General features: G+C 44.4%; 3 protein-coding genes across 3 annotated transcripts; 1 reads left to right on the top strand and 2 right to left on the bottom strand.

Annotated features, from left to right (window-relative positions):
- Window positions 1–12,149: 12,149 nt before the first annotated feature.
- SDF2L1 (stromal cell derived factor 2 like 1) lies at window positions 12,150–16,370 on the bottom strand. Its single transcript, XM_059827640.1, has 3 exons — window positions 16,202–16,370; window positions 15,121–15,317; window positions 12,150–13,110 (listed from the first exon to the last, which is right to left on the bottom strand). The coding sequence occupies exons 1-3, from the start codon at window positions 16,368–16,370 to the stop codon at window positions 12,832–12,834; spliced, it is 645 nt and encodes a 214-aa protein (XP_059683623.1). The 3' UTR covers window positions 12,150–12,831.
- An 8,172-nt stretch (window positions 16,371–24,542) lies between these two features.
- Window positions 24,543–39,725, top strand: YDJC (YdjC chitooligosaccharide deacetylase homolog). Its single transcript, XM_059827655.1, has 6 exons — window positions 24,543–24,570; window positions 25,200–25,372; window positions 34,017–34,176; window positions 34,893–34,992; window positions 35,942–36,119; window positions 38,284–39,725. Exons 2-6 carry the CDS (start codon window positions 25,215–25,217, stop codon window positions 38,612–38,614), a joined length of 927 nt encoding a protein of 308 aa, XP_059683638.1. The 5' UTR covers window positions 24,543–24,570; window positions 25,200–25,214; the 3' UTR covers window positions 38,615–39,725.
- Window positions 39,726–42,937: 3,212 nt separating this feature from the next.
- Window positions 42,938–60,000, bottom strand: UBE2L3 (ubiquitin conjugating enzyme E2 L3). The gene is made up of 4 exons (XM_059827656.1): window positions 59,974–60,000; window positions 51,259–51,354; window positions 47,106–47,292; window positions 42,938–43,756 (listed from the first exon to the last, which is right to left on the bottom strand). The coding sequence occupies exons 1-4, from the start codon at window positions 59,998–60,000 to the stop codon at window positions 43,602–43,604; spliced, it is 465 nt and encodes a 154-aa protein (XP_059683639.1). The 3' UTR covers window positions 42,938–43,601.
- Window positions 60,001–71,455: the final 11,455 nt, after the last annotated feature.

Genomic DNA, 71,455 nt, shown 5'->3' with positions numbered 1-71,455 from the left:
GCAGGAAGCACAAGCTGCTGGTTTTTAGGGCCTTATCCTGCCACTGCTTGCCCTCCAGTCCTCACGATTCATCCCAGTACAGACTAACCACAGGATATGTTCTGGCAATTATGGCAAACTAAATGCTAAGAAAGAGGGTGAGGCATATAAAAAAAAAAAAAAATCTAAATGCTAGCTGTGATTGATTAGGAAAAAAGTGTTCACTGTTACCTCCTCCAGAGAACCCCATTCACTTGGGGTGCCTGAAAGTATATCCCCTTCCTGCTAAGTCCTCCAGTAAGCATCCTGTTCCCATCCAAAGGGAGTAGCAGGTGGCCAAACTGCTCCACTGGAAGCCTGACAATGGCATTATCCACCCAGCTTTTCAGCTGAAGCCTGGCTCAATCTGTACACAACTTCTGAGACTCCAGCTAAACCCTTCCTGGGAACAGCAAGCTTCCCCAGGCAAAGCCTGGATCTAGCATCCCTGCGTCCTTGCAAAGGACCTGTCCCTCTGCTCAGAAGTGAACAGATGGGAAGAAGAGTCTCAAAGCATCAGAGCTTTAAAACCATGCTCTTCTCTTTAGCGTGTTGTCACCAGAAGTTCTGCAGGCAGAGATCTCTGCTGTAAGGAGCTAGCAGAACAGCGGGTGGGCAGCTAATTGAGAATGGAAGTTCCTTGGGGCAAACCAAAATAGTCTTTGTGGCACTGCACAGAACTAGGTACGCTGCCTGGGCTCAGCATCAAACACCGACTCAGTCAAAATCCTGCTTACTCACCTGGGAGGCGGGCAAGCCCTTGTCTTGTAAACCTCCTTAGGTCTTGTAAACCTCCTTAGACACACAGAGTAATCAGGTGACAACGATAAGCTGTGGCGCGCAGTGCAAACTCGAATGTACCATTTTGCATGGGTGTAATAAGTCAAACATTTTAAAGAGTCCCCCTGCTACTACTACAACAAATGGCAGACCCCTGCCTCCCTCAAACACTGATCTGCAGCGAAGCAACACCTTTGCCAGGAGTCGCTACATCCTTGCGAGCAGTTTGCCCAATTAAAATCAATAGGCAGTTACACTGAGTACGAAAGCCACCATCATGTAGTGCTAGAAGACAAACTGCTTTGTTCCTCCATTGTGAATCCCCATCATATTTATCATATTTCCAAACAAGTTTAGGGTGACAGCAATCCAGTTTTACACAGCCCACCAGCAGAAAATTCTGTTGCTTGGTTTTCCTTTTACAGCGGTTAGACCTTTAACACACCTCTGAATTATTTTGAAAAACTCAAACAAAAGGGAGGTTCTGCTCCGAGAGTAGCGGAAAAGGAAAGACTTCCCGACCTGAAGGAAAAGGGGACCTCTCAACAGCCCTGAAGAGGTATGGAGGCCACCTTCACGTGCAAGCTGTTACAGACACCAAGCACCAGCAAAGCTAAGGATTCCTCACTGCCCATGCCCAAACACCAAGTGATTCATTTAGGGCATGTAGAGCAGAGTTTGGAGCAAGTCAAAGGCTAGTTTTGGTGTTCCCCTGTTGAATCTGGCCAAATTCTCTGATCAGAATTGATTCCTCCTTCCCTTTCTTTCCCTCTTCACACACAGATATCCCTACTGGAAAGTAAACGTTTACAAGAAAACCCAAAAACCAAACAACCAACCACCCCAAAAAATCTGTCACAAAAAAAAAAAAAAAGGCAGGAGAGAATTTAAATAGGAGCAGGGGGAATCGGGACAATATTTAAATGGGGAAAAGTGAAGTCTAACTGTTTGCTATTTGTACCCTGTATAAGGGAGCCAGTGGGGTAAGGGGTCTTCTTTAAAGCCTCCACCAGATGAATGGCTCTTGGCACTACAGCAGAAGAACCCTTCGCAGGTGGGTTAAAGCCAACAGCCTGCCTGCCTGCCTGCCTCCCCCCTCCGGCACAAGAAATAAGACGGTGCCTCCCCGGGGCAGCCGTGCCCCCCGGGAGGGCGGCTCTCCCCGGGCTCCGCTCTGCTCCCGGTGCCCCGACGGCACGGCGAGCATCCGAGCGGCCAGCGAGGGGACGGGCAGCGCCGAGCCGCGCTGCCCCCGGCATTCAGAAAGGGTTGCAGTGCCGGGGACTCATCTTCGGTGCTCAGCGAGGGACGGCGCACCGCAGCCGCCCGAGCCCGACAGCTGCTGCCGAGTGAAACCGACCTCCGCAAACGGATTGCACGGGGATTTCGGAGGGTCTCTGGCTCGTGGCTCTTGAAAGGACCCCGCTGACAGTCAGCCCCGCCGCTGTGTTCGCACGGCTCTGTCCAAAGGGAAGGCGTCCAAGCCCGAGGAGCTTTCCCCACCGGGCTAGAGGGATGCAGAGGGCGGCCCCCCTTCCGTCGGGGAAGGTGTGCTCGAAACCACCGCCTTCCCCTCCGTGGGAGGCTGACGCAAAAAATCACGTCCGCCGGCCCTAGCAGAGACGGGGAGGGGAGGCTCAGGGCGGTGCAAAGGGGACATCGACTGAAGCCACTTAGACATAGACGTCTCGAAATATTTTTGTTAACTTGGGGGCACGTAATAAAATAGATTCGGGGGGGAACACGCAGCAGGAGAGACTGTTCAGTAAGTATTGCTCAGGCTATTCACTCACACATTTCCGATTATTTCTGCCTAAAATAGCCCTAAATCCAAGCACATCCTTCCCTGGCTCTTCTCTATTCGATTGTAAACCCACTGATCACATAGATGTCCCGAGAGGCCAGCCTGCAGCGAGGCCGCTGCTGCTCCGACCGCGCCGCCGGGAAAGTCCCCCGCCCGGGCACCCCGGGGGGCTCGGGGCGACCCCGCCGCCGGGCTGGGTTTCGCCGCGCTTCCTGCAAAGAAGCGAGCGCCGTGGGTCTCCCACCCGCAGCCGGTCGGTCCTGGAGGTGGAGAGGCGGAAAGCACCGCCCAGAGAAGGCCTGCGGGGAGTGGGGAGCCCCTGTCACCCCGCAGTGCCGAGCAGGGACCAGAGCAGCCCCGGAGGGGCGCTGCCTCCCGGCAGGGCACCCAGCCTCCCTCCGGCCGCGCTGCGGCGGCAGCGGCCGTGCCCCCGGGTCCCTCCTGCGCCCGGTCACCCCGGAGCCCCTGGGCGGCCGGGCAGAGCCACGCAGCAGCTGCTGCCTTCGAGGGACCGGGTGGCCGTCGCCATTTTAACCTGCTCCGAGCAGGCCCACGGGACAGAGGCAGCGGGTGATCTTCCGCCGCTCTGCGGAGCTGCCGGGGAGGGACACCGGGGAGGGCAGGGGTTCACCCGGACAGCCCAGGGCTTGTCACCCAGCCTTCCTGCCTGCTTCCCGGGCACCAGCCCCTGGTCCCAGCACACTGCTCACAGACAAGGCAAAGAAAACCTGTAATTTATCTTCCAGGTGGGATGAAGAGGTACCGGCACATTGTTTGGGATCACTCGGTTCTGCAGCTACAAACCGAGTGCTGGTCATCAATCCCAGTCCAGTACCTCAAGCATAGCTCCATCTATTCCTAGTAAAAGATCCCTCGACTTCAGCTAACACTTTGTTAGGATGGATCTTATTTTAGGTTAAGTATTAAGCCATTTTTTCAGTATGAACCATAATGTCTCAGAGTGAACAACAGACCATAATTTTCCTTCGGTTTCTTAAGGCACCAGATGTAAGAAAATATGATCTAGTGTTTCTGGCAAGAACGATTTAGACTGGGCAACTTTCCTATGGGCAAGAGCGCAGAAAACAGCCTGGAAAGAGAGGAGCCGTTCTGCATTATTATTTTTACTTGAAAAGCACCTTTTAATGTAGTGTCCCACTCAGCATCAGCCTTCCCAGCGCCGCCCCGTGCAGCCTCCCTTCCCTGGCGAGGCCAGTGCCGTGGCACGCAGCCGGCGGAAGCTCCGCTGCCGCTGCTCCGCCGCGGGGTCCCAGCCGGGGGCTCGCTACGGGGCAGAACGGGGGCTGCCCCGGCGGGCAGGGAAGGGCTGAGGATGCTGAGGCACCCTCCTCCGGCCAGTCTCACCGCACGTCCCCTCCACGCGTGCGCCGTGCCCCACGCCGCCCCCGCCCGCCCCCTTCCCACCGCCGCTCCCCTCCAGGTCCGCACCCCTGCCCCTCTGGGGACCGCCGGGCTCCGAAACCCTGCTTCCCCGAGGGAGCATTAGAAACCCTCGTTCTGCGTCACTGACACCTTGTTCTGATGTTTCCCACATTCGGGAACCCCCACCCCGCTTTCTCGCGGAACACGAGCCCCCATCCCTTAGTGCTGCGGGGAAACATCGCCCAGGCGGGGCTCGCTCCCCGGCAGGGCTTTCGGGTGGCGCTGGGGAGGAAGCTATACAAGCTGCATTGTGAAACTTCCAGTCTCGGGTCTAGGGTTTTCAAGGCTTTTCTCCGCTACCCGCCACAGCTCTCCCGGAGCAGGCTGTCCCTTCCACTCCAGCTGCCACTTCAAAAAAAATCCCAATTATCTCTTCCTTTTTGGGTAGGGAGGAAGGAAGTTGTGCTCTTCCAGCCGAGAATTATACCCTAAGGAGCAAATGCATCTATTCTGGCCGGTCCGGTCACCCCCCCTTGCCGAGCAGCACCCCTCCTGCCCTCCAGCGCCCGGCTTCCGCCCCACGAAAGGCAGCTTTCCTAAGGGACGACACGAAGCAATTTGATCCCCAGAGCCGAGACCGGGGGGCTCCGAGGCTGCTGTCAAGTCACTGCTGGGACTTTTTAGGAAGGTTTCAGTTAATCACTCACATTAAACAGCTTCCCACCTCATGAGGTAAAACAGCGGCCATGTAGGAAGGCAAAGATTTTAAGCTTTTTCGCCCCGGAGACTGAAGTCTCTAAGCTCGACTGAGAGCCACCCTCACCACCGTGCGTTTGTATCGCTGAGGAAGTGCAGCAAGACATAAAAGTGTTTTGCTGTGCAGCTTTATAGAGAATTGCCTCCAGCTCGACAGTAATCGCCTCCACACCCGCACCCAGCAAAGGCAGAGGTAATGCATTCAAAAGTATAATATTTGCAAGAGAGAGAGCAGATGGTGCTCCCTTGGGTGCAATTTCAGGAGAAGCCTCGCATGCTGCACTTTCCAATGCCTGTTTCAGCCGCACAGGTTTAATGCTACAACAGCCTTTTTTTGGCGATGTAGTCACAAGCACACACGGCACAATCCCGGTATAAGATGTTGCTGGCACGAATCATGAGCCTTCCCGTTTTGAACAAGCGGGGAGGATACAAGCGGAGTAGACCGGGGATTAAACAAGTGCCTATACAATTATTTTATCACACCACACTCCGTGTGCCCATCGAAGACAGTTACCGAGCTAGATCACTTTGCAGTAGGATGGGAACTGCTGGAGGTGCACTGAGGCGTGTTCCCTCACAGTTTCAGCAGCCGGACAGGGCTGGAAACCCTCTCACAAGCTCGACAGCAACACAGTTAGAGTCTCCATAAGCACGGAGCCCTCCGGGCATCCTAGGTGAGGGACAAGCGCTCAGGGCGTCCGCGAGTGCCCGTGTGCCCCTCGGCTCCCTCTCCCGGGCAGGTACTGACGCGCTGCTGTGTTTTCTCGGCACAAGGAGGCACCGCTCTCCTGTAATTCCCCAGCCCAACGCTTCTCTTTGTAGCCTTTCGGGCTCTTGAGCTACTGGGCTTTAAACCTGCCACCCGGCCAGAGGAAGTCGGGTGGAGGCAGCGGAGGAACTGGGAAGGGACCCCCGCTCTCCGACAGCCCACCGAATGCAGGGCGGCAGCCCCGTCCCTGGGGTTCAGCCGGCGAGGAGCTCTCCCACGGGTGCCGTGTTGTTGTCCCAGATAACAGTGTCGCGCAGCGCCCGACCTCCGCAGGGCTCCTGCCGGGAGCCGGGCTCTGCCCGCTGCCGGGGGCTCCGGCGGGCCGGTGGCAGGCTGGCAGCAGCGCCGGCACACGCGGCTCGGGGCTGAGCACATGAGGTGGGACCTCCCCGCTCCCCTCCACGCCCCGCTGCAGCATCCGAGGCTGAATAAAGAGACGACGACCGTACCCGGCGGAGCAGGCAGGAGCCGGGGAAGAGGAGAGGGGTGGGGAGGGAAGGGACGAGGGGAGGGGGCAGAGTGCGGCGTGAGGACAATTTCGGCTACGGGAAAGCGGGTTTGGGAGGAAGCCTCCTGCCATCACCCGAGGATCGCCGTTAGCAGAGGCTGGTTCGCAAATACCGGTACCCGGGATCGCAGAAGGCTCCTATTCGAGATCATCTTTCCGCTAGACATGAGGAATATCGGCCCGCAGCTGATGCTGAGAAACCGAAGTTGCGCTGCCGGGCGGATTTGCAGAAAAATGTACGTCCATCTGGCAGAGGAACGAAGCCCTCGGCAATAACTGCGCTGGCAGGGAGGGGAGCTGGACGCGCCAGCCTGCGGTCCCCGTCGAGGACGGCTGGCAGGGCACGACGTGGGCGACCCACGCAGCCAGCGGGAGCTGCAGCCCCGCAGGATGGCAGGGAGAAGCCGACGGGTGCAGCCTCTCAGCGGCTCGGAAACAGATACTGTCTCGGCAAGAGATGGCTTTCATCCTAACGCCAAAAGGAGTCCACGGCGGATGGCACAGGATCCGCTCCAGGAGAAGCGGTCCAGGCAAGAGCGAGGACAGCCGGGTTAGTTGCACTAGGGACGAGATATGTTCATGTAAGTATTACCACTGACGTGCAACGTATCTCACGCTGGCTAGAAACAGATCGTTTGATTTTAGCTTTTGCTTTCGAGATCTCGCAAAATGCAGCGGAATTGTTGTAGATAACGGGAGGAGGAGAGCTCCCCGTTTAACGACCTTTTTGTGCCTTTCCTCCCCCCACCGAGCAGAAACCGGTATTTAATTTTATGATACAGGTAATTGCCTTAAATGTCTACTGTAAGCAAACAGACTTCAGCCTTGGCCACACTTTATCGATCCTACCGAAAGATAGCAAACAGAAACGCCTAGAGCATCGCTTTATAGCCTACGCTAATGTTTTAAACTTCCCTTTCAAATAACCGCGTAGTGCATGACTTGGCAGAGCGCACTCAACGCGAGGCACGGCCGCACAGGAGCTCTTACAGCAGTTGATCGCCTTAGCAGTCTAACGCAGGGGAAGCGGATGTTATTTGTTTCCCCCCGAAGAGTATAAATTTGCAGGCGATCAAAGCAACGCTGCTGAAACGTTGCTGGGCTGCCAAAGGCGCCCGACTCCCAGGGAGGCGGCCGGCAGCGGCGAGCCGGCAGCGCTGGGGCTGGGGGAGCGGGCGCGGAAGGCGGAGGCGCAGCGCTGACTAGCGGCCGCGCCGCCGCCCGCCGCTCCCGGCGCCTCTGGCAACGCTTGGGGCTCCACGGCGGAGATAAGGAGAAAGACGCGCCTGTCCCTGTTTCCTCGGAAGTTTTTACACAGATCGTCTAAAGGGCTGTCTCCTAGGCAGGACAGAGCAGTCATCCGGATCTCGGCGAGTAGAAAACAAACCCTAGTGATAAGGGCTCTCCGTGGGGCACCTGCAAACCCAGGGAGCAGTGGGAAGGCGTTTGAAGTCAGCCCGACCCTTCCAGCCTGCAGTGGCCGGGCAGGTAGAGACGGGGCCGAGAAAGCATCAGCAGAAGAAAAATAACAACATCGGGTACCTCTTTCGTTTTGTGTTCAGCTGTGGTTGGAGTTATGCTGGATTCACCCCAGATACTTCCATTTTCAGCACAGCACACACCTCTACTACTAATCAGTACCCTCAGAAAATAAAGCTTAGGTGAATAAATACGTGACTATCACGAAGATCAAGCAAAGAGCCTTAGATCTGAGTCCAAGCTCGACAGTCCTCCAGCCATGCAAAGCCAGCACCTGCACATTATTTTTATAGTTAAAAAAGCATGTACAAACTAATTAGCCAGCTTTATAGGTTGCACACATTCTGATTAATTTGTAATGTGTTTCCTGAGGGTTTGGTACCCTTGAGATGTCATACAGCTTCTAACCCTAATGAAGCAGGACACCATTTTCCCAAAGGATTGAAGACAGCTGAATCCCTCACAAAGCAGCAGCTTGAATCAGTGTCAGAGCTGTCATGGGAGGATTCAACTGAGAACTTCATGCTAATTTAGAATTAGTACAAAACCAAATATAGTAAAAGATTTTTATAATCAGTTTGATTTGCTGCAAATTAAAGAGAAATAAGTGTTGAACTGTGCAATTGCTGCAGTCTACTACTCTCAAGGTGCTCACTACATTCCCTCCTTGCCTCATACACACCGAAAGTAATTCAATACTGTCCTCAGAGGAATTGGTTGAGCATCTCTCAATCAATTCCCGCACACCACTGAAATTACTGCAAGTTTGATTAAGGAAACAGATTAGAAGGAGCTAACCCTGGTGTTCCGCCTTTTCCATAGAGTAAAAATAAGTTATTAGGTATAAATACTCAATGTCCTGCTAAAGTATTTATAAACATGGGAGCACTGAGATGCTTAGGATGTCAGTGGGAAGACGGGAGAAAGTATAAGATATTTATTCCTCTAAGTATTTAAAATAACCTTAGGACCCTAAAGATTATTACTGTTTCTGACTTGCATACATAATAAACACTACATACCCTAAGGTAAGTTTGAATTGCCTTATGTTTCCAATGCAACTCCAGGCTGGTAAGGTCGACCATTTTACTCCTTCTCGAGGAAGCAAACCATCCCCTGTGCTTCCTACCCCACAGAACAGAATCAAGGAGACTAGGGGAAGAAAGCACTTCCCTATGTCTGAGAATTCCTGTTTAAGGGTAACTTTTTTTTAAGCTTTCCTTAAAAAGCTTAATGACACAACCATGGGTGCTGTCTTGTAAGCCCAAACACATGGGTTCCTGAAAGATAGCTGATGAAACAGCCATGTTATGAAGCAATTAATTGTCAAAGATATTTGAATGGTGGCTCAAAGCTGGATTACATGAAGATGTGTTTGGAGAGAGAATTGCAAAATCAAAAGGGCACAGATGACAACTCAAAACTAGGAAAGAAGGGCAGGCAGCATCATGGCACCCTGCATACACAAACCTCTCACAGGCTCTTGACCAGTTTCCCAGCTGCCAGTGGGGAACCTACCCAAAAAGCCAGCAAGCATGCCAACCAAGGGGGTCAGACATCTAGCAAGATGCTACTTCTGGAAGGAGATATTTCTGAGGTTCAGCCTCTGCCTAGCACAGCTGTGAAACATGGTACATCTACCGTGACAGCTAGTGCTTCAGTGCTGGAGAAGAGTGGCAGAGGAGAAAAAAGATTCAGCAAAACTAACAGGCTTAAAAATACTGCTCAGCAACCATTACTGTTCCAGGGTTGTTTTGATTTTAATGTTTTTTTTTCTTTTTATTTTTAAAAATATATGCTAATTTAACTTAATAAGAACAGATATACCCAATTAGTATTCCCAAACATAATAAATGAAATTAAAGCATTGGATTATCTTTAGCCTTGACATTCAGAATGAAGAATCAATAGCAGTACATCCCTTCTAGCACTTTCGAAGAACTAGAACCAGTTCTCATTCATACTGACTGAGAAGTCAAAATGTGTGGCAACTGTTCATATACTGAGCAGTTATACAGCTTTAAAAAGCTCCAGGAAATAAAAATGTTTGTAGCCACACACACTTGCCTCCCCAATTAACATGTCTAAGGAACTCTTTGTCATTTTACATAGAATTAGATATATACATGTGGAAAACGCAGTATTTGACAGATTTTTCAAAGCAGAGAATTTCAAGTAGGTAGATTGTCTTTAGCAACTATTCCCACTGAGAACAACTATAAATAAGGAACCCTCTTAACTCTTTTCCCAAAAGCCTTTCTAGTTTATTAAAGGAAGCGTACCAACATTGGCACACCTTTTCAAAGAGTTCTTGTTATAGTAGCGAGCAAGAAATTGGAAAGCACCTGTCAGTTATTTGAAAGAATTACTTTCTGCTAGCATCAGAAGCCAAAATAAATAGTTTTCACTTAACTTTGAAGTGTATAAAGAATTCTGACAAAAGGTATTATAAAAATCTAGTTTATCACCTTAAAATAAAGAAAGAAGCAAAACAGTGTACCCAACTCTCATATCTGCATTTCTCAGTATTTCACGTTGTACCCAAGAGTCCCAACATCTTTAGGCAGATAAGAGCCATATGGAAAACAAACAACAACATAAAAACTGGGATTCTCCAAGTCTCTAGCCCTCAGTTGTGGGGGAAGGACTGAAAAGTTGAATTGTAAGCAGCCGAAGTAAATAAAAACACCTGAATCAGATTTTGATATCTCAGTACTTCAGTTTAAAGCATAAAATATGACATTAAACAGATACTAATGCAAGTCTTGTAAATCTAGAAGTTATATAGAAAGGAAAGCACATTAGCACTTGGCACAAGCCATCATTTTTCACAGCTATAAGCTTTTACACTCCATACATTAACTTACGACTTTTGTAGTCTGCATTTAGCACGCTATGAGTACCAATAGTTATTTTATTACTACATTAGACCTTTCCAAAGTAAGATGTACTTTAACTGGCCTTATTTAAGAGTCCTTCAGCACAACTTTTATAGTGATAACAATTAAAAAAAAATCTGTTGTGACACATGCACAAGTGAAAAATTAAGGCCAAATGACTTTTACACTTTGGTCAGAATTAAAAGTGAAGGAAACTCAGTTCACAGGAATATTATTGAATATGTCTTTAAATAAGGCATTTATGGATACATGTATGGGGAAGCTGGGTTCTTCAGGAACAGAAGGTACAAATGTTTTCAAAACTGAGCTCACATTAAAAAGTAAGCAATAAGAACTAAAAGTCAGGTCCTTCTCAGCCTCACCAAATCAATGTGGTTCAAATCCAGAACAGAAAGAGGAAGGTCCAGTGAGATCCCACTCAAGCATAATAAATAAGACTGATAAATACCTTTGCTAGGGACAGAAACATCCAGGAAGATAAACAGTGGGTAGGGATAGTACCTGGCAGACTGAGATAAGCCACACAGCTCTACCTCTTCACAGCCAACTGTGTTCCACAGGTGCATGAACACTAAGCCCATATGGTTTAGACATAAAGCATTTAGCTCTTAGTGAGAGAGAACTCACTGACAAATTTGTTTCTTCCTTCTGCCAAATGCTACCACTCTTTTTGGGTTTCCTCAAATACCAACTTCAAAAGAAAACCCCTCCTTTTTAGTAAAGAAAAGTCAGCTTGTTTGTGCAGGTTTGTTTTGTTTGTAAATAGTTGTCCTTTATAGCTACCACTTCAATAGCAATTACTCAGGAAGATCAGTGAACCAGAAACATTCATCACATAAAAGTTTACTTCTAATACAAAACAGCAAAAGCTAGTCTACTTACTCTCCAAAATGCTCATAATCCTTAAACACCCAAATGCAACTAAGAGTCATAGAAAAACAGTCTTACCTTTTTCTTCGAAGAAAAATAATCAGGTATGCAAAACAACTGTTACAGAGGTTCCTTGTTCCATAGGGTATGAAGGATCTTCACTGGCAGCAAACCCTTAATAAAACCTGAAGCTAGCCTGTACAGCACAACCATATGAGGAATCACAGAGTATGAAGCCCATATCAGCAGGTATATTGATAAAGCTTAACTGCAATTGCCTGTTGCACCTTCTCAACACAACACTCTCTCTAACACTGCAGCACGTGACTAGAGCTGTAAAAGCAGTAAATCAGTTTCCTGCTTCTCTAACTGATTGACTAATTAAGACCATAATCAGTAAACTATTTACACATGGAGACAAGAACATCTGAATTGTCTGACTTTTCACACTCATTCTGTGAGCTTTTCTGTTTAAAGCAAACAGAAAATGTATGGTACTTTTAATCTGTATTTCCAGTAACAACGTGTAACAAACACATTCAAGAAATATTTTTTTTTTCTCTTTTCACAGAGGGAGAGCAACACAGAAATTCATAACTTGCTCAGTGAAGATTCCTTGCTAGCACTCCAGAGCATACCATTCTGTCAAAAATCCAGGACCAAACCATTGTCTAAGATCCTTTTTTCTCTTCTTCCGGATTCACACAAAAAACCCCCACATGGCTATGTGCCCCACTATTTATTCATCTGGATTCTCATACTGATCGTGCAGAGTGACATACAAGTACAACGTAAGTCAAATTCAACTGTCCCTTTCCAGAACAGGGAATTTTATAAAATTCTAATATTAATTAAACCATCAGTAGCTTTCTGCACCAGTTCATAGAACAGAGCAGTCTTACCATTTGACAATTAGCAGTATCACCATTAGCAGAAAATCTGAACTTCTTGGAGGAAGTGAATAAATTAAAACTTTGTCTTCTTACTCCAACATACACAGTATTTTCAACTCTTCCAATACAGTACACAATGAAACTCATTTTTCTGGAAGGCTGAAAAGCTGACTTGAAGCCATTCAAAAGACACCATATATGATAACTATTTTTCCCTTTCTAGACTTACTCCATCTCCTCATTAATAACATTCTCTCACTAAGAAGCAGAAATCAGTTTCCAAATATTTAATCATAATTGGAAAAAGATTACAAAACACAATGTTTTATTGTACTTGGGACTACAGAATGTATTACTTCAGTTTTTCCATTTCCTTCAAATTTGAGAAAAAGTAACAAGCAAAACAAATGACAACGAAAACTAACAGATGTATGAACTAGTTTCATCGATTAAGCTTGAAAATTCAGAAAAGATTTCACCAAATAAATTTCAATGGCTGAACCTGGCAGATGCCATTCCTCACAGAAGTGCTGCATTCCTAGAATGAACTAATGCCCTTCAGTAATACAGAAAGTCAGTCACTTAGGCAAGGCGGGACTTAAAAGAGACCAAGGATTAGCATCTCCAAACACTGGAGTAAGCTGAAGCATTTTGGATCCTCTGTCAATTCAGAGCTCATCATGTTTTGCAGGGTCCATACTGGGTTTGATGAAGACTCCTTCCATTGCTTTCCAATAGTTGTGATGATTAGCAGTAGGCATGCCATGGACTTCCCGTTGGCCCCTAATGGGATGGCCATACTGTTCCCCTGTTATTGAAAGGAACACCTCAGTTCCTACGTGCTTGAAGCGCACTGCATCCTCCCGCTCCCAGTAAGTCCCACTGCATTGCACAATCCATATATCGAGGTCATCTCCTTCGCCATCATCACCAAAGGCACTTACTTCCTGTTAGAGACACAAACTTCCTGAAGTGAAAATGTAAGCAAATACCTCCAACACACACACAAAAATATCAACTGCAAAGTCAGCAGAGTTTAAAGGCAAGGATGAAGAGGAAAGAAAAAGCATTGTTGCATTGCTTTGTCAACAGTTAACAAATCCAGAAGCAGTAACTTTCTACCACTACGATCTGAACACAAAGTGCCAACAAACTCCAACATGTAATCTGAGCAAAAAGTGCGAACAAACCCCAACATACATTACAAATGACATGAAAGAGGACTTAAGCACAGAGATCAGAACAATCCTTCTGAGAAAAAATTAAAAAGAAACAACACTAATGCTGATGCAAATTTTTCCCACTCAGAAAAGTTTGTAACTGCAGACATTTAGTTTTGTAGTATGACCATCTTCATAGTTACCACTGCAACGTTTTTTTTCAGCATGTGTTTTTATCACAACGTCCCAACAATCTAGCTTATGAAGTAATCATCATCTTTTTTTACTTAATTATACACCAAGCTTACAACTGGGTCAACAACTATTCTGGTTTACAGTCTTTCTGCAGACAGACAGCTGAACAGCTCTTTTAGAACATAAAGATGACCGTTAAAGCAAATGAATCCCTGCTAAAACGAAAGTTAGAGGTTAGATTTCATTATGCACCAAAAAAAATTCCAAATGTTTGCAGAAACTGAACAGGCTAAGCACCAACTGTTTAGGACTCCAGACAGACTAATTCTTAAAAAACTGATAACTAGAAGCGATGAACAACTTGAAAACAGAACTGCAATAGCTTCTGCCTAACAAACTAAAATTTTAGGGTCATGTTAATTCAAGTTTATGCAGTCCAAAAAGTGTGAAAGACAACATATTAATTGAAAATCCAACTTCTGTTAAGAATGTGAAATAAAAGTTCGTGTTCATAACTACATCATATTTCAATAATGTCATAAGTCACAGTCCTGTCAATCTCTGGGAAGTCATGCAAACTTTCCTTTCGCTTAGATACTGTGCAAACACATAGCAGAAACAAACAAACACAATGACAGTTGCTGAACATTTTTACATTAATGACAATGTTACACAAACTGTCTAAACTGACAAATGAGAACTGAGGGAAGGTTTTAGAGTCAATCTGTTCTTTAAATAATTCTTCTGAAATGCTATTTTTCCATCACTTCTTTTGTTTTAATAACCAGATCATCTAGATACCCCCCACAAAACCGGACCTTATTGTTTCAGCCACTTTACTCATGGTAAAAGACAAACCTTTTTCACAGAGTCGGGTCTTCCACCTTTGAATGTCATGACCTATCTACACAGCCTGAAGGAAGACTAAAATTACTACTAATGACAAACTTCCAACAAGTTTGCATTATTTATTTTAAGGGAGATTTTCAATCTTGGAGAAGCGTTTCTTCAAGGACAAAACTGGGACCTAATTACAGTTAGAAATTACACTCTTCTAGATATATAAAAAATGGTAAATAAATACGACTGTGAGAGCAGATTCCTTTTTCCTGTGGAAGGAGGATAGATAAATAAGAATAGTGAACTAAAATAGGGATAGCCAGAAGATGACTGAGACTAATAGATTGTATCATGAAGGAACGTGGATATAGGAATGCAAAGCGCTACAACACATGATTAGTTGCCTTGCTCTAGAGCAATCTTCACAGTGTTGAGGGAGGTGCCCAGCCTCCTACGCCTTAAAAGTGCTAAACATTTCAGAACAATCTTCCCAGTAGCAACGGTGCAGAATAAAAAAAAAAAAAAAAAAGCAGACTTGTTAAAACTACTGTGAAATACCGATACCAGTACACATTAAATTTTACCTCTGTCAAGAACTTAAATACATTATTCCAAGATGCAGAAAAGCATATACTTGAACTCTGGATATGCATAGACAGCTGGTACCGAAGGCTGGTTCTTCAAAAACATGAAAAACTTGAGGAAAATATTGCCAATAGCATGCACTATTCATACAGAAGCCTGAGATTTAAAAGAACTCACCTGATTATTGGACAGTGGTGATGGGAAGTGATGAGTGTGTAAATTTTTTCCTGTGTTAACATGGGTAAGTCGTATAGCTTGCCCACATTTCACTGGTGTTCCTCGTTGGCAGCTGCCATCACTCTTCCCACGAATCCGCCAGTAACTGTTGGCATCATCTGAAGCTTCAACTCCTGTCACTGACTGCTGCCCGCTTCCTGTTTGAATAGAATTAAATGGCAGGACACTTAACCCACTTCTCCAGTTCAAAAAGTCCTGAAAGAGCTAAAGAAACCTGCCTTAATGTTCTCATGCCTTCATGTTTAAGAGATGTTTAATTCTCACAGTCTGTTTACTGACTGCAGTGGTACTGCAGGTACCAAATAATCTTTCACATTGAAGAAGTTAAACACAGCATGTGTTAGTACGTGCAAACTGTCAAAGTTCATGGTGAACACATGAGAAGAAAATCTGATCCATGATAGATACTATTTACACCACCCCACTTTTCTCAAAAATACTACGAAGTTCTTTGTGTCCCCAAACAAACCAGCAGCCTTGTTGCCAGAATAGAGACAGGGAAGGTACTGCTGAGGCCCTAGACACAGAACAGGGCTCACCTCAGGGATGAGGGCAAAGCATCCCTGTGACACCCCCACTCCAGGACCTGCAGAGCCCAGCTGCATCTTCCTGTACCCCAGGCCTCAGCGTCCTCCACTCCCTGCCAGGCTGCCCGGTCACCAGCGCACCCCATAACCCCATCCCTGGTCTGCTGCTCCCTCTGCACCACTGACATGATCCTCAGCAACCTCTAACCTCCTCCTCCTCCTTCACTGCCCCCCCCCCCCCGCCATTTCTCTGCCATCCCGCCAATTCCCTGCTCCCCTCATCGCCTGTCCCCCCGCCACTTCCTTGCCCCCCTCACAGCCACTTCCCTGCCCCCCCCGCCTGTCCCCCCGCCATCTTCCTGCCCCTCTCACCGCCTGTCCCCCCCGGCGCTTCCCAGCTCCCGCCATTTTCCAACGCCCCTCACGGCCCCCCGCCCGCCATTTCTCAGCCCCCGGCCCCTCAGCGCGGCGCCCCCCGGCCCGGCCCTGCTTACCGGAGCCGTACTTGACCTCATGCGAGTGGAGCCGCACGCTGTGGCGAGTGTTGAGCAGCTTCAGCACCGAGCCGCAGGTAACAGCGCCCGGGGCCCGTTCCCTGCCGTGACACAGCCCGCGCAGCAGCGCCAGGAGCAGGAGCGGGAAGAGGCGGCAGCCGCCCCGCATCGCGCCGCAGCCCGGCCGGCACCACCGCCCCTCCGCCGCCCTCAGCGGAGCGCGCTTCCGCACCCCCTCCGCGGGCCCAGCCAATCGTTCTGCGCCAGCAACGCTACCGCCCAATCCCCGCCCGCCCTCTGCTGGGCCTCGCTCTCGTATTGGGCCACGGCTTAGTGACCTCACCGCCGGGAGCCCTCCAGCAGGAGGGGCTCATTGGGCCAAGGGAAAAAGGTGACCAATCAGAGCAAGCGGCGTGGCGCCTCCCAGGGAAGGACGCGGAGGGGAACGGCCGCGCTTTTACCTCAGCGACGCCTTAGGCGTATCCCCGGTCGGGGTCGGGCCTGTGCCCCCCGGGGCGAGCCCCGTCGGCCGGTCCAGCGCCCAGCGAGCCCGCAGTGCCTCCACCCCCGGGTGCCTTTCACCCGAAACCGGAGCATTGTCACCGCTGGCTGCCGGGCCCTCCAGCAGGCGGTAGCCCTGAGCGCCTCCGGGGCAGCGCTGACAGGAATCCTTGTGCTTCTCTCCCCGGACGTTTGCTCTTGCTGAGAATCGGTTTACCTCGGAGGAGAGCTGGCCAGGTTTGTTACAGCAGCCCTCTCATCTAATGTGTAACCTGGGCTGTAAGAAAAATAGTAGCCGGGTCAGTCTGACCGATTGTTAAGGGCCTTGGGAGAAAACATGCTGCGAGTAGGACTGGTCAATCAATTATCATCAGAGCCTGGGATGAACAAATGTCTTCACAGTGAGAGAACTGACTGACATAAACCAGCTCTAGGGTTACTAGCCCAGGTACAGGTAATAGTCTAGATACAGCCTCGGGGAGCCAGAACTGGCACGAGTAGGTCAATCAGCCCGTGCTGTTGCATTCAGGCCACTCAGAGCTGGCAGGTGGCACTTGGAGCAGCTCAGAGCTGACAGGTGGCACATGTAGGTCTGCTCCTCCCTACAGTGCTGGCTCTTAGAGTTGTGGTAATATGTCCCCATTTTTGGGATTTACAGACAAATGTAACATAATGTTGAAAAACAAAGGAAGTTCATGGTCGCAAACTGTCTTGTATGACAATATACCCCTGGTCCAGTCATTTCTGGATTATATTAGACCTGATGATAGGGCATAAATACTACACGAGGAAGAACTAACAATGGTTGCTGTATCGCTAAGCTGTAGTGGTCACATCTTTGCTTTTGGATCTGGAAGTTCACCTTCTGTGATTCAGTCTCTTGTGAAGTTCTAACAAAAAGATATCGTTAAGCTCGATTCTGTATAAAAGACAGCTGCATAAATTAACATACACACCGTCCTTCATTGCATAGTTTTGCAGACTGAAGAAATCCCCTCCCCCCAAAAGAAGTCTCCTTTTTCAACAGGAAGCAACCACGCACAAAGGACATAGGGACATAGTCCATCAGCTTTTGCCTCTGAAACTGCTCATTGGATTGACCCACATCACAGTCTGGTGCGAGTCTCGTGTAACGCCCCCAGGAATACAAAGTAATTTTACAGAGCAAAAGCTTTTGACCTTCTTAGCAGCAAGGAAACAGGTAGAAGGGGACCTGCCTTGGGACTTAAGTCTTTGTAACAATGGTATTCTGCGTTGTGCCACAGCAAAGAATGGCAACACTGCACTTTCTATTACAGGATGCTTTAGAAAGCACATTAGTGTTGCTGTCTAGTGGAAACATCATAAGATGCTCAGCTGACTCTCTATCTCTTCCACCAGTCCTGGCTCTGCAAGGCTTTTTCCTACCCATGTGATAGGGTAGGAACTCAATTGAACGGTTAGTTTTCTTTATGCTGGCTTTGGCACATTTTGTATATCTATACGTACATCTAAGAAAAATCTCTGACTTAAAACATCAGGCCTGCACTAAAACAAGCCCAAGTCCTGAACTGAGTCACATATGATCATGTGTACACACACACAGGCTCAGTGTGTTTTTCTGAGGACTAAAAACTCATTTTCTAGTGCTAGAAGTATAAATGTGTGCTCACAGAAAGGCAAAAAATCACCCATTGACAGTCAAATGCCATATTTCTATGTCAGAGATTCTAAGAAGGCTTGCTGTTACAACTGAGACAACAGCTCTCATTTGCTGCTGTTTTTATAAATGGGGCAAAACCAGATGTCTGTAGTTGCCATTTTAGCCGTGGAAAATCAATCATATGGGGCTTTAGCTGGCACCTGTCTATCTTTCTGGGAGGTCGCTCAGCCTCAGTGCATTTATTGCCATTTACATGGTGCTCCCTACAATGCTTTTCAGTCCTACTTTAGAAACATAATCGGGTTAGAACGGTTGCCAACAAAGAACCCCATCAATGCCAAACACCCATGGCAATTAACATTGCTACAGGGCCCAGTATTGTTTCTACTAGACTGCTGTAAGCTACAGGTAAACTTGCCTCAGAAATTATGTGAGGGTGCACACTGGTAATGGAAACATCAGGGTTTTTGATAGGAATCTCATCATGATTCTTGTTTATGCACGCGAACAAAATAATTCAACAGTGCTGTAAAAGGGGAGAATGTAAAATGTAACTAGAATGCCTTCTGCCTTCAGTCCTTTAGCACAGTTGGATTTTCAAGGATTTTGAAAACACCTACCATTTCCACGCAGGTGCACCTGTAGGTATAACCTGGCCCTTCCTGAAAAACAGGTTTTAGCGGATTTGGCAGTGCCAAATGCTTTTAGCATACAGGAATGAGAAATCTGTGGCACAAGAAAATTTCAGAGGGCGTATGCTGGCCCAAAGCAACATATTATAATAAAGGATTTTCCTTCTTTTTATATTGGCCTTTGTTAAACATGCTTTAAGCTTTCTGTTTGCTTTGCATGACAAAAGCAGTGTGACTGGCAACTAAGGTAGCATAGCAGGCAACTCCTGGGCTTGACCTATACCCAAAAAAGCACTGGTGCATCTTTGGGTATAGACAGCCCTTGATTTATGGAGAACACAGCAGTAACATCGCCTGGATTCTTTCTCAGACTATCACTAACCTTAGACAAAACATATAGGGCACAGTTCTGAAGATAATAGTACGCGATACAAAAATAAGTCCGCGTGACCTCTTCCATTGACTTTTCTCTGCATCTCGTCTCTTCTCTGATATCAATAAGGATGAACTGTACTGAAATCAAGGGGGTAACATTAGAGAATCAGGCCTGTAAACATTCCGTGGTTCTTTCTGTTTCCTTTCACCCCACACTGACGAACTGATAGTTATAAACCTCACTTCAGATCAAACATTTGTATTCATTCGCATGCCTTACAACAGAGCTCTTCTAACTGTGACCCCTAAGCATAATACAAATAGCAAACAGTAGTAATAACAGTAAAATTCTGCCACCCAGTGAGAAATCAAAATGACAAAAAAGATGGCTTGCCAAAATTTCATAGAATTACAGTTTCTTATTATTCAGCCCAGGTTGTTTAAGGACTACAGACCCAAAATCAGCTATTCAGATTTTTGCATATAGTAGATACAAACATAATGTAAGACTAAGCAGAGGAAGTAAATAAGCAGAAGACATTTGACAAAAAAGTATTAACATACACATATTTAAATGGAAGAATTTTTCATCTGGGGGAGAAGAGTTGATGAATTTTTTATTGCTGTCTTCTGTTTCTAGTCTTTGAGGAAGGGAGGACTTCCTTCAAAGTTCTACGGAGTTCTGGTGACCTGTGTCCGGTAAGATTGTCAGCATCTCTCAACTACTCTCCTGACTGATGCTAGTCCTTCAAGAAGATGGGATCTCCCCTCAGAGCTCCAAAAGGATTATCGTCCATTTCCATTCAATCAGCTGAGATTTTCCAGGTGCTTTCAGTGATGCTGGGAGATGACAACAATCACTGTAAGTAATCTGCCAGATTAACTTACATGTGTAGTAATGATGTTCTCGTTGGTAACACTAGCTCCTTTGTAGAAGGAACTCTTTTGAGATGACAAGGAATACTCATTGTTCTGCATCAGTATCTTCTTCCATGTCTGACAAAATACATAGTTCTCCCTGGCTATCATTTGTACTACTAGATTTTTTAGAGGTTGTTGAGTCGTCTAGAAGTTCAGCAGTAGCCTGCTTTAGAGAGTCTTTGAGCTCTCATGGTAGACTTTCAGGGAATTTGGGAGGCAGTAGTTCTGTAATCTCTGGCAGAGGAGTAATATTTTGGCTAATGAGTTTCTTGGTTAGTTCTACTTTGCTGATACTCATTTTTTGTTTAGGCAAAATCTTTTTGTCCCCTACTTCTGATGTAAGCTTCTGAGATTTAGAAGAACTCTTCCGATTTCCTTATTTTATACTGTTTTCCTTATTTTGTACTGGTGTAAATTCAGCTGATTTCAGAAAAAGGGAAAGGGAGGCTGACAGGTATACCGCCTAGATGGTGTGGTGTGCAGGGAAGCCTTTCGACTCAGATGTACCTTAGAATTCGGGGATGTCAACATTTATTGATGCAAGATGGAAGAAGCTGTTACATGGAACAGATCGTAAGTCACAAGTAATAGGACTAACCACAGGATTTTGGTGTCTTTATGCAGCATTATACGATTAGGTTTTAATCAGTTTGGAGCAATGCTCTTTGTTGCTTTCATCTTGGCTAACAGCGCTCCCACAGAGTGTTTAGAAGAGCTACCTCTGGGCAGAACCCACCCACCACATCCTCTCTGTGCTGTGCACACCCAGATTTGCCCATTAACTGCTCTTTCCAGTCGCCTGGTAAGCTGGGTGTGGTAGGAAAGGACGGGAGCAGAAGTGGCCCTGAGCTCAGGCCCAGCCCTCCAGGGGAGACCCTCTCAGTTGCTGTCAAACACACCCACGTTGGCAGGGAAGACCGCACAGTTAGAGGACTGCTCAGCAGCTGGGTGGGAGGAGGAAAGGGATCATGCTGCTCTTCTTCGGGCTTCTCTTTAGCGTTACTGGCAGCTATCCTAGAAGAGAAAACCTCTCCCTGGCAACAAAATGGCGCCCACGTGCCTGGCTGCTTCCTACCCAGACACCCCCGCGCCCGCTGCCTGGGCGGGAGCAGGCACCGCGCAAGCGCAGCGGCCGCCTCCGCCGCGCGGCATGCCGGGAGTTGTAGTGCGGGCGGGCGCAGCAACTAGGCAGACGGGCACCCCCGGAGGGCGCAGGGGTACCGGCCAGCGAGCTGTGCCCCACACCGGGTCTCGTACCCTCACGGACACGGGTCTGCACCCTCTCCCTGGGTACGGTGCTCTCAAAGCACTGGCCCCACACAACACAGAAGTTTCCTGAAAGACTGAGGAAACACACTTTTCTGGCTCACCCAAGGCTGGTCATGTCTGAATTTTAGGAAATCCAGACACCTGCAGTCCAGCTCTCCTCATAGTTACATTTCTTCACTTCTATTCAGGTTCACTCAGCTCAGATGCTGAAAATTACAGCTAATGAACACATACTCCTACAGCACTCTGGCATGTCGCCTACCTCAACCTCTGCAAAAGCCCACTCGTTTTCTTTTCCTTTCTGCGCCATGCCTCACCACAGTGCCCTCCTTCATCTCCTGCCCTGGCTCACTGACCACCAGTTCCGCACCTGCTGCCTTGGAACCGCATGCTGCATTGGCTTGTTGCAGGACCTCCATCTGGGCTGCAAAGGAGGTTAGAATTGGCCAAGGCATCCCACTGCTACTAAGAGGAGGCTGAGATGGGTGCTGACAGCGTGAACACAAATGTCGTTTCCTCTGAAAACCAGCCTCAGCAGAGGGATGAAAAGACCTTAATTTAAGCATTTCTACAGAAGCCACTGAGCTTCCAAGATTTTTTAAATCTTTGAGGTTGAGGAAGAGAAGAAAATGTTAACATCCTTTCATTTAAAAAATGGATTTTACTTTGTCTCATTCAAACATCTTTTACAATTCACATTTTGAACAAAATTTCACGCAAGGAAAAGACAAACCAAATCCTACTGTGCTACCATTGTAATCCCAAATGAACTAACTCACTGCAGCCAAGGGAACAAGAAAAAAGAAAATACATTTTTTATGTCAACATGTCAACAGATGGCTTGTTGGAAGCATTAATTATTAGGAAATGCTTTTGTGAAATACAGGAAACCTCTAAATCTGCTACTGAATAACTCTAAGTTCAGAGAAAGAAATTCAAGCTCAAAACCAGTGAAGCACTTGAGGATGGAGAGAGCTCTTGGTGGCTTCTGAGACTAAGATAAGTTAGGCAGTGTTTTGTTTTAGTTAAGCTGGAATATGCAGCCTGTGCTTAGTACATGTCCTGGCGTATGCAGCTCCACCAGAAACGCTGGCCAGTATTCTCATTCATGTCTTCACTGAAGAGGAGAGACTAGCCAGAGGAAGCCTGCCTTGCCTTTCAGCTCCAGGTTGAATTTGTAAGAGACTTTCCTCTGGACTATGCGGGCTTTGGCTGCAAGGGCTATTTTGGCAGCCAACTGGGTTACACAGGCTGCAGGGAAAACTGGCTACACAGGCGTTCATGCCCCCACATACAGATGTTTCATACCTTAGCTCCAGGTGTGGAAGCGGTGGAATTCCCTCCATTGAGCTGTGCTTCTTTGTCTCCACAAACTTAAGGTTCTTCCTTTGCTGAGAAGGACAGTCAGTCTCTGGTTGTGCCTGCATGTCATCGCCTTGACTTTGGGGCTTGGGTACACAGGCTGTCTTTTAGGAATTGAATTCTGCAGAAAGAGGGAACACCTGGAGGCTTTGGTTTCTTTATGCAAGGACTGCCCAGAACTGAGAACAGGGTTGTGGTTGCAATGAAAGAGAGCTAGGTTAGCCCAAATGACTTTGCCTTAGCCATGAATTATGCAGCAGGAAGGTCAGTCTATTCCCATAGAAACAACCCTGGAAGCCTTTTCCAACCTGTTCCACCCCAGCTGCTCTTTCAAGAAGCCCATGCTTGGCCTGACAGCTGTTTCTTCTCTTCCCCAGCCCTCTTACCTCCATGTTGGCACAGGTTCAGACATGGAAATCAACATCATCCATGCAAGGGTCCCAGTCCCAGTGTGATCCCTGCTTCCTGGGACAGGTTAACAGCAACCACCAAGACAGCTACCCTGGATGCATGGACATGTTACCCCAGCACTTTCTGAACTATCACTCTCTCCCTGCCCCAAACATCTGTTTGTTGTTTCTCCTGCAACAGGAGGTGTGGGTGAATATTTTGGAATAATGTTACAGACCGAGAAGGGATGTGTTCTACTTTGAGAGAACTTCATCTTCTTCCACAGGTGAAAAACAGAGGCTGATAATATCTCCCACTCAACATTTCTAAAAGCTACTCAGTGCTTTCACTTTCATTCTGGTAGATGAAGAATAGCTTTTCTGCAGTAAGAAAAAGCAGCAGTTCAATGCCAGGACAAACAGGATTTCACATGCAGCCTGATGGAGAACTGGCTTACATCCAGCACTGAATGACAGCACGTTAGGAGTTACCCTTCTTGGAGCTCTCTTCTGTTCTCCCTGCCCTCCCCAGCCCCGCATCAAGAGCTGTGGGGACCTCCTGACCAGGGTTTACTGAACTGCAGCTCTAAACTCACACCGAGTTCACACCACCAGCAAACCAAGGTGGGGGAAAAACAAGCAAGCGGCTGCTATGGAGGTCACAGATTGAGAGATTATATATTTATGGCATTGTTAGGATGATTAATTTTGCACTGAAGCAACCAAAGAGGACGAACCGAATTGCTTATCCCACCTGCAGCTACCGGCGCAAGTCTCATCTCCAGAGTCGGGAGCAGAAAAGCCCGACCCTTGCGCTGCTCAGCGCAGCGAACACCGACGGCCGGCGGCACAGCAGAGCGCCTGCCCCCGCGGCAGCGCCACGGAGGCGCGCCCTGGGCCCTTCGCCGGCGCTCCGGCCTGCGCCAGAGCACCCTGGCCGCCACCAGCCCCACCGGCGCCCCGCGGCTGCAGCCGGCCGGGCCGGGCGGCGCTGCGAGCCGCGGCCGCCAGGGGCCGCCCCGGTGCTCGCAGCACTGCGGAGGCGCCGGGCTCCGCGGCGGGGCCGCCGCTCGCCGCGGGTGAGCTCCCGGCTGGGGCTGCTCGGCAGCACCGGGGGAGGGGGGATGCGCGGCGGGGCGGCGCGGGCAGAGCTCCGCCGCCGGGGCCAGCATCCCCCCCCCCGGCGCGGCGGCGACCGGGACCGCTGCGCGAGCGGCGGCGGCCGCTGTCTCCCACACCTGGCGGCGGCCCTGGGCACGGGAGCGGGCAGGAGCGGAGGTACGCGCCGCCCCGGGGGGTAGGTGTGGCTGGCGGGACCCCCTCTGCCCCCGCCGCAGCGGGAGGGCAGGGCCCGAGCCGCGCCGCCGGAGGCCGCTCCTTTCCGGTTCTCCCCGGCGACACGGGTCTGCCGCGCCACGGCCCGCTCCCCCCTCCGGCCGCGCTGGATGCGGCCGGGGATCGGCGGCGGCGACGAGGCGTTACGGCTGCGGGGCTGCCTCAGGTGCTTCGTACCAGTGCCATTTCACCGGGCACCGCGGGCGAGGGTGTGCAGCGGGGAAAGGAATTTGAACCCCTGACGCACCCTCAGTCGATTAAATCAGCCCACGAAGTCCCTGACCTTTTGCACACTCATCTGCTGCAAGACTAAGTGCAGGCGGGCCTTTGCTCCCGCAAAGAAAGGCAGGCTCTCACAGCAGGAGCAGGCAGGTATGGTGTGAGCCAGGCGGCCACACGCAAATCCGGCTACTCTGCAAGCCGCGAGACAGCAGCAGGCTGAGGAGGAGCAGGAGGAGTTAGTCAGGGGCTGAGTCACGATTGGGTTCACCCCCCTTGAGCCTGTCTTTTCCTGCTTGCCTGGGATCTGCAGACTGCTAATGGTTCCGATTTTCCCTCCCTTTTTTTACTAGGGATGACCTCTAAGGATGCTTCAGGTGAAGCTAATAGTAACTGGAGATGACTTTGGCTATTGTCCTCGGAGAAACCAAGGCATTGTGGACTGTTTCCTGGCTGGTGCGGTGTCTAACGTGTCCCTTCTAGTCAACGGAAGTGCTGCAGCAGATGCAGCCAAGCTGGCAAGGAGGTAAGCTACTTTCTTTAGCTCCTTTGTGGACAGCCTCCACAGACTATCCACAGAAAGCCAAGCCTGTAAAATTTAGTAGCCCCAGTATAAACGCTGTATCATAGCCCAGGCTGGCATAAGAAAACGGGATTCCAGGCATATTTACTAAGACTCTTCATAGTAAAACCAGTGACCTGCCAACCATACCCATAATGGCTCTTTCTCTGGTATTAGCCGTTGCACTGCACCTTTTTTTCCTTGGTATAGAAAGCCACTTACGCAATTCAGCTAGCAGAGTTTGGGTTCATTGAACTTTCTTTTCCCACCCTTCTAAAAGATGCACCATCAAAATGAAAGTCCACACTATATGCACAGACCAAGCTGCTACCCCTAAAACTATTAGAACATAAAAGCACAAATCTTTAAATGTAATTTAATTTGATGCATTTCAGCCAAGCTGAACACAGGGTCAGCCAGGTTCATTGGAGAATCAGGGAAAGGTGTGATTCTGCGAGGGCTAAATTATAAATCTGGGCAGTGGAAAACTTAATTTTTCCACCCCAGAAACCTTCCAAAAGAGCACTTCAATATTGCTATTAATTCCAGGTTTGATAAATCCATTTGTAAAAACTGCATACATAAAGCGAGGGACAATACCTTGTACCTACCACCTTTACTCCTTCACAAACTTTTCAGAGGTTGCTGGCACAGTTGGCTCCGTAGCAAATCAAATGCTATGTGTTGTTCTCATGGACTAGCCCAGCAAATCCTTTAATAGGAAGCATTACTTGTATTCAAAAGGTAAAACCCGCACCTAATGGTTCAGCTCCAGTGTGGGCAGGCACTTGGAAGCAGGAGTACGTCCTGAAAGAGAGAGCAGCGGGGTTGAGAAACAATGTAGGAAAGCAGAAAAGGAAAGGAGCTGTACTGGTACTAGAAGAACTGAGACCTTATGCTTCAAATACAGCTGCCACAGGGGACAGTTTCATGAGAGTCATGCTGTCCTTGTTCTCCTTGAGCATCTCTCTCCAATTTGGCTGTGATTTTAGGGGTACTTGGAAATTGCTTGTAGCTTCTTTGGTGTTGGGTAGTGCAGGAAAGCCAAGGTGTGGTATTAGTGGCAAACTGGTCTTCTGTTAAAAGGTTAGAGATTACACACAAACACTGAGAGAAGAACTGCCTCTGGGATGGTAAGGGGAGAGGCAGAAGTACACGACACTGTTGAGATGCCTAAAATCCTGTTAGTAAATGAAACAAATGAAATGTAAAGCACAGAGATAAATCCAGCACTTCTCTCGGAGACAGAGGCACTGTGAAACCCTTTAAGCCCCAATGCTCTGGTAGTGTCATCAGCTATTTTAGCTGTGGTCTTTAGTAGGCTTTTAAATATAGAATCCACCTGGCCTCATTTCCATAGCCAGAAAGTAGGCCATGTAATCAGAGGTTTAAAAAGAATCTTTGAATCCAGGTCATGACACTTGTGCCGACAGCTGATATGGGTGTGAAAAGCCAGGTTGGAGGGTGGGTGACAGCAGAAGCCGCAACCTGCTGCTATAATTTCATTCTTTTGGGGGGTAGTTTTGAATTGTACATGTGAATGAAATGGATTTAAATCTATTTCTGAGAATATAAGCAGGGTGACTTTGGGAACATTTGTCAGCACTGAAGATCAACAGCCCAGGTTCTGCAATTCCTCATTTGTGTAACTGTGCAGCTGTATTCAGCCCTACCCACGCATGGGGGAAGCATTTGCAGATTTGGGGAAAAGGGTCAGTCATGTTCTAATGCAAGCCCAACCTCAGGTGCTGCTAGTACACATGCACTTAATTGGCACCTGTGTATGTAAACGAACTCTTGTGTCACCCTAAGATACTTGTTCCTCTATTGCAAAGGTTCACACAAACTCTTTTTAGACACAGATGTCTAATACGTCAGACTTACTAGAAATGTCATTGAATCTTCCTCATCTTGTGGTGCAAAAATGGGAAAGTATCCCTGTTGCTTGACTGCCTTGCCCCTGTTATTCCATCTTCCCCCTTCTTGGTGTTGTCTCCCATCGCACTGTGAATATTGAGGTTTTGCAACATTTTGTGTTTTATGGGATGAAAGTCTGCCCTGTTTTTTCTCCCCATGTTTGTCTTCCCCCACAGACACCCAACTAAGCAAGTACTATATATGTACAATATATATATACACATACATAAATGCTTAACTCCATAGCAGACATTTCAGCCTTGACCAGTGGCGTAAGCAGGGAGACTGGATCTACCACCACCTGAGAGAAGAGGCTTGAAGCAAGTAGCTGCGGTGCGTTCCAGTGTTGTGGGATTTGGTCTTTTGCACATGTGGTGCCAGGATTGTCCTTGTGCTGGGCTGTTTCTATGGCTCGTGGAGATTATCTGGGTGATTCTCGATTAACTGTCTATGACATGGTTGCTCATCACTGCAGGTCTTGAGCTCTCTCTCCTCACCTAGTTTTCAGTTAGTTGGACACAAGCAAAGCTAATAAGTAACAAAACAACTTTTCTTGCAGGATAGTCCTTCTGACGCACCACATGCTGCCCTGCAATGTTAGGACTCGGCATCCTTCAGAAAGGAACACAGTTCCTCTGGAATTTCATTCTTCCCTTCATTTTCACAATAATTCTGTAGCCTTCTGGGTTCCCTGTTGCCCTGTGTTTTGATTAGAAGCCTTGGCAGAAATGTGATGGTAGTCAGCAGATCTTTGTACCAGCTCTAACACAAACTAATTGCAAAACAGCAGAACCAAGCAGTAAATAATACACCTTCCCTAACATCTAGGTTTTGGATCTTGGGCTTTTCTCATTTGCTGTCACAAATGGGCTAAAAGAAGGGACCTGCTCACTTCAGGCAAAAGAGAAGTTTCAGCAGTGGCCTGATTCATCACCAAACAACGAACCTATTGATAGCAACTGCTAGAGCAGTGCATAACCAGAACAGCAGGCAAGAGAAGAGATCCTTCCATTCAGAGATCCAGCTAATGGAAATCCTTCCATTGCAGGATTTTTTTTTCAGTAACTCAAAACTTTTCTTTTTATGGGACAGAGACTGACTGCGACTTTCTGGTTATCCATGTAATATAATCTTGATTTTCTACTTATCAAGCCCCACTTTAAAGTCAGCCAGTCTTCCTGGTGCTTATTCCAGAGCCTTTCCCAGAGATTGGAAGGGTTATTTGGTTACCTGAAATTAATAGGTCCCTTCATTTTTCCTTAGAAATATGGAGATAGCAGAAATAGAGAGACCTAAGATTGTTTGCTGCCATATTTCCCTCCCTTTTATCAACCAGCTCAATTGTGACTGAGTATTAGGACCCTTTTCCAGATGATTATATCCAAAGACTTGATGAAGAGTGACATATTTTAGAACACAACCTCAGTCTTCCTGGGTTTTTTGCAGTTTAAATGATGAACATCAGCTACACAAGAGCTGAAGCCCCCACAACATCTGGGTACATTTAACAGAAGAATCTAACAAAACCACATTTAATTGCTGTCTATGTTTTCACTTCCTTTCCCATCAACACTAATTGCAAAATGTGTGTGCAAATTGTGACTTAATTCTGACCCTCCCAGTCAACATCTGACTAATCTAGAAGTCTCTCATGCTTTCTCATCACCCTTTTATCTGACTGTTAATCACAAGGCAGACAGTTCCACTGCTGAATTGTGTTTGGATTAGGGGTGCGGCCCAATCTGAGGCCTTAAACTAGAATCCCAGATCATACTAACTTTACTGGCAGCAGCACTTTTTGCTGATGTAAGGCCATGGACACAGGAGCTTCAGTTGATACAAAGATGTAATTAGAAAGAAGGTCACATCCCTAAGTTATGTTACAGTACCAGTTCTTAACACTGCAGAGGCTTTGGAGTGTTTTTTCCAGCAGGAGTAAGACAAGATGCTATTTGATGAAAGACAGATCTTACAGTTTGCTGAAGGGTGAAAGTGGTGGTGGGGGAAAGTATGCAAATGCCAACACGGAGAAACTAAGAGGTGCACTTTTTTGCACAAAGCATGGCTTTGCTTTGTCTGGCTTCAGACACTTGGATATTTACTGAAGCAGGATGTCTAGATACAGATATTTACATGAGGCTCTTAATTGCGTCACACTTGGGCTGAAACCTGATGAACCAGTAATTTCCTGGATAAGGATACAAACAGGACGTTGAAGGTGGGATCTGTTTATCCATCAAGGAAAAGGGTAAGTGTCATGCTTATGCCAGAGCATGCAGCCTTCAGCAAGACAATTGGGACTGGGCTCAGGGAATCCCATAATTCCCACAGCCATTGCAACTTCTCCCAGAAACACAGGGACTGCACAGAGTCCATGCCATGGCCAGGCAGGATCCAGGGCACTGTTACTTATCCACCAAGCTCAGCAATGTGCAAAGCTGGTGGGCACTTTAAAGAATGACTCAGTATAGTAACAATCTCCAGGGACCCTATAGTGCTAAGGGTATGAATGAACAAGGATTGCAACTGCACAAAAGCCCATTGCCTCAGCACAGACATTTGTTCAGAGCACTCGTGTGGCAAAACAAGCAACTATTTGAAAAGGAAGCAGTTTAGCTGATTGTATTTCCTCTCTCTATTTGATAACTGGGCTGGGCTTGTTGACTCAGAAATCTTTCCAGACTAAATTCCTTGTTGCCCCTTGTAGCATTTGTTGTAAGGGTATCTCCCTTTTTTTTTTTCCTTTTCTTTTTTTTCTACCACCTCTACAGCAGATGCTGAGCAGAGAACCACAGAGCCAGGCTGACTTTTACAGCCAACTTTCTCTGAGTGGAAGCAGCTCACTAATGGCCTAAACTTAGTGGCTGCAGAAGCTACGGGCCTGAACCTCTTCTCAACAAGCTCACAGACAGCCCAGTCTAATGCTCCTTATGCTATAGGAGCACACACTCGTAGACACTGTCCTCTGGCTTTATCAGGAGTGAACCGAACCCTTGTGCTAAATCCTGCTTCACATCTGTGCATTCTCCAGGGCAGTGGGGCAGACTTGCAAACACCTAAACATGGGCCTCTCCAAACAGACTGTAGAAGGGTCATTGCTGCTTAAAACAACCACCAAAATGAGTTTGGAGAAACCAAGCAGATTCCTTGGCATCATTTTATTTTGGCAATGGCAGCTGTTATGGCAGTGCTTTTATTCCAGAAACTAAACTGTTGCTTGAAGCTCAATGCCAATCCTTTTATTTTGAATCTTGGGTGAAGCAATTAGCAGTTAGACTTGACTGGCAATGAGCAGCAGGGCTCCCGCTGTCCCAACTATACAGGACTTAGGCAGAGGAGTGGGTATGAGGCCAAACCCACAACAGCTGAGCTCTGTTCCCAGCATGGCATCACATGCTGTATAAGCTGCCTGAGCTGCTGGTCTCTGCTTCGGTATTTCAGCCGATAAAATAGCAGATACTTTACAGTTTTTGAAAGATGTGGGCAACTATAAAGTATGTTTGTGTAGCAGAAACAATAATCCGCCCTCTGAAAAAGGGGCCCTTCCAGGATATTCCTGTAACGTGACTTTTCTCCCTGCCTTTTTTACAATACAGCATGACTTGGCATTGCTCTTTGGCTGCAGAAGCTACATTTCAGTGGTGAGAGGCACTTGGGAGCAGGAGTTAGTCCACTGTGTGTAGTAGTCAGTGGGAAAAAAGCCTGTTGGTTCAGTCTTAAAGCCCAAGCCTCTGGTCAGGACAGAGCATGATTGGAGGCCTGCCTCCCAAGGTACAGCCCCACTAATTACTATAATGCTTTAAGTTTTGTGCATGTTTTAATCTCATTACACTTAGGACTTCAGATACTCATGCAGTGTCAGCACTGTTAGGAATGAACACTGGGCAGCAGGACATTTGGTGCTGAATGGGAGCATCATCTGGCTCATTGCATCCAGAGGAAACACACATATTTAGGTACAGGAAAATGCTAGCTAGCAGCAGACCCCTGCTGTGCCTGCTGCGTTGTCCTCCTTCCCATATCCTTGCAGCTTTCCCAGCATGCCTGCTTCTGTGCATCTCCCACAGATGAATATTTCTGAACAAGTTTCTCACATGCTGCATTTTGAGTTTTGGTTTCAGTCCCTGTATCCCAGAGCTGTTAAGCACTAGCAGCTCCTCTTTAGATGTCTCAGCATGGACAGTCTGTCAAACCAGCCAGGACTAACTCCAAGTAAAAACTATTAAGATACTCAGCTGGTGTTAGCCAAAGCTCCGAAACATGCTCTAATGTTACAGTCAGAGTCTTCCCTTACAGCGAGAACAAGGCCAGCTCTCTCTGCACTTCCACATTCTGCACATTCCCCAGCTCTGGGGCTGGTTTCGGCTCAGGCGGAGGAGCGGCTCTAATGTTACGCAGTGCAGTGCTTGGCTCCTCGGTGTCCCACACCTGTCGGAAGGGCTTGCCTTTTCCTGGAAATAGATTCCCTCGCAGCATTTGGGGCATTGTACAATTGGAGGTAGTTCATTCGATGCCCCTGGGAGACAACAGTGAGAGGCTCAGCTGTTCATTTCTTGCCCTCCCACAACACATGAGATGGCGAGTGCTCAACAAAAGAAGTTTTCCATCTGCTGATTCATGGTAACACATGAATCCTTTTTCTTGCAGCCAGCAGCGGCAGTGGTACAAATAATGCTATCAGCTGATGCAGTCAGAGCTTCCCAGAGACATGATAAAGAATCTGGGGTGGATTAAAAAAAAAACCAACCAAAACAAAACCTCTGCCTTTGGGCTCATGCTGGGTACACAGCAGGTCACAGGATGGAGGGGAAGCCCTCCTGTCACAGCACACCTTCTGCACTGTAGCTGCCTCCTGCTCTGCCATCAGCTGCCTGCTTAAGGGCCCCCACGTCCAATGACAGCATCTTCCAGTTCTTGTATTAGCAAGGAGTTAGTGTGCACGTCATGCGCTCAGGCCCCTTGTATGAAAACCAGATGAACATTTATCAGCAATTATACAATCAGGCAGGCTCTGCTGCAGAGAAATCACCAAATCAGAAAAGACAGAGAGGACCTTTCTCTCCACAAGCTGTTTTGCTCCATTAAGCAAACATTCAAGCTCCCTAATCACACAGTAGACTGGAAAGACATGGACTCATTTTGCTTCACAGAGCTGTCCATGCAACTTGGCTCATAACATTTATGTCTTTGAGGAGGCGCAGTATCTAGCAACAGACTACACCATCCACCTGGAACACAAGACATGGAGGAGACAGGAGAAAAGACTTTCAGCCCTGCAATGGCCAAAGCCTTAGGACCTGAAGGAGCTAAGTGACTCTGACTTCGTCCAATCCATCCACAATCCTGTCCCCAGTAACTTGGTGCTTCACCAGTCAGCTTCAGGGCAGCAGACAGACGGGGAAGATCTGGATTTTGCACACTTTGCCTAAATGGAGATTGGTTTTGTTTTCCTCCTTGTGGTACACAGGCTGTAACGGGGACAGACCATGCCCAGTTCTAGCAGCTCCATGCAGAAGTTCCAGGAAGGATTTAAAGCATCACAGACTTGTTGCCTTGAAATTAACTCTGCACCGTGACTCAGACTGGGCAGCACAGAAGGAATATTGCAGTTCCGTCATTTACTTACTGGGTTAGCCAGAGGCCAGGGGTTGTCTTGGAAAAAGTTTCAAAGCATCATTCTAGCCACTGATTCTGAGGATTTCCTGAAGTGCTAATGAAACTCAGCACAAATCTGAGCACTGACAGGTCCTGTTTTTATTGCGGGGGAATCCACAGCACAGACCAAGAAGGAAACAAGAGCACTCTGCAAAGCCCTGTGGCTGAGAGGAGCTCTGCAGATACACTAGCTCCATATATTTTTTTTTTTTTTTTAATGTTGCAGAGTGCAACTAGTTAACAAATTGGACCCTTGCGATTCCTTAGCAAGACTCTGCACTTACACTGCTGACCTCCCTGCAGTAATCCTTCCTCTGTGCCACAGAGATGCTACTTTGTACAGCTTAGCCTTGTCACTCAGTGAGTGATCATCTGCACCAGTAGACAGAAACCTGGCCACTGCGGGCAAGTTCAGCTGCATCTTCCTGGACCAGGAAACCCTTAAACTCAGGCAGTATTTACACTTGTAGCCTATGTTGTTGCCATAACAGCTGCCTTGGGCACTATTTATATATGACTGGATTCTGCTTAAGGGCAGCTTTATAAGTTGCCAAGTAAAACTCAAATGTCTCAAATGTAGCATCTTTCATAGGGTAAACAACGCAAGGGAATACCTAGCAAGGGCTAATGAAGTGCTTTAGAAAAGGGTTGCAAGGTTCAGATTTCTCTGTTGGTCACTAGTGACTGCAGGGCAGTTAGTAGTAGCACACAGTTACAGCATTTAGTGTGGTTGTAGCATTTAGCCTGGGATACCTTGTGGCTGCTCTCTCCACATGAGTCAGGGTCAGAACAGAATTGGGGGAGTCTCACAGACTGGCCCTTGGCAGACTGCACAGGGTTGTTACCTGGAGATATTCTGCTCTGGTTAGTGTCGTTCTGCTTTCCTTTCTAGAAGAGCAGGGATACGAAGATGTACTCCAGTGAGTACAACACCACTTTTTAGATCAGCCTAGATCTTTCACAGAAATCTACCCCTTTGGCCACATTGAGGAAGGTAGAGGTGCAAAGCTTAACAGATATTTCATTCCTTTTACAGATACAACATCCCAATAGGCCTGCATGCCAACCTCTCTGAGGGCTCTCCTGTATGTGAGGTGCTCAAGACAAACTCTTCTCTGCTCAACCAACATGGATTCTTCCATGGGAAAATGGGATTCAGAACAGCTCTATCAAAAGGTCTCCTGAATATGTCAGAGGTAGGAGAAAGCCACATACAACCATGCCACTTACTTTCTTGATACAGCTCAGCCTGCACTTGTCCCAGCACATAACAGCTGAAGATCTTCCCCAGGTCCAAACTGTGAGTAAACTTAGAAAATTAATCTCGACTGCGTTGCCTGGGCAGCTGGAGCTGGCTTTCTGGGTCCTGGGCCTAATTCTGCCAAAGGCTCTGCAGCCTTTGAGAACTCATTCCTCCCTGCTTCAGTGCCTGCATACACTGATGTCCCATTAGCTACTTATCTGAGGGGGCAGAAGAGGCATTGGAACAGATATTTACGAAGAACCTAGAGATCAGTAAAGGGAAAATGCCAGAGAAGTGCTAAGTAGGCAGTAGGCTACTCATCACCTTGTGAGAAGCTTTTGTTTTCTAGGGAGATGGCTGGTTTTCCCCCATGAGCAAAGATGAATGTGTTCAGGTGATGAAAACTGCCTATGGGATATAAGCACCTATTTCCCCATTCATTTTAAAGGAAAATGGGTATTCAAATGTGCTATGTATTTTAGAAAATCTCAGTATCAGCACAATCCACATAACCCGTACCGTAAAGAGACTCATGCCTAGGGGAGGTTCTGGGCAACCCAGCAGCATTGCTTGTCCGTTTGTATATCACGGCATTTTGTGCAGCGCCCTTGCGCTCTCCTGATCTCAGCCTGCTAACAGGTCTTGCTCTGATCCTTCTCTGCTGCACAGGTGAAGCAGGAGCTAAAGGCCCAGGTGGAGCTGTTCCACGAGCTGACAGGTCACCTACCTCCTCACATGGATGGGCACCAGCACGTTCACGTCCTCCCAGGTAAGAGGGGACTCCTCTTCCAGGTGAGAGTCCGAGAGTCAGCTCAGAGGGGAGTCCCCTTGCCACAGCTCCCTGTTTGGGCAATAAACCTCACCATAAGGTACTTCCTTTACAATTGCAGTTTGAATGTTCCCATGTTCCCTGCCCCAGGCCCAAAGTGGCTGCTTGGTGACCTGGGTCTTCCCGTAGCCACACAAGGGGACTAACAGCACAAATGGCCCAGGTTACACCTGTTCCTACAAGGACTGATAATTCACCTCAGCATCCTAATTCCATGCTCCCGCCCACACCGAAGGAGGCAGGCCAGGGCCAGCAGCAGGGTGGCCAGTTTAAACTGGAATGCTTGAGTTTGGGAAAGCAGGTAGCTCTTTCACGTGCTAGGAGAACCCCCCATCTGTCCGTTGTGTTTCCACACCAGTCTCTATCTGCAGGTCTCGGCATGCTTTACAGAGGTGGGCAAGTATCTTTGTCCCTGTTTTGCGAATAAGGTCATTGTGGTACAGAGATGGGAAACTGAATGAGCAAAAAAAAATCCAGATTTCCCCACTCCACCACTCAGCTGCGTCTGGATAATGTTGCTCTTGCCATTTTATTCTCACAATAAATCTGGCTGTGCAGGGACTTGATGAAGAACTTGGTCCTGACAGTACAGTCACCGCTGGTGCACTCTAGGACCAGAGTCACTAACTTAGAAGGGGTTACTGGAGTAAATGCTCAGCACTGAAAGGCAGACAAGGCACCTATAGCAGATGCTGAGGGAGTCATGTTTCCAGTATAGAAGGGGACTCCCATCCAGATGAAGAAAACCATTTCAGCAGAAGAGAAGCCAAATGGGATTATATTTTCTTAAACGTGATAGGGAGAGACCTCTCTGTGCTAACAGCTTTCAGGGGACATGATGAGCCGGTTATCTGATTCCTGACTGTAGTGTCTCTGGTTTTACTTACAGAGGTCAGGCATGTATTTGCAGAGGTGTTAGAGGAATATGGGATTAAGTACACACGTGTCCCAATAGAGCCAGGCCTTCATAACTGTGACTGGATTCCACCATCCCTGATGGACTTTTATCTGGGAGTAGAAGAAGATTCCTTTAACACAGTGGATGTGTTTACAAGGCATGGAATAAGGTAAGACAGGCATTACTCATGCTTTTTGCAGTAAACCTTTGAGATCTCATCAGTTCCTGACAGCATCTTTTCAGAATGGAACACCACCTTTCTCTTTCCAGAAGGTTCAGGAGCAGTACAAAAGTGCTGGGGGCACTAGGGCTTAGTAAACAGATTTGTTTGAACACAGTTGCACCTGAAAGGGATTGTTCTTTTTGGGGTATGTTTCTCGGCCTTTCTAGTGAAGCAGCCTTAGCCTGGCATCTGGGACTGTAGGAGGCTGAAGTGCTGTATCAACACTGGAATTTTAAAAGTAAGATCTAGGGAAAGTTTTCAAGAAATAACTTTTCATCTCCCTGGAATAGTGGAGAAAGGGTTTTAAGTAGCAGGAAAGAGACTAATTAGAAACAAGTGTTGTTAAGGGGAGCCAAGAAGCTCAGAGAGCCTGCAGTGCCACAGCAGGTGATCGCTGCTCTAAGCAAACAGTCTTGTCAGCATCCTGCATCTCAGGTCCCAAACCCAAAAAGCTCAGCCCTTCCCCCAATAACATAATTTTTGTAAAATCTTAGACGGTGTTTTATGGATTAAAGACATTTCATTTGCGACCCTTACAGTCACCTATCCTTTGGGGCAGATTTCATTACTTTCTCAGTCTACTGAAAAAGTTCTTCTCTTGGATTTGGTTTTTTTTTGTTGTTCTGAACACTAGCAGCAGGCTGGCATTTCGCAGTGCTCCTTCCAGCCAGAGCACACGGACTGTACTGGAACAGCCCATTTCTGAGGAGAGAAGGGCACAGCACCTCACAGAGCAGTTCATCAAGAGGGAGCAACCCTCCTTTTAGGGCAGGTTCACGACAGGGACAGGGCAGGGGGACTTCAGTGGAACCCCGCACGCTCCAGGGCTCCGCGCGCTACCCAACCCGGGGGGGGACCATCTACCTCCGAGAAGCCGCTGCTCCAGCGATCCGCCTCTCCGGGGGCGCAGGAGGAGCTGGTGGGGCCGCCCCCGGGACCTGCGCGTTTATACCCGCGGCACCGCCCCGCCGGGCCCGCGGCTGCCCCCGCTTGGACACGCACCGCGCTCCACCTCGACTGCTGGCCCCGGGGCAGGCGAGGAGGGACAAGCTCTTACAGAAGAAACGCGTAACAGGAGGAAACCCAGGGAAAGGAGAGGAGCGCGGTCAGCTGAAATCACAGGGAGGCCAAATCAGCAACTCCGTTTCAGCATCTGTGCAACGAGGCACCGCGCTGAGCCCCCCGAGGTCAGTTTGTGACACTGGAGAGCACCAAGACTCTGCTCCCTGCACAGCAACGAGGCCTTTGCAAGTTTAGCCCGTTTACGGTTAAAAAAAGTTAAACTTTTTTTTCCGAAGGCCTGCAAACTCTTCTCAGAGCTGAGTGTTCAGCTGGGCTCATCCTTGATCAAGCAGGTGAAGACCCCAGCCTTGGTCTCATTCTGCCCTCGCCTGCACTTGCACAGCCCTCCTGGGCTTCTACGCGCCACACTAGAACTGAAGTTTGTAGCCAGACTTGAACAAAGAATTGCATTGAAGCTACATAAGAAACAGCCTCCAGCTGGTGTCCGCTTAGCTGTGTGGCCTTTAGTAGTAACCATGCCTTGTCCAGTGTTTTTATTATGGCTCTCTGATACATTCCAGCAGAATGATTTGTTAGCAGGGTGGTTTCCATTTTATTTCAGTCATTTTTTTGTTTCCACTTAGCTGAGGGTTATATCGGAAGATGGTTATTATTCAGGTTTTAATTGGCCTAGCAATGATAAGTTATTTAGATAGCGTGGCACTTCTCAGTTTAGTTCTGCTCTGCTCTTTTGCACCAACACAATGCACCTGTAAGCTCACAGATGCCAAACAATGCTTGTGCTGTGTCACAGCACACGTAAACACAGTAATAATAGCAGCACTGGTACTGGGGCTTTGCTCGGACTTTCTGTCAGACTGAAGAACTGCTGCTTTAAATAGTATCCTGGTTTCGATAAGGAAAGAAAAAGCATTACTGGCTTGTAGTTCTGGTTTTACTTTTGTTTATAGTTAAAAGTTTTAAACACACCCCCCCTTTTCTATCTTAAGTTTTGGGTACATTTTGATTCCTAATCCACTGGACATAACACACTCTTTTCTAACTGCCTCGTTAGCGTTAATACCAGCGTTCCCTCCTCTGGCTACAGGTGGCCAGACATTTACATAGGTTTGAGCACCATGGGCAAGAACATGTCTGTCAGTAACATCTGGAGCGCCATCGACACTGCCATCGTGGAGTTCACGTCCAAGGCGCCCTTGCCCGCACACCCGACGCCACAGAGCAGGACAGTAACGATCGAACTGATGGTGCATCCGGGGTACCCGAGTGTCCCCCCCATCGGTGGCTGTGGGGAAGGACCAGATGATTTCTCACAGTCCTGGGAGCGCCTCCATGAACTCCAGACATTAATTAAGCCAGAGCTGCAGAGCCATTACAAGATCAGGAACATTCAGCTTTGTTCATTCAAAGATCTTTAAGTATACAAGCGTACACACACATTTATTCGTACTCTGAAGATAAACAGTTGCTAATGTCCCGAGAAGCCAGACCACTGTTACCAGTGTCATACCTCCTGGTACAGCTGACAGGAACTGGGAACGGTGTTGCGATGTTCACGGAAGAGCAACACCCTGTGAGTGGCTATAAGCAGTACCCCAGACCCCTGACTACCAGTTTTTAGGCCACAGCATCTGCTCTGAATGCGAGACCTCTTCACGTCACCCACTCGCACACCATTCCAGCACAGCGTGGTGGCCAAGGGCCAGCCAGCCCTCCTCCCAGGGCTCAGTTCCTGCCAGCACAACGGTGAGCAGCACGAAGACAGGCTTTGCTGGGAGACCAAGCAGCACGCTGGCACCCTGAGGGTTCTGATCATTTCTCTTTTTGAACTTAACTGCAAAAAAAGAAAGAAGTCGGGGAGAGGTGCTGCTTTTGAGCAACCACTGGGTGTAGGTTGCCCACAGGAGGGGCCCAGCAACCTTCAGCATTTGGTTTTCTTAGAGCACCCAGTCACGGTCCCCTCCCCTCTGCTCGTGCCTGCCCATCGATGGCGAGGGACACAGGGGCACGTGACTTCAGAGCATTTCTCTGGTCAGAGCAGTCAGATCATGGATTTAGCCTGGTGGTGTCTGCAGCCGTATTCCATGTACAGCCTCAGCCAGCAGTAATTACGGCTCTTCCTATTTACGTCGCCTCTTGGCATTAAGCCACCGTAGGAAAGTAACATCCGCCACAGCCCTTCCAGAGAGGCTTTTTTTTTTTTTTGGATGACTTTGCAAGAACAGCAACTGTTGACCCATCTGCTATTTCAGTAACTGCTGCACTTGAGAGCTCACCAGCAACTGTTCGTGCACTGCCTGCTGCCTCTCACCAACAGTGCGTGGGATGGCTGCCTACCCACTATGAGCAAGTTTGAGTGGAGAAGGTCCTTGTAGTTGTACATTTTTATTCCCATCACCAAAGCAGTTGGACTTCAACAAGCCCTAGTAATACAGATACATTTAACTGTGTTCTTAACTGTAGCCCTGTCAGTCACATTTAACTTTCACATGGGAAAAAAAATATTTAGATTGTTTATGCTCATTTTCTTCTCAAAAATCATCTATTTAACATAATCATTTTTGGTTAACCATTTTTAAAAATATTAAAAAATGTTAATATGATCATTGTTCTTTTAAGTGAAAAATAAACTCAGGCCTTTTTCTATTGTAAAGCTTCAGGAGGCTTTTGGTTTTTAGTTACAGCTGGAGAGCAAACTAAACCCGCCTGTCTGCTCTAACTGCAACTGCCCGCGGAGCACTAAAAGGACATCTCTTTATCATTAACGGGAACCCTTTGACCTTCCCTATAAAACATCTGAGGAAGTTTTTGTTCCATACAAGTACGAAAAACAACATCAAGGATGCTTTAGAAAATTATTTTCCCAGGTTCTTTCCTAAATTATTGTCACAGAATTAATTTGATCTATGACAAGTTCATTTTTAAAAAAAACCCCACCCACCATACTGTGCAAGTGCTACACCAAACAGCCCAGTCAGATGAGAGCAGTAGTTACCTTCTGGAATGACTCGATTTCTGAGCTCATCCCATCGGTGTTTGACAGCAAAGCTCCTGCTAGGTGGTAACAGAACAGAAAACCCCAAGAGACATTCGACCTGCAGAAAGCGGATGAAGTTCCAGACCACAGTTAGACCTGCGAGTGCCATCTAGTGACTGACGGTATTTTATTCACATGCAGGGACAAACCGGACAGCAACACCCATTATTTAATACCACATCTCAGCTTTTCATGTAATGTGACTGTATTTCGACCAATATTTAACCTTATTTTTAACATTTAAATTGCTCCATATTCTAACGGATGATCACAATCCTCAGGATGAAACACACCTGTTGACTGTTGTATGCATCTTCTGCGAGCTGAACACTGCAAACACGATGGCAGTCTTACCTGAGTTAGTTCTGTATTGCCAACAAACAAAAAATATATTTTGCAAATTCCGTATTTTTAAATGAACAGCATTAAACCCCAAATTTTAAATTCAAGGGAGTTTTAAATGGAGAAATAAATAAAGAACTACTAAAAGACTTCTAAATAAGGAACCTTTTGATTGCATAAAAAGTACAGAGATAAGGAAGTTTCTCATTGGTTCTGTGAAAGCTTTAAAGACAACACCAAGTCCAAATTAAAAACACATTCAGACCACTACCTACAAATGTCATTGTACCAGGACACTTAAAAAAAGAAGTCTAAACCCCAAATCTCTCTGAAAATAAAACCATGCCACGAAGCCTTTGAGAGCAATTTTTATTAGGGTAGCAGAATGGAATTGCAGAAAGCCTATACCAGTACTCCTGGGTGTAGTTTCACCAGTACGTTGTTTTTATTTTGGATATTAAACTGCACGTTTAGAATTCAGCATGGCTTAGGGAACCAGGGAGAACAAGAGCTTGATTTCCTGAGTTAACATAGGACTTCGTACTTTGATCTTTTTTTTTCCTCCTCGGACTTCAACCATACAGTCAGTATTTGATCTCTGTCTTTTTCAGAGGGCTGCCTACAAACAAAAGCCATCACTTTGGTTACACAGCTTGTAGTTTAGGAATCGAACTATGAAGAACACACCAAGAGAACTGATAGCAGTATCGGTCTGCTATGTGACCTTTACAGGTGGAATCGGAATAGCTGGTCTAGCGCTGCTGTAGGCCTGTACAAATCGACTGGAGTTCCTCAAATTACACAGCCCTTCCAGTCCCCTTTCAATGGCATCCAAGTCACACCGATTCAAACAAACGCAGTCGTTGACCTGAGAGGCTTACAACCAGAAAGTATACTATTGAGTAGTAACGAGGGCAGCAAACTAGTGCTACAGTTCTGTTTTAAATAAAAAGAAAATCTAGAGAATGGCAAGTTTCCATGCCAACAGACATGATCAAAAGGTACAGCAACTCATGTGATGTGGAAGTTATACACACTTCAGTTTGACAGATAATTTGGCATTATTTTATTATGAATCCGAGTGAGCGTGAATGAAACAAAATCAGTACCAACTTTCTGCAAATGAAGACACAAAGATGTGAAAATTTGGTAATAGACAGTGCTCTCACAAGCCTGAAAACACTTAGGAAATGCAAGTTTCCGTAAATAAGGTGAATGTGGTTTAACTTTATTTACTTGCCAAAGAATCTGTCTAAGAACACTTAAACATAATATTTCTTAGCTCCCTAACTTATAAAAAAATTTACTTTCAACAGAGGTGAGGTACTGGGCTGTCGTTGTTTACACTAAATAGGAAATGAAAGCCGGATGAGAGTGATGAATGAAGAAATAGCAAATATACAAGACATTAAAACCAAAAGAGACCTACCGCTCGACACACTAGTTCTGAAAGATTGCAAAGGCAGAGGCTGTATTAAAACTGAATTTAGGAGTACAGACAACCATGTGGGTGTGAGGGACTTTCTAATTCAACTTCCCGCACAACAAAATGGTAGGTACTCCCAGATACCTAAGAATTTCTGGAGACAAATCTGTTTGCTCAATAACATACCCAAGTTCGACAGGTGGGGAAGAGACGGCAGTTTGATTGTATGGCAGTTTGACTGTGGAGCTATGATCACACTTCAGACTGGGGAAGACAGGCAGTCAGGAGAAAAAGCAACAGAGACACAGTAAAGGATGCTCAATTCTGAACAGAAAGGGCTTCCTTCAGCATGCATAGGTGTGCCCTGGAGCAACAGGAAAACAGCTCTGCCTGATTCAGTTAGAATGACAGAATGATACTTGAAGTACTCATTAAATCATCTAACCTGTGTATTTTTAGCACAGAGGAACTGTAGCAGTGAAGTGTACTCTATTACAGGTTATTGCTTAATCCTATTCTCATACCATTTTCGTAAGAACTGTACAGCAATTGGGCTGGGAAGTGGCCTGAGTGCCATCCCATAAAACACAGATGTTTCATACGCGTTCTGATAGAAAAGTGTTCTGAGATGACTAGCAGTGCTGTCAGATTTAGTACTTGAATTCAAAATTAACATTTCCAAAATACCAATTTTAAACTCAAAAAACAGTTTATCACTTTGGTACCTCTCAGTCCCCGATTTCTGAAACTCTTCTGAGCTGGCTGCAATGTTGTTCTGTGCACGTTTTCCTAGCTACTCTGCATAGGTATTAAGAATAGAAGTGAAAGAAGTTTGTAATCACATTCCACTACTCGTTTACTACAGATTTCTTTTTTCCAAAGTTTTCCAAAAGCAGGACATAAGCCATATTTTAATTCAATCACGCACACAAAAACTTGGGTTTCCCCGTTTAATAAACATTTTGTGGTAACATCAGCCAGATTTACATAAGACCTGGACATTATTTCTGATTGTTTTTGTGGGGTTTGTTTGTTTTTTGTTTATTATGTTACAAACTGAAGTTAAGGGGAACTTGCAACAAGTCCCACAAAGCACAGTGCAACATTTAAAAAGAAAAGTAAACAAAACTGCCAAACACTCAATCATTTTCTGCCAGAACTGGGATATTTTTTCTAAGACACCCGTTTGGGAAGGGGGATAAAATTCAATGAAGAAGAAAATGAACTCAAGATAGTGGGAACTGCAAGGAAAAATAAGAAATGACAGCCACAACCTTTTCAATTTAAGGGCAGAATATAAGTCTAAGATATTTTTGATAAATTCTGACAAGAAAAAGAAAACAGCATACTTTAAAGTATATTGAAGCAGTGATTTTTAAACAAAGAAAGCAGAACTAGAACATCTTAAATTTTAATCCTTTCTTTACAGGTTACCTAGACCACTTTTGATTAAGAAAACTGTAGAAAGTTAGTAACAGCCACAAGTTAACACCAAAAGGTGGCACTTGTCAATTTTCCATAGAGTCCTGCTTTACGGGATGTCTCAAATGCACTGCTCCGATCTTCTATCATACGTTGCTGACATCAATTGTGTCAGATTTTAGTCCACTGGTCGCTTTTCACCATATTTCTTTGTAAACTCTTCAGCATTCTTACAGAATTTTTTACGGTCCTTAGAGTATTCTTCAGCTAGGTCAGCCCGAAGGGGATGCTCGGGCTGTGGATCATTCACCAGTGCTATGAGGGACTGGATTACTGTCAAAAGAAGTATAAATACAGTCAGAGACCAAAACGGTTAATTTTTAAAAATCAAAGTGTAAGCAAAATCCCCCAGTAAGAACAGAGCTTTAACTGCATTTAAATACATCCCCATAAATCTAGGGTCTTTTCAAAAGCAGAGCATGAATAAGCTATAGCAGTATGCCAAGATTTAGCTCAATGACCGTGAATGAACACCAGAAAATCGTATTTGTAAACAAAATCAACTTGAATAGAGACCAAAACGCACTACAAATTATTTCCCATGTAACTGGCATCCTATCTGAAATACTCTCCTATGGCTAAGAAAGAAACTGTTTCACAGACAAATTCACCTAAAAGGGATTGGGTAAAGATGGAATTTCCATCATGAAACATTTTTTTCCTAACACCTGTCACAATGATGCAGTTGTAGCTGAGCCTGCTTTCGGAAACCATTTCTTCAGCTTTATTTTTCTATGACTCTTACTTCCCATAAACAGCAGACAATTCTTCCCTTTATTCTAAACTGCCAAATACATCCACTAGCAGAGATACACCAGGCAGCAAATGGATAAGAGCTGCAAGATGCTTTTCACCCCACTGTTCACAGCCATTTCATCAACGTCCTCCTATCACTTTCAAAGGAAATGTCATTCTTAAAATAACTGAACTGTACTTGACATTTATGCAGTGAACCTCGCATACTACAATGACATTTATTGCTACATTTTCCTCATATACATTCTTGCGACCATTTAAAGCTAGACTGGTTACAACAATGAGGAGTTCTCATATCCATCCACTAAAAGGTGTATGTGTAACTGGGCCAGTCTCCAGGAACTGGGTACACAGAAAAAGCATTTCACTGCACGACAATATTAGTAATATTCCGTCTGAGGCAAGTTTGGGCTACCCAGAGTAATACAAAGCAGCACCCCAAGAGTTTTTAAAGCAAGTATAACAAAACTCTGTTAACTTCATGCACTGCACACTAGAGCCAGCTGCCTCCTCCTGAACTCACAGGAAACACTGACACCTACACCATCCCGCGGCAGGGAGTTCCACAGCTTGGCTACGTGTTGCACGAACAGTCGGAGCCTACCGTTTGTTCTGAAACTGCTACTTAGCAGTTTAACTGGACTCTCCCTAGTTCTGCAATGCAAGTTCTTACAACACTTACCACTCTGGTAGATACTAGAATACCAGAGTTGCTTCTTTCAGAGCATCAGTCTTTTCATGCTCATACTCTTTTCCACCCTTACCTGGTAGGAATGGGGAACATACCTCAAAACAAATACTCAGAAAAGACAACTGTCATCATCTTAATGACTACTTAGGAAACTAGCATCAATACTGCACGTGACAATCCCTTTTCACTCAGTAAGACACGCTGGAACACTACAGAGAAAGCGTTACTGTGTTATTAAGGTTATGTAACACACAAGCCAGAAAAAAGTAGGATTGTCATAAAAGGAGTTGCCTCGATATCCACAGCATTTTACAACTATACTGTCACAACAGTCTGTTTTATTAATTTATGCTTAATATTAACAAATACAGCAGTAATATACATGTTTAATACATGAAAGGTGAATGATTTATGATGAACCTAATTCCACTTTCTTGACACCTGACTGATCAAAATCAATCACTTTGATGCTGTACTAATAATGCTGCATTATTTCCTTGACAAAGGCCCAAGCAGCAAACAGACTGAAGTTTATTTTTCAGTGCAGAAGAATTCTGGAGAAAAAGGAATAAACACTTAAGCAGGGCTGCAATAACATTGTTGCAGATTCATACAACGTCGTAGTAACAACAGACATTACCACTAAAATGACTTCTTGAAGAAAGAGTTAAAAGACAAACGAAAGACCACAAAACAGCAGAAATTGAGAGATTTTCAATATTTTGGTACCTGAGGTTTGTTCCAAATTCTGATTTTAGCATAGTTTTTATTCACTCTCTCAGATAAAAAGGGAATTGCTACTTCTCAGGGAGACACTGACTATTTCCTGCATGCAAATGATTGCTTCAACAGTTCCAACTAATGCCAACTTGCATTTCAAGCTAGATAGAGACATGTCATTCCCTTATTTAACTAGAGAAGGCTCGTAAGATTAAGACAACTGCTAAGGTGTAAACAGAAACCTTCCACACATTGCTTCCACTTCATCTCTCCCAAGAATCTTTGTCCTGTATAATCTGGGATAAATCAACAAGAAATCATAAGATCTTCACTGACCTATTCAAGTTTAACAGGTTCTTTTTGCTGCCACCTCCACTTTCCCCAACATTCAACTGCTCGATCTTTTCCAAAACAACTATAGGAATTTTCCTACTTTGTCTTTGGGGCAAGATCATGCAAACTGTAAGTAGTTTTATTACCATACAGAAGTACACAGAAAAAAGAAATCTTAAGTATAGCATTGTTTACTATCAGGAATGCAGTTCAAGTGAAAACAACCTTAAAGGGGAGCCTGGAAGAAGGAAATACTTTCTTCTACAGAGCAAGATACTTCAGTGTCACTGAAGTTCTCACACTGGACTAAACTGCTACTCATTTGAATTAATATTATTAATAATAGGCAGCTTTTGCAAGGATGTTTGCTCTTTCTGCATGTACAATAATAAATGCTTAATACCAAACTAATCATTACCTGCCAGAAAACACAAAATTCTCACCCCAGCAACTAATGGAAGCAACAACAGAGAAAACCTACTCAGATCACACTCTTACAGTCTGCCACAGAACCTGATGAAACTTTTTTCCTTAAAATACTTAAATCTTTATCCAAAGACACTCTACACAAAAGATAACTGCTGTGAGGCTTACTAAGAGTTAATCTATGTTATGATTTCAGGTTTTGTTTGTGACTCCCTAGATGTTTCAAACCGTATGTTCAAATCACTGAGCCACACTGCAGATATTATAAAAGATACAAAGCCTTGAAGTTTTAAACCCTTTCTTGCAAGCATCCAGGAACGTACCGAACACCTCTGGATTATAAAGTCATTGTTTAAAAAGAAACAGAAAATAACCCCCCCACAAACTACCACCAGGATTTTTAAGTATGCCAAGGAAACCACCTTAATAAACTCTTCAGTCATGAAGAGTGTTGTGGTTTCCTGGAGGTGGACATGCCACACGCCAGTGTCATTACCTCATGTTCCAATAAGAAAATGAGATTCCAAAAGAGTTGCACACTGTGCTCACAACACGTGATTCATGACACAAACCTTACAACAACAAATATACCATAAGACCAGTGACCAGCTGACAAGCTGAAGCGCTATTAGCTTTAAGTTTAAACACAATACAAAGTTTCTCGATATCCAGTTCTTTCTCCATATGGAGTCCTACCTTGGTCAGTTTTGGTTGCTGGCTTCCAGTTTTCAGCACTAATTACTGGCAGACAAACCTGCCCCTTTTCATCGATGTTAGGGTGATAGATCTTTGTTTTAAATGTAATCTTAGGAGGTTTGAACGGATATTCTGCTGGGAAGTTGATTTCGATTCTGAAGGCTCCTTTATCATATGGAGGATTGTCCTGCAACAAGAAGGCAGAATGTCAAGAATCTAGCATATTCTAATGGATACGATTAAGAAAAGGCATGCTCCAGACTTTGATCTATCAAATGACCTCTTAAAAGGCACTTTCTTCCAACACATACTGCCATCTCTGTGTGTCAGGAAACGTTAAAACCTATTTGGTAAGAGAGAGGCAATACAACCTCTACAACATTTGTATTCACCCTGGAAAAAGCAGATTATCATTGTTCTGAAGTTGGCTGACATTTCTACTGGTTACAAAGCATCCAATCCCATTTACTCCAAGCTCAAGGTCTATCTAATGAGTAGTTTTATTCCCAACTTCGTATTTCAAAAAACATCGTAAACCCTTTCAAGATACAAACAGGAAGCCCAAAAAAGAAAATTGGTTTCTCTAAACCTAGCTATTTTACATGTCTCACAACATGGTGGTATGAACAGCAAAGCAATTTGATTTGTCAGATTTCCCTGTATGTTCTGAGAACGTTTTTGTGCTGACTACACAAAAATCTGCTGAGCATTCATTGGTACTAAAGATAGATATTCACTGTGTCTGCTGATGAGAACATTCTGAATTTGTATGCAGTTTTAGCACCCGCTTTTATCAGATCATTTTTGAAGGAGCATGATGAAGAGAACCGTGAAGTAAGCAAAGTAGTTCTTCATGCTGAAACAGAAAAAACAATGTCCAGAATCGCATTTAGAAAACCTGTTAGACTATTGATACTGCTTCAAATACTAACTGCAGACGAAATGAGAAGAAAAATAAACCATTGCTACATTTAAAGTTTATGAAAATACCATTCTGCACTGAAAACAGTAACTATGGCATGAAGCCTTTCCAAACACTCTGGGAACAAGAATCAAAGGATGAGAGTTTCCAGTTGGTGTGAAGTATAATCACACACATTCTTCATCAGCAACCACACCATTCCCTGCAATCAAACCCACTCCAGAATTTAAAAAAAGGTTTACCAATATTTGGGGTTGGGGAGTGTTCTATTAAAATATTATTCAACAGAAAACATTTAATTTTAGTTTCATCCATACGGAAAAGTCTGGTTATGCGTTTCTAGGAAATACAGCACAATTTTTGTAGTCAAGGGAAGAGGTAACTAGAGTGACGTTAAAATCAGTTTTTATCCAAGCAATCCTAAAAGCTTTGGAAGTTTAACAAGTAACTTTTTGGTGGTGGTGACAACTTAAGCAGTTCGTGCCCTCTCTCCCCATGGCTCACTTGTTCTTACCTCCATCACACGCTATAATTTGTGAGGATGTTCAATGAACTGATACGGGAACTGACCTGGATTAAAAATGTCCATTTTCTCCCTGATTGTCAGTCAGAACAGTTCTTCACTATAACTCACCAATAAACTGAACTAAAAACCTATTTAAAGGGTTGCTCATGTTTTAAATAGACAAAACACAGAATATTCAAGCAATTAGTTTCCAATAATTTGTTACATTTATTTTGGCACTGACAAGGGAGAGAGTCAAAATTACAAATACTAAACACAAATGACAAACACGACTGACATCCACCTGGAGTATTTTTGCTCTGCAAAAGTTTGTCCATAGCAAGCAGTTTTGATTAAGCGAGATGAAATTCATGGTACACCAACAGTACCTCTTAGAAGAGCAAGGAGCCTGGGGTAGATAGTCTCGTTTTGATGTTGAAATCAAACAAATAGTGTACCTTTTCAACTTACAGTACATAAACTATCTTATTCTACAGTTTAGAACAGGAAAAGAAGTTGACAAGCTGTCTTCAAACTGCTTCTCAATTGAGCAAACACCCTTAAAAACAAATAGTTCTTCTGAAGAACAAAATATGTCACATAAAAGAAAAACTTTTAAAGCAGTATCTTTCACAGTAATTCTTATGAACACTGTTAAAAATATTAACCTTCGTATCTTTCACACCTTCATTAAGAAGCTGATCAAAATAACACCTAGTTACAGAGTTTAATAATCAGTAACTCCTTAGTCCTACTGAAGTACGACTAATACATCTTTAAACGCTAAGCAAGAACATTTTCTAAAATGGAAACAGCACGTAAAACTTCAAAAGCAGAAACTCAGCAAAAAAAAGTTAAACTTGCAACCAGCTTGTATATTACATTAAGCCATCAACGCCAGCATCACAATGGCTAAAAAAATTATGCTAAGACTAAAGCATCTTCTATAGTGTATCCTCAAAATAACCATACTACTCTTTAAACACACACACTTTAATAATTCCTATAATAAGTAAAATTTAATGACAAAATTCTCTCTTAATGATATCAATAGTGAATTTAAGGCTATTTCCCTTTCAACAGGGCACATTATAAATCAAAAGGCAGGTATGAAGCACGGTTCAATGCATCAATGTTTAAACACTTATGTTGTGAACCTTTGCAAAACAAACACTAAGCTCATACTCTGGTGAGCAGAAACTGTTGAAGAGATGCTGTACAGCACATACTGCTAATTTTAACAGGAATAAACAAGCATTTTGGTGTTTTACTTTATTAGTCATATTTACCAACCTTATACCGCTTCAAAGTATTATCAAAGCAGTAAACTGTTATACATGAACCACAAATATTAGAGTGGCTTATTAAAGCATATTGTTTCTCAGCCCTGTCAACTTTTAATGTCAAATCCTGCTTGCTTTATTTGCAAGAATAGCCTCAACCACTCAGAGGAATTGCAGGAATGTAAGTAAACAGTAAACTAAATGTATTCTACAATATTTAAAGCGCAAAGGCCTAGCCGTTATCTTAGCCTGTGTGATCTCAATTCAGGAATGGCCTCCAACTAACAAAGCAGAGGCACCGCTAAAGAGACATTTCAAAGTCTTGTAATAAAAAGATGTACAGTGGTTGGGGGACCTTTTCGGTAGCACCCGAGGAAAAGCAGAACTGATGCCCTAGTGACACAGCCTCTATTGCTGCAGACTTCAAAGTAGCTCATGTAACGAAGGGAGCATGGGCCATGGCAGTGGAAAATAAAGGAGTTGAAAATCCGAGTGACTTCAACCAAGGAATTCAGCATACCAGATTTTCTGCTTTTTCCTTCCTAACAAATCCCTCTCTATTTGACTAATACAGTGGTTATCTACTTCTGTTAAACATTCTCTTAAAAGACTGTAGTGCTTTTAAAAAATTAAAGTGAGTTGGGGGTTTTTTTGGCATTAATTAAAAGAAAGTCTCCTCATGTAGGCATTAAAGAGTTCACTTCTGAAAATCAAACTTTTTCCAATACTCAATTTTATCCTAGAAATAAATCTAATTGATTTAAGAAAAATAATTTATTAAAGAGTAAACAAAATATTTCATAACTAATTTTTTTTCCTATGATGATTTTGTACTTCAAGCTTAATGTAATAAACTACAAACTTCATATGCTTCCCCCTTCCAACACCTCTCCCAAGTAACCGAGTGCCATCACTGAGCCCGCAGCCCTCACCAGCTGCAGCCATGTGTTGGATCAGGCCTACAATTATGAAGCATCCAGGCAGGTATTGATCAGAGAAGTCTAGAACACCTTTCAATTATGTATGGATTTTTCTTCAGACTAGTTATAAGAAAAACCTCCTAACATTATCAAATTTTGATAAAACAAAACACAGAAGACACTTAAATAAAATGAGACAGGAAGATTACACTATTAGCCCAAGATTACACAAGATGTCTGAAAAGAGACAAGAATTAAATCCAGGACCACACTTCACTGCCCAGAGTATGTTTAAGACACTGCAGTATAATCTATATAAACTTATGTTAGATTTATAAACAACTAGCTTCTGCACAAATGTGGCCACAACTCTGAAAGCCAGGTTTTGTAACAGAGATTCTTGTCAGGGTACACAAATTATCTAATGGTCACCAGCAGCGCTACTGAACTGTGGATTTATGAGACAGAAATGATCCTCATTTTATTTTAAAGCTCATTAGAATAAGGAGTAGTCTATACTCACAGGAACAATAAGCCCTTGCCAGGTCAATAAATTAGCTTCATCAACCTGGATATTACGGAAGTTTTTCATTCCACATTTACGGATTTCTTCAAGCTCCTGAAAAGCAAGGAAAGCGTAAGTGTAAGTTAATAACAGTATTAAGCAAGATGCGCACACTTATTTTTCAAAATGCTTAGAGGTCAACGTGGGGTTTTTTAATGTTAAAGAAACTTGAGGTTTTAGCGGTGACAACCCACGCAATTAGGAAAGAAAATTTTGTACCTGTGAGCAGTAAAGTTATCTGAGGCAAGGTATTAAAAACCCCTTATTGTTCTATATGTCAGGAAAATACAAAAATGCCTTGCTATTAACACCATTACAGACACAATGAAGTAGAAGTAATAAAAACATTTTAAAATGCACTTTTTAAAATCTCAAATGCAAATTGTTGCCTTTGGTATCAGACTATTGATAACTCTGTGAAGCACAGAAATAAAGTGTATCTTAGAACTTGTCTGAAGGAAAATAGTGATTTGGAAGAATTATTTAATAACAGTTTTAAACACAGAAAGTCACTGAACAGGCCAATTATTTCAACTGAAAATAACAAATTCCTGCATGACCAACTTAAATTGATGCTAACTCAGAAGAATATCAATCTAAGCCAAACTAGCCTTATTTAGGCCAATAACTTGAGAAGATACAATTTTATCTCTGTTTTGTACCTCAAAGTTAACACTATATATTAAGACACCTCTCTTTATAGCTGTATCACTCTTGAACTAGGTATCTTTCTGCACCAACCAATCACCAGTGGAACCATTTTTGATCAGTTAGTGATCCACATATCCAAAACAAGTATTTAGGTATTTTTATATTCAAAATTATGTACAAGCCCTAGTGTAGCAACTGTTTCATGGAGTATTTAATAAGAGCTAAAAAGAAACACCTCAAGTTCCACTTGTTATGGGGAAAAAAAATTATAGCCCTTTGCTGTTGAATTCAGCAGTTTTATCTTTAAAGAGAATTTAACTGAATTCAAATTCAAAAAGTGATCCACAGTGAAATATAAAACTTTTCCAGTGCTTTCAAAACTGAAGCACATACATGCATGTCTACATAGGTTAGGAGAAATGTTGCTTATACAGCAACACTGGTGCACCCTGCCAGCGCACAGTTCTTCACTGGGTGCTAGCATATTTGCAAAACTAGACTGTATATTAAAAAGATAAAACCGCCAACTACAAGCAAAGGCACTATATGCTGAAAAACAAAAAAGATCAGCTTTCCTGGTACAAGTGCAGTACTGCCCATGTTTTTTTTTTTCTAATATAGCTTTATGTTCATCTTGCATTAAACCTTTCTGCATCTGACTGGCAGAGATTTAATATGTGCAGTAATCTCTTGCATAAACTTAGCATCATGATAAAATGCAAACCCAAAGGGAAAATGATATTTCCAAATGCACATGAAACAACAAATCACATGACAGCCACACATCAGAAGATGAACATTTACATTCCCACCCACTGTACCTACGAAAGCAAGAGCATATTCAGAATACAGAAGTTTAACCTTGGAGTCTTGGATGTTGAATTGATGCCCAACACAGTCTTCGTGACACTAAACCCGACTATTTAGTCTAGACCTGTAGATTAATCCCCAAATTCCACTGCTGCTAGATTTACACAATATCACAGTCAGTTTGGGCTTTTTTTTTTTAAAAAAAAAGAGTAAAAGGATTATTCTATTTCCTTAAAGCAGGAAAATATATAAAAAACCACACAAAAATAATCCCATGAAGCACATTTATAGGGATACAGAGCAAACCAAAATACTCAAAAGAAAATAACCTTTATTATCACAGCTATAAGAGATCCTTTACAATCACTGATACTGCAAATCCACACAGTGCCTTACAGTTGGCTCTGAGCGCTCAGTGCACAAAGCGGCAACTCAGGGAGAGTCTGACTGATACCAGGCTGACTCTTCCCTGACAGGGTCAGGAGAGCAACTCACTCAGAACAGCGTTTTGAGCAGCTCACTCTCTACGCTTACAGAGCTGTGAAGTCCTTGCAAACCACTGCTCCACAAGGTGTAAGGGATAAATCCCATTCCACGCTAGATATAATGCATCAAACGTTGGGAACAAAATAAGCTAATTAACCAGTACCTATTTAAGCATGAATTAACATGCATCACAAGTGCATTCACTCTAAAACAGGGAAAGGAAAATGAGTTTAGACAATTTTCTACTTACTATATTAAAAACATTACACATACGACAGAAGTCTCCCCCGTAACATCCCAGTGGGAGTGCAGCTTCCCTGCAGAAGCTTTTATCACAGGTCCAGATGACAGCATTACACTGCTGCTGGCCCAGAGAACAATTGCCCAGACACAGAAAAAGGGAGGACTATGACTCTAATTCAGGTATGTTATTAAGCTAATAAAACAAATTAAAAAAGCATGGCTTCACATTACTGGAAAATTAAACACCTATATTTTATAATTAGATTCAGGTTAAAAAATTGGATGCTGAATTAAGAAATGCAAGAATCCAGTACCAAGATCATTACAAAATTATAAAACTTTGTACAAAAGCAAAGTAAAGTTTAAAACAAATATGCAGATTGCTCCCCTTTTTCCCCTCAAGTCCACCACATGAGAGAGGGAATTAAACAGCCTAGAAGACACTAAAGAACTAACAAAAAATGATTCAGGACATCTTCCTCTTTAAACTGACACATGAAGCCTTTGCAGGAATTCACTTTCAAAATCAAAAAAGTGGTAAATGTGTTATCAGGACTATATTCTGTGCTTCCCCTTCTGCTGCCTTGGGTCCTGTAGTAGTAACTAACAACTGAAAAGGGAATAGATGGGGATAAACCAGGCAATTCTTTTCCTCACACACAGGCATGACTGCAAAGGTCATGAAGAATCAAGCCTACCTTAGCAGAGGACTTGCCTGAACTACGTGCTTAAGACAGGCTCCAATTTATATGAGAAATTACTTTTCTTATACTAGAAGTGTTTGGGATTTCATACTCCACTCCAAATTAATCAATTCCATGTTAGACTTATTTACAAATAGCTTTTTTTTTTCATACTACTCTCCCCACAAATACAATGTAATCCTATACTTCCAAGTCAGACTTTTAGTATCTGGTGCATCAGGAGTGGCAAAAGATTCACCATTCACAATTTAAGGGTTGGGGAAGAATGTTTTTTTGTTCCCCCGCACCCCCAGCAACTGCAAAACCCATAATAAAGATCTGACTACCTCAGAGACAGACACAGCTACAGTATAAACATACTGTTAAAAAAGTGAACGAGCTACTAAATACTTTCAAACAGCACAGATTAGAAGTTAATACTGCATTTAACATCAGCTTGAGCAACTCCAAAGGGACAAAAATTATTTTATGAGGTAAAAGGATATAGTCCAGATAAGTATTATTTTGAAATAAGTAACAGTCTAAGACAGTAAATAGATTAATTTCTTTTCTTGTCCTCCACCCCTTAATTTTGTCAAGTAACATAATTAAAGGAGCACAGGAGGACTGTAACTAAAGGTTAGAAGACTGCAGTAAGAATTTCAATCAGTCTTTCAATCCCCACACTGTTATCAACCTTGCACGTGACCTTGCTGCACTGGTTTCCCCATTTGTAGAATAGAAATGTCACCTTCTTTCACAGGGCTCTCTTGAGATGTGATGTTTGTAGTTTGGGTATGTTCAGAGAAAGTGTTATATACAGCACATGAAATGGAGAAAACATTGTTTCAGAGGTGGTATCTTATCTTCAAATATAATGCTGAAGGTAGTCATAGAAATACATACCACCTCTCATATATAATCAATAAGGAGTTAAATTTTTCATCTCCAATATTGTGTAATCATTTGTGCTGCTCAAAGCAAAAAATAAACTAAAGTAAGTGGCATCAACTTAAAAGGTAGTAAATATTTTAAAAACCCTGCAACTGTTTTGGGACTCCTCTAAAAAAACCAAGTGAGGTAGGAAAACACAGTGAAGACAAACACTTTTAAGAGTGTAATCCAAGAACACAGGAGTAAGTGTAAAAGCTCATACTGACTTCAGTAACTTCTGCATCAAGCCCAAAATGCTATTAAATGCACAAAGAAAAACGAAAGCCTACTGAATAACTTTAAACCATGTTTCTCTAGTGTTTACAATTTATGTTTACCTGTTTATAAATACATTCTCTAAGAGAAGTGTGACAAACTTAAACAGGCTCCAAGACGCTGATAAGGAACTGGCCAGTTTTACTTTCTGAATCTCATACAGTACAAAGAAGTGTTAAAACACCTCAAAAATCAAATTTAATTAAAAAACCCAAAACAACACAAAACCAACCAAAAACCCAAATAGATTCTAGCTCTTATAAGAACTATTATTAAGTTTCCTCTGCAACATTACAACCCTGTATATTCACATGCCTTTTAGTAATACTACTTATTGGCAAACTATTTTATTAAAAATCCTTTTGTCAATTCTCAGTTTCAAAAAGGGAAAATGAATCGGTATTCTCACTTCTGCATAAGGACTATCATACATTGCTCAAACCCACATTTCCCTTGCTACTGAGAACCAGTGTTTGGATCAATTTAGAATTGTTTTTCAAGTATCAAAGTTGTTTAAAACACCTTTATTTGGAAGGGCGACGGTGTTTACAAGACCACAGCATACTGGAGATCGCAGGCCATCTACAGCAGGTACCTGGGTGTGGCCTTGTGTTTGTATTTTATCATGGAGTTCAACAGTTGCATAAATGTTTGACTATGCAATTATGGAAGCGAAGTAAAACCAATAAGATTAAAATAATTGTCAACGTACCTCACTTCATATGTGAAGTGTAATTTACTCTTTAAATCTATTTTCAATTTTTAATACTAAAGATACTCTGAACATCTGAAAACCGGGCAACAAAAGTGTGGATCTTACGGACACCTTAGCTCGATCATATCACAGATCAACACAGAAGGGAGTAGCTCCACACATGGGACACAACAGCCTTCTCAGATACTACCTAAAAATGCCTGTTGAAGGTGCATCTCAGTACCACACGTTACTACACCACCAAGTAAGTACTCTGACTATCCAGCACCAAAATAGCCTTCCCTTTGCAACTACCCACTACCGCTCCACATAGCATTTAGCTACGGATATCGCATGGAAAACGGCTTGTTTTACATTAGTGGGTGGCAACTGTGAAAAGCATTTCATTGAAATCTCTGGCATGTCTCTTGGAGATCTATGTTCCCAGTCATACATGTTTGGAGACAACTTGTTTTTTACAAGAGGGTCATGAAGCAAAGTGGCTCCCTTAAAAGAGAAGCCTTAGAGCCTTTCCTAAACATAATTACTCCATATTTGCCTGTTTTTACCTTGAGAGATCGTCCATAACAACATATCCTTGACAAAGACTGCTTTATTCCCACCTCTCACATTTCATGAGGAGTCAAGATCTGGCAACTATGGCTCTTTGAAGAGGTGTAATGGTGGCTCATAGATCAAAACTCCACCTCAGATGTCACTGGAATATGATTCATTAGCTACGTTTATTTCACATTTTTGCTAACCTAGGTGTGCTCTGGAAAAGACACACCTTCACTGATTTTTTGTAAATCAGTAGAGAAAACTTCAGTTAGGCTACTTGATGCTATAAAGCTCTGCAAAAATAGGCCATAAATAAGGTCTTTGGCCTAAGAAATGTAATTTGCTCAAACAGAGTCTGAGATAACAAGACAATCTTATTCTTGTTATAACTTGACTTCATGTTTAAAATTGAACTGTACAAATACAATGGCAACATTTGTTCACAGGGAGGTTTGCAAACTGAAGATACAAATGGCTTCAACAGTCTGAAAAGGACACCCATTTCCACCTGGAAGGTGGAAACTATACTCATACTCCCAGTCTTCTAGAGGCAGACAGTGCGTTATTATGGACTTACTACATCCAGTCTCTTTGAGCCACTGTGATTAATATGAATAACTACGATGCATGACACAAGTCTAGAAAAAATGCAGTACTTCAAAATGTTGGCAAGACCTTAAGGAAATGGGAATTGCTTTATTTTATGTGACCTACAAAAGGTTCAAAGTTTATTGTCACTTACCGAAGACAAACTTGATATTTAGCTCAAAGAAAATACGGTTAATGCTTATCCTAAATTACTTTAAATATAATAGATTTTTTCAGTGTGTCACTCAATTTCCTTTATTTATAACTACTCATCATTCTACGACCCCGAGAAAGACATAGCACAGACTCTTCTATATTGCAAAACTTCAACAATTAAAGACTTTTTAAAGTAGATATATGAATTTAAAACTTAAATAATGATATTAGGTTGATACACATGCGAGTTTGGACGGTCAAAATATTATGCTGCAGCAATCCGGATTACATCATCTGTATGAGAGCTCTACTTTGTTCCTACTGAGATGAATGGCAAAACTCAAAGCCATTTGGGCTGACTCGACTCTCCAAAAGGCATGAAGGTGGCTGCTTATTTAATAGCCTTTACAAGTCGTGTGATACAGCATCTCGCAGCTCTTGAACTGGCTTAAAAAACGCACACAACATGCACAACCCCCAAATATCAGGAATCAAAAATGAAAGTTAAAATGTAAGAGGGAAGTTATCAATGTCTCCTTCCTTCCTACACCACTCCCTCTGAAAAGCAACTGCCACACCGTTTTTCTAGAAAAGGAGGAGGTCACATTGTCAAAAGCCATTTTTACGGCATTTTAGTGTAAGATTAAAGTACCAACTAACGTTTTAGAAGTACAGTGGAACTGGGAGGGGCGGTTAAAAGCAAGAGATACTGCAGATATTATGAACAATTTTTCTTGCCCTTCAGATTTTTATGTTCTATTTTAAATTTAAATAGAAAAAATAATTAGAAATGTATTTTTTTCCTACTAGAGTAGTAGTGATGTGCTTTTGAACAATTAATGGATTTTTTCAGAACAGGAAGAAAAGCTGCCTTACAAAAAGATAAAATTAAATGGTTGTTTACTATCTGAAACTAAGGGGATCCTTATTTGAGTATAAAGCAACAGACATACTGATTATGACACTAAAGCTGTGACAAAACATAACAGCTATCAAAAATGAAATAAAAAAATGAATGCCCCCTGATGAGGATCCTTAAGGACAATTAAAGGTTTACACCTACTGATTTAATATATATTAATGACTCTGCACAGTGTATTTACCATTTAATTTTTAATTGTTCCATAGTGCATTTAAAACAACAAAACTAGCCTTATGAAAGCACTGCTGATCTATTGGTTTCTTCAGAAATGACCGAGTTATAATGGTTAATTATGTATCTGCAAAATTAAGGAAATCCAACTTCAAAACCTTCCATCTACATGTCCTAATGAAATCCCAGGCCTATTAGGGGTCAATGTCCTTGAAGCCAGCTGCAAATCCAATATTAAAAGACTAAGTTTAACAGAATCACCCATATATCTGACAAATTCTAGTACATGGTTACGTTGCACCCCACAGGGACAGGTTTTTTAACAAGGCTAAACCATCACCTGGCAGTTACAGGGTCTTTCCCCTACGTCTCACAGGACCAGCCCGTAAAGTTCATTGATTTATGGTACAGGCACTTTGCATGCAAATACTGTAGGATATTGCCATAGCATTTCACAGATGACTAAATTTTACGCCACTATGTATGCATGTCCGAGGCAAACCCCACTGCATACAGTTTGTAATGTTAATCGGCAATTATATACAACACATAAAATAAACTTGTATGCTTTGGGGGCAATGGTTATGATCTTTCTAAGAAGTACCTTACTTCTCAAGCAAAATGATGAGAAACATAAATCCAAGCAGTATTTTACAGTAAACTATACATGCTCTTGGTTAAAACCCAACTGAGGCCGAGTTTACATTTACAAGTATCATCCACACTTTAGAACAAACAGAGTGAAGACAGAAACATTACCGCGTCTGCAGTGAATGAGGAAACTTCTGAACCCAGGTCCATATTTCAGTGTGATAAACCTCTTACTCATACAAGGAAGAGGCTACTCTCCGAAACAACAAAACCAAAATTGTTTCATCCCTGGGCGTTTGGGGAAGGCTCCTTACCAAGGGAAGCGCGGGGGGAGCGGAGAACCCCCACCCGCAGGGCGGGAGGAGGGGGCGCTTCCCCGCCGCCCGGCCGAGCCCTCCCCGCGGGCAGGGCCGGGGACCGCGCCGCAGCTGCGGCGCCGCCGGCGGCGGGGCGACCCCTCAGCGCCACCCCGGGGATTGCCCCGGCCCCGGGCGGGGGCCGAGGCGTCCCGGCAGCGGCGTTTCCTTCCCCCCCGGCCCTTCCTCTTTGCTTAGTCACCGCAGGAGCCCCCCGAGGGAGGGGGACGGGGCGGCCCGGGGCGGCCCGCGGCGCCAGCCGAGCGCCCCCGCCCAGCCCCGGGCGGCGGCCGGGGGCCACGGAACGCTGCCGGAGCCCGGGGCGGCGGCGGGGGAGAGAGCGAGGCCCCTCACGGCCGCGGCCTAGGTGCCGGCTGCTCCCGTTCCGGTCGCTCCAGCCCGGGGTGCCACCGAGGGGAGGGGAAGAGGCCACCCCGCCAGGCCGCGGCAGGGGAGGCGGCCCCCCGCACCCGGAGGGGCGCCGGGGCGGAGGAGGGGGGTGCCCGCCGCCGCCCGCCCGCCGGCCCTTCCCGGCGCGGCGCTGGCTGTTACCTTCATCAGCCTCCTGCTGGCCGCCATCTTGGCTCTGCTGCTGCCGCCCCACAATGCATGGCGGCGGCGGGCAGGGCGCTAAAGCCCTGCGCTTCCTGGGGCGGTGGGCGGGCGTGGGACGGGCTGGGCTGGCGGGGCTCGGCTCGGCTCGGCTCGGCTCGGCTCCGGGCCCGCCCCGCCGGCCGCACCGCTGGCGGGGGGCGGCGGGCTCCTCGCGGCGCAGCCCCCCGTCGGCGCGGGGCCGTGCTCCTCTCGGCGGCTCGGCCAGCGCCTGTGCGGGGCGCAGGGCTTCGTCCCGCGGGGAGAGCGGGCAGGAGAGGCTCCGTGCCAGCCCGAGCCCGCCGTGCAGCCCCGCTGCGGCCCGCGCAGCGCACACGCTGCCCTGGGGGCTGAGGGCTCCCGGAGCCTCCTCTCTCCGAAGGCTGGTTGCCTGCCTTCCTCCGGGACTCGGTGATGTCTTTTGTCCGAGGGTGCTTTTTAATCGTTGCTTTTAAATCAATGCGTTAGAACCTTTTTAATCAATGCTTTAAAATGGTGGTGGGGCTTATTTTGTTTACTGTGCATCACCCCAAATTCGGCCTCACCTTCCTTGTGGGGAAAGGTTTTATCACGTACGCCCACATGTTCAGAGCCCTTCGCAACCTTTATTTCTTGATTTCTTAAAATACTCTGAGAAGAGAGAGAGGGGAGTTCCCAGCAGAGCTACCTGACCCACAGAAACCACCCCCAGACCTGCTGGTCTCCGATGGACCCCACCTCTCAAGTATGTCACTGGCCTTACCTTCCCACGACCAGTTTAACCCAGCCTTGGCCCCGAGCTTCCAGCCTGCTGTGCCCTGCCGCAATCTCCTAGAGAAAAGAAAGCTGTGGAAGAGGAGATAATGTCACTGTCAGAATTAATCAAGACTAATTTGCCATGTGCTTTTTAGCTCTTTAATGGAGCTCTAATTGTAACTGCTCTCCAGCTCTGATCCTCCCCAGCTGGCCTCTAGCAACCACCGTAGGAGCAGTTCAGATGTCTAACCATAGGCATCCAGTGGCTTTCAGGTGCCCTAGGGTATCCAAAACACAGGGCTAGCAGATACGGCATGGAACATAAGTTACTGTACTATAAGACATCTAAAATGCCACCAGACACCTGTGTCCAGGCACCTGACTTGCTCCCTAAAACATTGTCCATTGACCCAGTGTACTCAGGAATTACTCCAAGACCTGCTCTGCGATGCATGGCCTTATTTCCCCTTTCCCCTCCCTCATGTCAGTTGATGTCCTCACTCTATCTAGCACTTGTTCTATGGAAGCTACTTTTGTCACCTGAAAAAGTTCTAAGCTCTAAAATAAGCTTTACAGACTCAAGACAACCTGAAAAAGGAAATGTTGTGGTTATTACAAGAGGCTTTCAAAAACTCATAAAAATGCAACAAAAGTTGTTAATTATGAAGCACAGGATTCTAGTACACCATCTTAAAATTATTCTCTGAACAGCTATTTGATAATCAATACTTGGAGTTAATATAGTGCTTATTGCTTCAAAACTCAATTACCATTTGCTAATGAAATAAGCTATATGGCATCTATCGGAACCAACGTAATACTCACTGACTTCATATGGGTATTATTAAATAGTTTGTAAATAATTACATTATGATCTTCAAAGTTGTTTAATATTATAACTTTATTCCAGTGGATATTTAAAGATTATTGCACCCATTTTACTCAAGGAAAATAAAGTCAGAGGAAACTGAAAATGAAAGAGGCAGCCCATCCTGGTGAGGTAGCAGAGAAATGCAAAGCAAGCATGTGTGCTGACTGGCTGGAGGAGTTACACACGTGCCAGGCAGGTACGCATTATGTGAAAACAGAAGCTGCAGAGACTCTCTGAGGATTCACAATGTGCTGCTGAAATGGGATGCTGGTGGTGAAGATTTAAAAATGCTGACATCTGATAAAAGGGCTAGTTCAGATTATATGCAGAAATCTAGAAATACCTAAATCTGATACCATGGTAACTTGGAAGAGCAGTTCTTACAACTTATTTTCCAGATGTCTACAAATACGAAAAACAAGCTACTTCAGATATTAACTTGATTTCTTTATTTGCCAAAACTCCATCCATATCTTCATCTCCTCTTCATTTGACTGCATAATTTTCCAAGAGCATTCTCTAAACATTTTTTCCTCAAAAAAAAAGTTATTCAGGCCCTCACCTATAGCTGTGCTGAGACACATAGCCACCACACACAAAAGACAATACTAGAAGTACCACAGGAAATTCTGAATTTACTATCTGTAATTTTAATCCATGAATTTATAACTTGTGAGAGTGTCAGAAGTATCTGGGATAATTATAAGATAATCCGCATTTCCTTTGACAAGAAAAAATACCACCCACACTATAACTAACAATAGCCCAGCCAGTTCTTAAGAAATCGTCGTTGAGTGTAGCTGTCCTCACAAGTTGCCACTTGATGTTGAAATCCTTTATTACAGCAGGACGTTTGAGAAGTTTACACAGAACTGGGCACATTTCACTACCTGCCCCCCATCTCCTTGATCCGTTCAGTGTCTTGTTTCAGATGGGATCCAGAGCAGATCCTATGATGCTAACACTGATGCATATCTTGTTTATGAACAAGGGCGGTGCAACCATAGCCATTGCTGGATCTCGCCTGGATGCCGGTTATGGCCGTCATGACATGCTGTTGTACAGCCTTGAAGAAGCAGCAGGAATTTCCTTTCAGACAGAATTTCATCAATTATACCTCTTACTTTCCTGTTAGCAACAGGACCCAGGCCATTAGTTATACTGAGTTTTGCAGATGGTTCTGCTTTTTTTTAACTTGGTTTTTTTTTTTGTGTTTTCCAGGTTGTATTCATTATTTTACTTGACAATTAAGAATGTCCAGAATACAAGTTTTAGTGCTTATCCTGCAATATCTTCAAGGGACTGGACACTACATTTATGCCTGCCTACTCCCAAAGATAACTTTCTATCAAATTTCCACTGTTTCAAGGAACATAGCTGTTCAACTTCAAAAAAATAAATTGTGTAAACAGACTTTCTGAACAGGTGAGCCACAATACAGCCGAGCCCTTGAAAACGTCAGAAAAAAGTCTCCTTGCTTATTTACTGTTATGAAATCGCCATCTGAAAGAAAACAAAAATGCTCATGAAAATTGAAGTGGAGGAGGAAAGAGTAAGAATAGTTTTGTTACTGTATGAAACCTTGGTGCCCTCACATCTTGTAAGCAAGAGGGACAGGCCTATAGACCTCAAGAAGAATACAACAGAATTAGGGAAGGTAAAGAGAAGGGCAGACACAATGATCAAGAATATGGCACTATTCCACCCTCAGAGAGACTAAAATGGCTGGGGCTTTTCCAGCTGCAGAGGACAAGGCTGAGAAAAGATATGAGCAAGGCTTACAGAATCATAAAGGCAGTGGCTAAGGTGAATACAAAGTTGTTATTTATCAGATCTTACAATACTAGAATGAGGTGCACACAGGGAGACTAATCAGGCATTACTAACAGCCAAAAGACAGCACCTTTTTACACAGCAGGTAATTAATGTCTGGAACTCCCTACCACAGGCTGTAAAGACAATAGTCAGCAGGTTCAAAAACAAACTAGTCAAACTGGGTAACAGGTCTATAAACAGTTAAAAAAAGAATAGGCATGGAATAATCATTTAATGTCTCTAATTGATGCCCACTCATAATTATGGATGCTTGGGAGTATGAGATGAACAGACCGTGGACTTGCATGCTGGTCCCGAAATAGAGCATCCCCTACTGCCATGGACAGGGAGAGATTGCTGGGCTAGATGGACCTCTGTTCTGGCCCAACAGGACACTCCTTATGTTCAAGATTCCTTGGATATGCTGGTTTGCAGAATATAGACAGAATTCAGCTTTCAAACTGATTCTATTTCATTCAAAACACATTAAAGGTATAATCCACAAGGGCAAAGCTCACCTCCAGGAGCAACTAAGATAAAAAATTATAAAAATAATTAATGCCTTAAATAATTATATGCCTCTCCATTGGAATTCTTAAAGCTAAAATGGATTAAAAAAATGAAGGCATGCTTAATTTATTTTTTGTTGATAATCCTTCATCCTATATTCCTGTAAAATTGCCAACAAATTAAAGTTTTTACACAGGTTTTCTTGTTCCTTCAGTTTCTTAGATCTCTAATGACAAGCATTTTAAAGCAATTAATTATGTATAATGATTGTTATCTGATATTTGTTTTATCAGGTAAGTATCCAGTATAGAATTATAAACTTACTTTCTTCCTCCTGTTTTGTATGTCACGTACTTCATTGAAGTGATTCTGTCCTGTACAGACCCCTTTCCTCGTGAATGCAATATTTCTTAACTGTTTATGAAAAACAAAATACATTTAAGCTCCCTTTGCTGCCAAGAAAAAAAAAAAAAGGCGAGTTTGTGGATTTCCTTGGTACTAACAGTAAACATATAACTGACTCCAGCTCAAGTCAACACCGCACAGTCCCTAGCAGATTCTCAAGCTTTTTTAGTACTATGGCTATACCAGCTCATGACCGATTCTTTCATTCTTAACTTTGTGAACTGCTTCCCCTTCCATCCATGATCACATAACAGCCTATGTAAGAATTTGCTTATGTAGAAAAGTCTTGTGTATCACTATGTTTTTAGCTGCCTTGTAATGAAACACTGCAGCATGAAAGAAAGGGCGAGCCCACACCCTGGCCCTGGTCAGCACTACACAAACAGGCACAAAGCAGAGAAAATACAGAGAATTGCTCAGCAGGCGAGAGCTCAGCTCAGACCTCACCTGGGCCCAGCATCTCCACAGTTCCTCAGTGTTACAAAACAATTTGAAAACATGCTCTCATAACTGTAACTGTGCTGACAAGATTTTGGTAGAAAAACATTTAAAAATAGCTTTAATAAAAGCATTGCCAAAATACACTGTGTTTCAACAGCAAATGCTTAAGTGTGCTACTGGAAACTGATGTACAGATGGCGAGGGGAACGTACGAAGTATTACAGCAACCATACCATGAACTTTACGCTGCAAGTATGCGAGTTTTCTATTCATGATGCATTTAGCTTCTATCAGCCTGAACCAGAGATAGGGTCCCACAGTGCTAGAAACTTCAAATATCACAACAAAGACTATGTCTCACTGAGAAAACCCAAGAAGCCAGTGGTGCATCCCTCTCAGAATAACCCAAGAGATAGGACAGCTGATAAACAATGTGTGCCATTTCTTGGAAGACCATTTAATTGCATGTTACAGCAGATATCTTGGGGCCTTCTCTGAATGCTGAGGCCGGGCAGGTCCCAGTGCCTGAGGAGTTGCTCCCCTGCCCTGGTTTGGGGGGTGGAAGGGTTGTCCTTATGTAAGGGTTTTAGGTGGCCCTGCTGAGTTATAGTTCAGGATGCTGTAACAAACACCAGACCAACAGCTTTACACATAAATTGTTTATCTCTAAATAACAGCACAGTAGCATTTACTAATCAGTAGTACAGTTATCTGGATTGAGACAACAGCAAACCCAGTAGTTCACCAATACTGGGCTAAACAATATCCAGCCACACTGAGACTCCCATACCCACGCACTACCTGGACTTGTTAACAAACCATCACATCCCACCCCTGCTCTCCCTCTGTGCTGGTTCTGTCCCTGGTGGGCACAGGGCCTGGAAACACCATTGCTGGGGGTTGACCCTGGCCAGCAGCTAAGCACCTGCATGGCTGCTCCCTCCCTCCCCAGCGGGACAGGGGAGAGAATAGGAAGAGCAAAAGTGAGAAAGCTCTTGGATCAAACAGTTTAGTAAGCAAAGGAAAGAGGAAGGGGAAAAAAAAAAAAAAATCTGACTAGCAGCTAGATTGAGCCTCCGTCTTCCCAGTCAGTGCTACAGAAAATTCTGGCTTTCCCCCCCCAAAAGCCGTATCGCAGAGCAGCAGAAAACCTGCAAGGGTTTAAAAGATGCTCACCTCCAGGAGGAAGGGAACAGCATGGAGTTTCTGCGAGAGATTGTGGGTAAAGATGTGGTGCTGCATGGCTTGGACTCCCTGACAGAGGTAAGGGCAGGCAGCAGTGGGTCTGTGGGAGAGAGCAGTATGCAGGCAGCAGGGCAGCAAGAGGACTGGCTGCCTGGTAGTAGGGACAGCCACCCCCAGAGTGCCCTAAAGGGCCTGGAGAGACTATGCAATGCCCTTCAAAATAAGAACTGCCTTCTGAGGAAGGGAAGCTCTCTGACAGTGTGGCAGGAGGCAAAGCAGCTCAAGTGAAAGAATGCTGAACTGCTTCCACTACCAAGCAACTGGAAGAAAGATCCAGGCAACTACATGAGACCACTGTCAAGGCAATCAGATCTTGTCTTCTTTCAGATGACGACACTAAATGAGACACAGGAATCAGTAACGGACAAAAGTTCCTTAATCCTAGAGTCTCCAAGGCAACAACCTGCAAAATGTAGAGTATTCTTAGCTCAACATAGCTATGACCCTTGCGATGATCCTAATAAGCACCCCAAAGAAGAGCTTCCTCCAACTACTGGAGAATATGTTTTATATCTTTTGAGGTATGGATGAGGATGGTTTCTTTGAGGGAGAGCTGACTGATGGCAGAGGAGGACAGGTCCCCTCTAATGTGATAGAAGTTTCAAAGGTTGACACGATGACAGCTGTGCCTCCAGAGCCAAGTGAGCTCTTGCAGAATGCAGCTCATGAAGTAAGATTTTGCAGCAGAAGCATTAGCAATGGAGGAAAAAGGGATGGTCTTGACAAAGGAATCTGTGTCATTGTGTTGGCTGATAGACTAGGAGACACAGAGATTCCTCTTAATCATGCAGCAGTACCTTATCCAAGAAATCTCACTCTAATCAAATAATTTGCAAGAAGTATTATTATTGGCCAGGAGCCTCCGCTTGTGCTAGCTGTGTGGGAGGAGGTGCAGAACTATAACATTTATGTAGATACCAAATGTAATTTATATAGCCAGAATGTGAGATTCAGCTCAGAGACTCAAGCAGTGATTGAAGAGTTAGATTAAAAAAAAAAAATTAGACCTGCTGAACTCTAGTTTGACGTGTAATAGAAAAAGGAAATTCAGATAAGAGGCAGCATACTATCCCAGTAGGGAAAGACTTCCAAATAACTCCAAAACGTTTGAACTTAGGAGCACCATTCCTATTTCAGAGGTCACTTGGATGCCAAGCAGCAATTATTTGTGTGCTATGTACTTTAACGAAAGAGACTGTGACGCAGCAAAGGCAGAGGTCTGCTAGTCTACTTTCCAAAGCTTGCAACCCAACACTCAGCAAGAAGCAAAGGTGAAAGTGTGGCCTAAAGACATGAAATGGCACATTAACCAAGAGAAGCAAGAGCAAAATTCAGCAACAATGAGATTTGTTACTTCATCTGCACAACTACCTCATGCTCCACTTGATGTTCAAGGGGAGCCTGGCCCATCACTGAATGTTTTGCTTATCAGCTGACTATCAGGGACAGTCAATGCTGGAGGATCTTCCAAAGGAATACAACTGCTGTGTACATCAGTGGACATAGAGACAGAAGTTGCATCTCCAACACTGGAAGTACTCTGGTAGTTTATGTGAGAGTTTAATATTATGGAAGACATTCCTTTCTTCAATCAATAGAAGAAAACCTCATATAGTTGTTCTCACTAAATTTCATTTTATCTGGATGAAATTTAGGAAATGTGTATTATTTAATTAAAAAAAAAAATCTCTAAAACTGAGCTTTGACTTTAATTGTTAACACACAAATGTATCTTTCCCCATTAGATGTGTATAGTATATATCTGTATTTAGAAAACAAAAGAGTGCACCATTTCATGTTGCAATTGAATTAAGTAGTTTTTTCATTGACTTCTAAAGTGTAGGATTAATGTACCAATTCTTTTCTCTCTCTAAATACAGACATTTGTACTGTAAATACATATGTCTTAATCGACACTGCACAGAGGAGTGACTGCCAAAAACATTCTTCTGCCCTTGCATTGTATTTAGTCCCGTGGCTATCTCATAAATGAATCACTTTGATGAGAAGGGGATTGTGCAGGTGTAAGGTGACAGGTCTAGCATGGATACTACTGATCTCTGTGGATAAACGAGTTTGTACCTCCCAGATACTGGGACTGTTGTGGGCCAATGACATTGTACACATTAACACTGTCTCAGGAACTGTGCTGACTTCTGTCCTGCCTGTACAAGTACCTGAAGACCCATCAGTAATTTAGAATATGCTTTTTAAATCTTATCAATTTGTGAGCCATGTCTAATTTACAGAGAGGCACAGGGTACTGAAAACTTAAGCTTACTACTGGCATAAGACTGCTTTTCGTACTTATTGCTAGATGTCTTCGAAGTAGTCCCTAACTCCCTACTCTTACGTAATTGATCCGCTCTGTGATTAGAAGCGACGGCATTTCTTTCTACCATTGAGGCAGTTTCTAGACTTCTGTACCAAGGGGGAAAATAAACAGAAAAGAAAAAGAAACACTTGCTATTAAAGCAGTGCTGCCCACGCAGAAAGCGACAACTCGAGCGAGTGAGTGCCGCAGCGCAGCTGCAGCCGTCAGGTGGCAGCAGAGCCCGCGACACCGGGGCTGCCGGCGGGGGCGGCTGGGGAGGACTCACCGAAGCGCCTGCTCGTCAGCTGGGTGCGACATTGCTTTTTGTACTTCTCACAGCCGCAATTAGCTGAACAGTAATCAAATCTCGATTTTACAGGAAGGGATTTTTCTTTCTCTTCTAGTTTATGCACATCTTCATACCTGCCTCCAGCCGGGAAAAGCTTGTTTAAAAGCAAGCCTCAGTTTTGAGCCAAACTTGACTTTCCAGCATTCGTTCCTCAGACAAGTCTATTTAGGAATACTTCCTTAGAGAAATGTTACTGTACTTAAAAGGCTTTGTGTGTGTGTTTGTTCCAGTGCTTTTTTTTTTTTTAATGCCTGCAATGTTACAAAGAAATGTCTAAACTTGACCATAATGGAAGGGACCAGATTACAGGACTCCAGGCACTTAAAAGCAAAAGCGAAGCTCTTTTTACAGCAAATAAACTCAGGAAAGATTGTTTCCAATCCTTAAAATGCTTCGATACTTCCCCCACTACTAGAAAGTATGTTTGATTGTGACTGAAAAAAGTTTAAATCTCACTGTCCTAACTGAAAAAGAGGTAGAGACATCATCTTTTACCACAACAAACTATACTAAAGATAGTATGAGCTCAAGCGATATAGAAGGGCTGAGGGAACTATCAAAAGACTGTTTCTCTAGTTGTATAGCTAAAAGTTTGGGAAACAACAGATCTAGGAATAATCTAGTGGTCTAGAGCTAGCACGGGTCCTGAAGATGGGCTTGGTGAAGTCAGGGGTGAAGAAAAAGGGGGGGGGGCAGTATCAGGGACAGCTTGGAGGTGGCTCCTGTGTCACTCATGGGGAAGCCACAGGGATGATAGGAGCTGATGTGTTTAGCAGCACCCGCTGGGAAGGCATTGGGAGGGCATTGTACAGTTGCTGAAAGCCTGGATCAGCCATAACCTTATGGATCATCAGCCACAAATCAGGTTAGATACCAGCTTGCAGCAACTAGTAGGAGAGTGAGCCGGGCTCTATTCTATCCAGTATTAGCTGTGAACTGGGTTGCCTGCCATTGTGGAGGGCGCATCCTGGCTCATTAGGTGGAGATCATTCAGAGTGGTGCTGAGCCAGGCTGAAACAGAAAGAGATATAGTAATAGATGTAACACAGGATTTTTTTGTACCACTAAGTACAGTTGTCTTGGATATCACCATCCACATGTGACCTGCAAATTCACTGAAAGATTAGGCAGATGAAGGACAAAGATGGTATCATTTGGCAATGGACTTCAAAGGTGTTGAAAGGATAACTAGCAGGTTGTACATCCCAGGAGGTGTTGCTTTTAATTAAAACAACTGAAATTTCCTCAAGATGTACAAAGCCAGACTAGTCAAAAGGACTCAAAATACTACAAAAGCAACTGCATGTTCACAGAGAGATGGCATTAGATGACTGATTATTATTTTCATGTCTAATTTCTATGTTTAAATAGGTCCATAAACCCCCAATTTTATATTAAAGGTGTATTTCATTCACACCCAGGTTTTAACTTTAAAAACCATTGAGGGATAATACAACGAACCAGAATGCTGAATGTAGTTTTTAATAAATTACCTTTGAAGAAAGGCATCATCTGTCAGGAACCACACTTCCTGCACAAAAATCAGAAAACGGTCTAGACTCCTGAGACTTTGCCCATACCTGTGCCCTGAAAATTAGATTCCCTTATTGTACATACTATGAGCTTCTGACCACGGGCGAAATTCAACCCTTTGAGCACGCAGGTATGCAACATGACTGATGGATGAGTGGCTCGTTAGACACACACAGATGTCCACACAGTAACCCCATAAAATGGAGCCAGAACACTTGAGCTTGCCTTACTCCAAGAAATACTCTCTTAGAGCAAAGCAGACACAAGCTGGAGATGCACTGATACGTGCCCTTCCCAAGCAAGGCTTACATACAACACTCTTCTACTCTGAGCTCAGTTACCTCTGTACACATTTGATAGAGCAGACTCTGTGGAATAACATCACATTAAGCCAAGTCTAGTTTTACTAGATTTCAGTATTTAAACCCCCTAATATTATTCTAACCAATGAAAAGCAGGAGCATCATCCACTTGAAGGAGATATATTTTGCTCTGACTTTTACCCCGACCTTTCCTGCACAGCACATTTCATTCTTATGACCCAAGCACAATTGGTGCTTGCTCTTCAAGCTGTCACATCCATGTAGAAGGAGGAAGTAGGGCTGGTATTAGCAACTGGCTGCTTATCCATAGAGTCAGGCCTGTGACAAGAGGACAGATCCCAAAAGTAGGATCCAGTCCTTGAGGCTGGCACATTTAAAGCATGCTGGTTGACAAAGAGATTAAACTGTGTTAGGTATGCACCTTCTTCATGGTGTTCTAGGGACATGTCTTCGCCCCTTATTGCCTGTAGGTAAAGATGTGATAAACATTGTTTGGCAGGGAAGGTTTAGACTGGGCTCTTCTTACGATAAATCACTAAAGAAAATAATTCCTTATGTCACTTATTCCCCCACCATATGACCAAAAGCACATTCCCAGCCAAAATGCTGGCGTCCTCCGTTATATAAGGGGTTCACTTCTGGTTACATGCTAGGGGACAAATGCCTTCAGCCCATGTCTCCATGGGTGCCTGTCCAGTCACAGGACAGCCCATCCTTTCATGTATTAAGAGATTAACAGATACGACATTTGAACCACAAGTGGACTTTTGTCCACGCGATGGAGAAAGCAGTAGAGAGGGCCAGAGGAATTGTTCTGCCACCTTGGATCTGGCTCCCATCTGTGGTTCTTCACACTTGCTTTACTGAAAGGATATTTTCTAAAATAGGTGGAGTAACAGTGT

Source organism: Gavia stellata, chromosome 21, assembly GCF_030936135.1.
Source record: "Gavia stellata isolate bGavSte3 chromosome 21, bGavSte3.hap2, whole genome shotgun sequence".
Classification (NCBI taxonomy): Eukaryota; Metazoa; Chordata; class Aves; order Gaviiformes; family Gaviidae; genus Gavia; species Gavia stellata.
Note: the sequence above shows the minus strand (reverse complement) of the source record. Positions and strands in the feature narration are given on the sequence as shown.

Bases quoted from the DNA above. Each gene is read 5' to 3' on its own strand.
- SDF2L1 (XM_059827640.1), bottom strand. From the start codon at position 16,370: ATGCGGGGCGGCTGCCGCCTCTTCCCGCTCCTGCTCCTGGCGCTGCTG. The intron at 15,318-16,201 runs GTAAGCAGGGCC...CTATTCAAACAG, and splicing joins TGAGGTCAAGTACGGCTCCG to GAAGCGGGCAGCAGTCAGTG. The intron at 13,111-15,120 runs GTGAGTTCTTTT...TGTCTCTAACAG, and splicing joins CACCACTGTCCAATAATCAG to GAAGTAAGTGCCTTTGGTGA.
- YDJC (XM_059827655.1), top strand. From the start codon at position 25,215: ATGCTTCAGGTGAAGCTAATAGTAACTGGAGATGACTTTGGCTATTGT. The intron at 34,993-35,941 runs GTAAGAGGGGAC...TTTTACTTACAG, and splicing joins GCACGTTCACGTCCTCCCAG to AGGTCAGGCATGTATTTGCA. The intron at 36,120-38,283 runs GTAAGACAGGCA...CTCTGGCTACAG, and splicing joins TTTACAAGGCATGGAATAAG to GTGGCCAGACATTTACATAG.
- UBE2L3 (XM_059827656.1), bottom strand. From the start codon at position 60,000: ATGGCGGCCAGCAGGAGGCTGATGAAG. The intron at 47,293-51,258 runs GTGAGTATAGAC...TTCTTGTTGCAG, and splicing joins GGCAAGGGCTTATTGTTCCT to GACAATCCTCCATATGATAA. The intron at 43,757-47,105 runs GTAGGACTCCAT...TTCTTTTGACAG, and splicing joins AGCAACCAAAACTGACCAAG to TAATCCAGTCCCTCATAGCA.